The 69,975-nt window shown below is 38.4% G+C and overlaps 7 protein-coding genes and 1 long non-coding RNA gene across 11 annotated transcripts; 5 read left to right on the top strand and 3 right to left on the bottom strand.

Annotated features, from left to right (window-relative positions):
- Positions 1-4,661: 4,661 nt before the first annotated feature.
- Positions 4,662-6,214, top strand: LOC146619145 (RIMS-binding protein 2). The gene is made up of 5 exons (XM_085371635.1): positions 4,662-4,883; positions 5,242-5,398; positions 5,737-5,858; positions 5,984-6,055; positions 6,149-6,214. Exons 1-5 carry the CDS (start codon positions 4,662-4,664, stop codon positions 6,212-6,214), a joined length of 639 nt encoding a protein of 212 aa, XP_085227761.1.
- A 6,404-nt stretch (positions 6,215-12,618) lies between these two features.
- Positions 12,619-15,693, bottom strand: ca4b (carbonic anhydrase 4b; the record flags this gene model as incomplete). The annotated part of the gene is made up of 7 exons (XM_085370194.1): positions 12,619-12,792; positions 13,729-13,892; positions 14,129-14,195; positions 14,679-14,771; positions 14,896-15,041; positions 15,353-15,517; positions 15,627-15,693. Coding segments are annotated over 7 exons (876 nt in total), but the record flags the coding sequence as incomplete, so codon positions are not given.
- An 8,829-nt stretch (positions 15,694-24,522) lies between these two features.
- On the top strand, positions 24,523-34,433 carry LOC146619143 (dehydrogenase/reductase SDR family member 11-like). Of its 2 annotated transcripts, none has more exons than XM_085370391.1 (7): positions 24,523-24,669; positions 31,834-32,043; positions 32,307-32,401; positions 33,494-33,623; positions 33,766-33,858; positions 33,944-34,009; positions 34,133-34,433. In XM_085370391.1, the coding sequence occupies exons 1-7, from the start codon at positions 24,538-24,540 to the stop codon at positions 34,160-34,162; spliced, it is 756 nt and encodes a 251-aa protein (XP_085226517.1). In that variant the 5' UTR covers positions 24,523-24,537; the 3' UTR covers positions 34,163-34,433. The 2 variants fall into 2 exon arrangements, with proteins under 2 accessions (XP_085226517.1, XP_085226518.1); XM_085370392.1 differs by lacking the exon at positions 24,523-24,669 and adding an exon at positions 31,127-31,349 and having other exon boundaries at positions 34,133-34,432.
- On the bottom strand, positions 25,066-36,592 carry LOC146619142 (uncharacterized). The gene is made up of 3 exons (XR_014906778.1): positions 36,328-36,592; positions 33,469-36,201; positions 25,066-25,148 (listed from the first exon to the last, which is right to left on the bottom strand). It is a non-coding gene; the product is annotated as an uncharacterized LOC146619142 (long non-coding RNA).
- A 1,717-nt stretch (positions 36,593-38,309) lies between these two features.
- On the top strand, positions 38,310-47,222 carry LOC146619141 (dehydrogenase/reductase SDR family member 11-like). 3 transcript variants are annotated; one of them, XM_085370390.1, is made up of 8 exons: positions 38,310-38,442; positions 39,887-39,959; positions 43,259-43,468; positions 43,687-43,781; positions 46,122-46,251; positions 46,385-46,477; positions 46,564-46,629; positions 46,736-47,085. In XM_085370390.1, exons 3-8 carry the CDS (start codon positions 43,349-43,351, stop codon positions 46,775-46,777), a joined length of 546 nt encoding a protein of 181 aa, XP_085226516.1. In that variant the 5' UTR covers positions 38,310-38,442; positions 39,887-39,959; positions 43,259-43,348; the 3' UTR covers positions 46,778-47,085. The 3 variants fall into 3 exon arrangements, with proteins under 3 accessions (XP_085226516.1, XP_085226514.1, XP_085226513.1); XM_085370388.1 differs by lacking the exon at positions 38,310-38,442 and adding an exon at positions 38,449-38,745; XM_085370387.1 differs by lacking the exons at positions 38,310-38,442; positions 39,887-39,959 and adding exons at positions 39,987-40,380; positions 40,690-40,834 and having other exon boundaries at positions 46,736-47,222.
- A 3,288-nt stretch (positions 47,223-50,510) lies between these two features.
- LOC146619140 (dehydrogenase/reductase SDR family member 11-like) lies at positions 50,511-55,049 on the top strand. Its single transcript, XM_085370381.1, has 7 exons — positions 50,511-50,739; positions 52,264-52,473; positions 52,706-52,800; positions 53,488-53,617; positions 53,735-53,827; positions 53,912-53,977; positions 54,094-55,049. The coding sequence occupies exons 1-7, from the start codon at positions 50,608-50,610 to the stop codon at positions 54,133-54,135; spliced, it is 768 nt and encodes a 255-aa protein (XP_085226507.1). The 5' UTR covers positions 50,511-50,607; the 3' UTR covers positions 54,136-55,049.
- A 3,116-nt stretch (positions 55,050-58,165) lies between these two features.
- LOC146619138 (uncharacterized) lies at positions 58,166-68,534 on the bottom strand (the record flags this gene model as incomplete). The annotated part of the gene is made up of 9 exons (XM_085370379.1): positions 58,166-58,471; positions 65,128-65,395; positions 65,508-65,596; positions 65,705-65,776; positions 66,188-66,277; positions 66,374-66,406; positions 66,555-66,640; positions 66,950-66,975; positions 68,353-68,534. Coding segments are annotated over 9 exons (1,152 nt in total), but the record flags the coding sequence as incomplete, so codon positions are not given.
- On the top strand, positions 59,748-63,636 carry LOC146619139 (uncharacterized). The gene is made up of 5 exons (XM_085370376.1): positions 59,748-60,691; positions 60,960-61,056; positions 61,430-61,540; positions 61,989-62,155; positions 62,488-63,636. The coding sequence occupies exons 1-5, from the start codon at positions 59,784-59,786 to the stop codon at positions 62,948-62,950; spliced, it is 1,746 nt and encodes a 581-aa protein (XP_085226502.1). The 5' UTR covers positions 59,748-59,783; the 3' UTR covers positions 62,951-63,636.
- Positions 68,535-69,975: the final 1,441 nt, after the last annotated feature.

Raw genomic sequence — 69,975 nt, 5'->3', positions numbered from 1 at the left:
GCCTTTAAATAAAGGAGATGCAATGCAGTGTCATATGAGCTGCTGTTGTAATTATGGGGGAGGTATGAAGAAGAAGTGGAAAAGATGTGATCCATTGTGCCTCTAACATGCCTAAGTGCAGAACTGGGTGCTATTTCAAGTGAGTAAAAACACGATTAGTGATTATTAGGGTGCTGTCACGTGTGAGAGAACATGATGCCATGATGAGTGCTCTTGCAGTGAACGAACACAAGGTGAACAGCCCTTCTGATGAAAAACAAGAAATGCTGTGCCCTTTACAATGCCCTTATGTTGGACTGGTCTGACCATTATGGTAACAATTACACCCTTAAAACATTTTTTTTGTTGTTGTAGTTGGCATTTATTAATGTAGATGATTTTAAAACCACGTCAGTACAACTAGTGGTTTGCCTTTATATGTCTCTCTTCTCTTTTGGTCTATGCAGTTTTTTTCCAATTTAAAACACGAATGACACCATACAGAACAAAGACGGGAACAAATACTATCAGGTAGTAATATTTACCTGATAGTATTTTTTTTTCGACAATATAGAAAAAATGCACCATCTCTGCACTACAAGCATAGCAGTTCAACAGCATTCTCTTAACCTACTAGTTTTTGGTAGTTTTATTTGTAAAAGTGTTTTAAAATTTTTACACGCTCTTTTCTGTTGGACATCCTTCTCTCAAAATGCTGTTGCAACTTTTCATCTTGAATTAATCTACACTTGTAAAGAGGGAGATTAGCTCTGGGTTAGCCAGTGGTGCTAGATAGATAGAGAAAAATGATATTAATACAAACAGATTTGCAGAATCTAACAGGAGACAGGCTTTTTTTGTCCAAAGGTTGAATCAAAAGCTGCAAAAGCAAGGGCTTAATGAGAAAGCTCAAGTTTAAGGTTTTATAATCTTCATCCATACATTTTCTTAACAACTTAACCAAATTAGGATTGGAGCCAGCTCTCAGGCCAAGAGGCAAGGAACCATTCCACACAGGGCAAACATAGAAAAACAGACATAATTTACTTTCACATCCAACCCTTCGGCAAATTTATAGTCAGTCACTAACTAGCTTAACCATATATCTTTGGTCTGTGGCACAGGGAAAATACCGGGAGGCCCGAGCCAAGGGGCAAGTTCAAACCAAGAACCTTCTTGCTCTGAGATGATATTACTAACCCCCGTTAACTATGCCACCTGCTTTGATGGTTTCTATTTTATGGTTATAAGGTCCTGACTTATTATAACAGGATAAGGAATTCCATTTTATTTCGTTTGAGAGTGCAATCCAAAACTTCTGACACAATATCGCAGAAAGTTGATTCTGCTCTTTTACATAAACAGGAAAACCATGTTCACATTAGACAAAATCAAACTTTTCTCTCAATGAATCAATGTTGACCCTAAAGTTCTCCTGGCTTATGTGCTGACCCTACCATTTGCTAATGACCTAACCTAGCAGCTGGCCTACTAACCTTTACTTGTTTTGCAGCTAACATCAATATCAGATTCCAATCAAGGAGACTGGGTCACACCTGAAATGACTGGAGCACACAGCTAAGAGAGTATTGTGAACACGCACTCAGTTTTCATATAAAATGCACTAAATTGTTGTATTTTGCTACACTGGTAAAAGTATTAACAAAATAAAGAGTGGCTTGCCAAAGTTATGATTTTAATTACAGCAAGCTCTCCACACTTGAATAAAAGAAGGGCACTAAATAGTTCTGTTGATATTAAGTATAAGTTTTATATACAAAAATTATTAGAATAATTATAAAGCAGTGTAAGAAATAATGGCCCAAACTGTATGTAAGCGAGTATGAGGTGAAACCTTTTTGAAAGACTTAAAACATATACAATCGCAGTGAAAGCTTTTTAATTATTTAATTACAACAGTTATTAAAGGATATACATGAATACCAGAGGGGGGGGATCTGACTCTCAATAGTTATTCGGATGCTTTAAGTACATTTATATGCAATTTAGAGTGATATGCATTTATAAGGACAGCAGTTCTTAGTATAGGTGTCTGTGTATGTACCTATAAGTCAATATGTATCTAAAACTTTGATGTCACATGAATTTGTTAAACTGACTAATTTTACAGCAGACTCTTTATTATACTTAGAAACATGCAACAGCTCCCTCTTCTGGGCAAACATAAAAAATGACAAGAGAACAAGTGAGAATGAGAAATGTTTTCAATTTGTTGCTCACTGAAACCAAGAGTAATTTTTGGAGCCTGCTTTATTAAATCCTTTAAGAGGTCTCAAGCCTGTGACTTTGGAGCCACATGTGGGCACATGTGGCTCCCTCCAGGGGTGAGTGGTCAGTTTGGCTAAACGAACTAAATGATGTTAGCAAGTTGGTGTTTTTTCTTTTCTATTTTTGTTATACAAACAATGAGTTTAATTCAAAATTTAATACAAAAATGACCTAATCTTAGGCATCCATAGAAATAAGGAACGAAGAAAATCGTTCCTTATTTCTTTCTTTCTTTCTTTCTTTCTTTCTTATTAATCTATTTATTTATATCTTTAGAGCTACATAAACTTGGCCTATACATCCTTCTTTTCCATCTATTAGGATGTGTAATGAGAAAAAAGCAAACAAATTTCATTATTGTAGTTACATGATTTCATAAATGCGAGAAAAATTGTAGTATTCCAGTAAAAATGCAAAAATAATCCAAACCAAATCAAAAATAAAACCTACTAATCATACATAGCCCTCTGCAGAGTAGTGGGGTGTGGTTGATATGCTGATTTATACTGAATAGACTGCACCAACTCCCTGAACCTGCTTTACACCTCCATGTAGATTTTTCTGATTAATAATTATTAAAAATGGTTCTTTTGTTAGTTAAGAAAACAAGATTCTGTCACATATCACCAACAGTCAACCTGGTCCCTGGGTCCAGATTTGTTTTTGATAATTTCGTGATAACAAGAAGGAGATGTCTACCAACATTTCTTATTTCAGTTTAATGTGTATTTGTCAAGTTATGCTCTATTTCTTATTGGGAAAGAATCTATGTTAGGGCTAGCTTTATCTCTGGTAAAGATTTCATCTAAAACTGTCTGTGGCTTTTCTTTAGCTGCTAGCAAACAGATAAACAGACAAACTAATCATATAATCGTTTGGAAGCAAGTAACAGAACCTGAATCATTTAACTCAAAATAATCAAAGATGTTAATTGGAAAGCCTGCTTGGCTCATAATGTAAGAACAAAATGATCCAAAAGAGCAAAAATAATAAAGAGGGCATATGAGAACAAATGACTGTCTGAATGAAAACTGACTTTTGAAAAGCCTAACTAACAACTGAAGAGGACAAAAAGCAGTGAGTGCACATGTTCGCTGGTTCTTCTTTTAATCATCAACATTAAAACACAGATTTTGTCTCTCAGCAGTAAAACTGAAACATAATTGGGCACCAGTTTAGCTCATCTGGTTGAGGTTTGAGTCCATTTTTTGCATTTCACCCTCTCTCTCGCTTCATTCCTGTTTACTTTCTACACTGTCCTGTCAAATAAAGGTGAGACAAAATAAATCAGATGGGGAATAATGGGAAAATGAGGGCTGAGTAAGCTAAAGTAATGAATAGTGGCAGTTAATACATAAAGAAAGATAATATTCTTCAGTCTTTACAGAAAAGCATTTCTCAAAGTCCAAAACATACACAAACAAAAAAACAAAAACTGAACAAAATTAATGAAGTGAATAAAATCAACAACACCTGAAGCTACTCAGCCTCAACTTCCTCAGATACAACTTTCAGTTATTCAAACAACATAGCGCCAGTTAATGGTTGGAAGAGTAAACAGCAGCAATGGCTCAGATGTGTTTTCAGTTTCTGCCTTACCATTTTTTCAACAAACACACAGATGATTGATAATCTCTGCTGGAGGAGATTATCACCTGCTGACTTGGCCACAGGTGAAGAAAGGAAGTGGCGACTTTCAGCGATGAAAACTGGGTCATGTCAGGAGGAGGAGGAGCAATAAGACGAAACAAGAAAACAAGGCTACTTCCTTAATTGAGCAAGGCTTGATAGTTTAAGGAAGCAGAGCCACATATAAACTATACACTCTACACTGTACACAACCAGCCACACTGAACTATTCACACTCACACTGATAAAGGGCTTTGTTCTCCAACCAGAACCATTGTTTTACTTAAAAGAAAATAAATTGCAACGCTTCAGAAGAAAACCAGAGCAACCAGATAAAACCCACCAGTATCTCTGGCGAGGCCTATGAGACGAGGACCAATGCAAAAGAAAGTATATAAAAGAAAATAAATATTACGAACAGAGCTACAGTTAAACGTATCTATGTGTCATTAAGAAATATTTTTTTAAAAAGGTCTGTTTTCTCTACTTTTGAACTTCTCCTTTCAAGTATATTTGGAAGCATTTTTGCTTTTCAAATATCTGCATTAAAACTAAAGTTATTTCATCTTGTGCTCCTGTTGCTTTGCACACAGTGCAGTTTGGCAGTGCTGAACTAATGAATCTATCTACTTGCTTCAAAGAGGATTACTGTTCCTTGTGCTTAGCTTAGTTACCTCACATTAGGTTGAGGCTAAGGAGAGGTCTGCTGTCTACAGTGGCCATCTGTCTGCCAGGTGGACAGTCGAGCACTCACTTTGCTGTAAATGGAGACAAGGCTTGAGTTGGATGTTTTGATATACCCAGATGAAGTAAGGATCGCTACTCCGGAGGATCTCAGGGACTGGGAGCTGGAAACTGCGAGCCAGGTGTCCATACCCACCGTCCGGCTCTTTGTTGCACTTTACCCGTACAACCCGGCTGCCATGTCTCCAAACCACGAGACAGCTGCAGAAGAGCTGCCCTTTGTGCCAGGCCAGATCATCAAGGTAAGATTAAGTGTAATTTCATGCACTCTGTACAATACTAAACCGAAGCGCTTCTCTGTGTTTGAGTTGCGTTTCATCTCTTCATCAGTTCAAAATGTTCTTTGAAAGAACCTATAGTGTTTCCTGTTTGTGCTGGAGTCACGACAGTTAAATGTGTAAGAAGACAATAGGTTTTTTTTCTTCATTTCCTGTCACCTTTTTCATCTGATTGATGTGATTTACCGCCTTTTTTCTCTGAATCTGTCTGCTGCTGCATCACATAAATACAGACAAATACATGTATGCAATAAATACACTCTTTTATTCAGAAACCAAGCCTAAAGTTATAAAAGTAACTGCTGGTGCTGGTTTTTTTTAGGTTACTGGAGACAAAGACGCAGATGGGTTTTATCATGGTGAGTCTGGCGGGCTTTCTGGCTATGTGCCGAGTAATATGGTGGCTGAGATCCCAGTGGATGATGAGTATCTGAAGCATCTACTCATGCAGCAGGGATTCCTCCCCGTGGACCACACAGGTATTAGCCTGTTTACTGTAACACGCTGGCAAAACAGTGTTGCTGGGGTAACTGAAGTATAATTGAAAAACAATTATTGTGGCATAATTTGGAACGAGGCCGTTCAGAGATGATCTGTGAGAGGATGTTTGCAATGAGCTCCTCCCTACAGGAAGTTTACAACAGATATTAGGACAAATAACAGTGAATAAAATTATCACGCACGTCGCTTAGAAATGTGAATGCAAAATTTACTGATTGTAAAAATATGACACTACCACTGTCACTGCGTGGAGTGTTTGTTTATCTCCTATGTTAGCATGAAAGCTTCATTGGGACGTTTGCTTTTCGTACTGCAGGCATGTCTCTAACACCAGACCTGAGCGATGTCACCAGTATCCCTGACAGTGGGGCTGTTAGACGAATGGTAGCCTTATTTGACTATGATCCATGGGAAAACTCACCCAACATGGACAGTGAAGTAAGCACTGTGAAGTAACATTACCATATATTATATATTTAAAATATGAAGATTAATCTACTGTTTAAGTCTACTGTTAATCTACTGTTTTACACAAACTGGTTTTGACTTGCTCTGTCTTACAGGCTGAACTCGGCTTTCGTTCGGGAGATATCATATATGTTTTAGGTGACATGGATCAAGATGGGTTTTACTATGTAAGCATCATCCTTGCACTTACAATACAGTGACTGGTGTTTAGTTTTCATACTGATGTCTGTACAGAAGCTAAACTTTAATTTCAACTTCAGGGAGATCTTCACGGACAACGAGGTTTGGTTCCATCAAACTTTCTGCAGCTGTTTCCCTGGGATTAGAAGAAAATGCACGCTAAGCTGTTTGCTACAAATGCCAAGTCACAGACACAGTGAGAAACCAGAAGTTTCTATGTAAAATATGGCTAAAAGGACACTTCATATATCAAAAAATAGTTTATTTTATTTTTATATTCTACTAACTGCATCCGTTTTAGACTGAAAGTAAGCAGCTAATGAACCCCTCTGTTAGTATCAATAAGAATGCTCAAAACTAAAAAGAGTTCAGACCTTTGTTTAAATGTTTCTTTATTGAAATAACAGATACTTACAAACCCTTTGATGCAAAAAAAAAAAAAAAAAAAACCAAAAAAAAAACATGAACAACAAAAAAACAGAATATTTACAATAATGCATATTTTGAAAATTACAGGTAAGATACTAAATGTTTTGTCTGGCAATTTTTGCTTTAGGCGCTTTCACAAAAACACAAGAACTGACTTGCTAAATAAATTACCTGATGGGAATGGATAAATTATTTTAGCCTTAATAATACACAATTTACAGATTTCTTTCTCCCCAGTGTTTTGATATAGCATTTCCATTTTTTGCCTTATGCCCTGTGTATGTATTTTCTATCACTGGCTTATTTCATATAAGTTATTTAAAAAGAAAAAAAAACATTTTGAATTTTGCAGCAATTTTTTGTAAAAATAAAGAGACTCTTGTTATAACTGAAAAAAAGTTTTAATCATGTAACAAATGTAAGAGCTGTAGTTAAACTGAAAATAAACTGTCCTAATTCTTACTTTCCTTACCTGATTTTTCTTTTTAACAATGGACCAAAAATTGACATTCAGTTCTTTTCTTGTCTGGTAAATACATTTGTTGTAATAAAAAGAAATACAAAATTTATTGGTTAAAATAACAAAGAAGTTCAGCAGGTTTTCAAATGTTCATATAGTCGGTCTGGTTTCTTCTTTTACTTTCCTCTGCAGCAAACAGTATACTCATCCATAAAGTAGGAAACACTACACTGTGTAGTAAAGTTTAGTAGTGCTTTCTACTTTATGGGTGACAACACTGTACATCAAGTAGCTTCTGGTCGATCCACCGCAAATACTGAAAACTGAAGGTTAATCAAAGGCAAGGCTTCACAAACTGAACCGAACACACGATCAAAATTCACGTTATCATTCTTGATAAAAAGAAAGAAAAACATTCAAAAGACTTGACATTTTGCTCAAAATTAGGCTGAAATGAAGTAGTAATGTCTTAGTATGTTAGTGTGTTTAAAAAACGTTGATCATCAGATTTTCAAGTTGTCATCAGGGTCTTACCAGCGTTTGGAGTCCAAGGAAGAAAGAAAACCCAGAAGTGAGCGTGATCTTTTTATTAACCCTGTCTGAGCCACGTGGTTTACACAGGAAAAGCCCCAACAGTTTCTCACACACACACACAAAAAATACATGCATGCAAGTATATGCAGATGTGCACACACACATGCACACCCACAAAGACACACGTACGCACACACACCACACAGTAGTTGAAATAGTATTTGCACATTTCCTTAAGATAAAGCAGGAATTATTAGTTGTATTAACAGCTTTTTGTAGAGATTTTTTAAATTTGATGTGTATGTAATCTTATGAACCTGTAGCTGCTGTTAGTCCAACTACCTCGTACACACCTAAACATGTACTTGTACTATACTTCATATTTCTTTTTTGTGTTCACACTAAGTAAAAATATCAGATCAATCTATTTTCACAACCTAAAAGTACCTCTGAATTGAACGTCGTTTATCTTAGGAGGTCTAATTTAAGTGTTTATTTGCACATCTGCACACACAGACACAACCACAAGCGCGCACACACACATGCACATATGCAAATTCAGAGTGTACACCCAGGTCCTGGCCGACTGCACCGCTGCTGCCAAGCATGATCTCAACCCTTTTAAGGACATACTTTTACGAGGTGGCAACTGCTTTTAAAACAAAAGTCAGTCTCTGAAGCAGATAGATATTGATCTTGATAATAATTTATGTGGATGTGTACCAATGATCTCGTAGCTCTTTGCCAATGCAGCACTAAGGATTGACTGAAATAGCAATGTAATGATAAAAGATCAAAGTGAGTCAAAGTAGACTTATTGATTGAGGGAGCTCACTTTGGAGATGCTGAAGCTCTTAAAGGTTTATGTTAGCAAAGGGAGAGCGGTGCTCCTCAGCACGGTCCTCAAAAGTCAGACATTACTGTCTTGCAAGTCTAAAACATTGTGTATAAATTACAGGAAGCACTTTGTATCTCATTTATAATTCTGAGAACTCATTCACGCCTGCATGTTTGTGACAAGGTGTGGGTGGGGGATGGTGGTGCAAGGCTCTTCCCCTATCCCAGCAGCAAATGTGCAATATGCTTGCAACAACAGAAACTTTGCAAACAGAATAGAGATGGGCCTGTGTCCTCTGTTGTCACGACAACCCAAACCTCAGAGTCACACCAAGTGAAATAAGAGGAAGTGGGGGATGGGTGGCGTGCACAAACCGAGAAAAGATGTCCTCGTTAGAAGAAAACGGAGCCAGAAACAAGCAGAAAGAGAGTAATGGAGAAGATCATCAAAATGCAACACCAGACAATAAGTTTCTTTTTATGCAAGTCATCAAATATTAAGCCAGCCAGCATACACATACACACTCACACATACAGATACATACACACACACACACACACACACACACACACACACACACACACATAGGTTGTACCTTTGTGAAGGCTGAAAAAAACAGCAGTGAGTCTTTGCAGCAGGCCAGCATGACTGTGCATCTCTCTGATTATCTCAGCACTGTTGCACCAAAGGCTGTCCTTGCATCAGCCATCTATCCCTGTGCAACATGGGATTATATCCTAAGTGAGTCCTTAAAGTACTTAGGGTGATATAGATAGCGTCAAGGGGCCAAAAACGAGCACAGCACCTAATGACACCGGTAGGTATTATCCTCCCAGCAGGGCTTTAATTGAATTATGTTTTACCTTTGACCATTGAGCTCATGAGAGCAGCTGTAAATAAAATATAAACAACTCAGAAGGCATTAGAATGAGCAACAGGGCGGCAGATATAATCTGAATCTGTCAAGAAAAGTTCACCTGTCCTGTTTCTCTCTCATTTTAGGCATCTAGATTTCTTATTATCATCACTGTTGGTTTGGTTCCATCCCCAAGGATGGAAGAAATTAACTGTCCGAGAATCCTCTTGCACTTTCTTAAACTCAGTATGTGCCTTGTGTTGCTGCTGCTAGTCATGCACCTGATCAGTGCTGCTATACAGTCAAGAGATTTTGATGAGAAAAAAATTTCAGTCACTTTCATGTACTTGCTCTGTATTTAGTTATTCAGTATCTCAAAAGAAAAAAGAAACAAGGATTTAGGACTACACAGATCAATGAAATAACATCTTATTCAGTTCAGTTGTATATATCTAGCACCAAATCACAGCAACAGTTGCCTCAAGGCGCTTTGTACTGTAGGGGAAAAGGCCCTACAATAATACAAAGAAAACAGAGAAAATCCTAAAAGTTAAATGCCCCCCTGTGAGCAAGACAAGAGGTGTATGAACACATAGTGAGTGAAAAAGGTGAATGAAGAAGGAACATTCAGTGCATCATGGAAATCCCCTTACAGCCTAGACCTATTGCACTGTAACTAAGGGAGAATTCAGGGTCACCTGATCCAGCCCTGAGACAGGATGTTTCTAATTTTAGAGATATTGCACAAATAGAAGAAAACACACATATATATTAAAACGTAGTTTAATATGTGCATTGAAGGACATATCCTGGTCAAAAATGACAGGATATGTGTTACTGGCCCAACAGAACATTAGAGGCAATCCGGGTCTTTATGTCCTAAAGACATTCCTGCAGTTTAAGTTGGTGTGTGTGTGATCTGGCTTCATGAATGGATAAAGTTGGGTTTCATCTGCATAGCAGTGAAATGTATGCTATACCTTCTAATGATAATGGCTAAGAAAAGCATGTATAATGAATACAGAATTGGTCCTAGCACAGAACTCTGCAGAAATCCATAATTAACTTAAGTGTGTGAAGAGGACACTCCATTTACACCTATTGGATCTATTAGATAGATCTGATTCAAACCACTACAAGTACCTTGTACCTTCAATACCTAAAGCTGATGGTTTGGGAAAAGTAATTACTGAAGTTAACCCAGAAAGGTTAATTTGGGGTAAAAAAGAGTAGAAATAGTAAAATTATTAATATGATAATCTGCCTCTCTGGAAGTAGCCCTCAGATAGCTAGTCTGCACTGTGTTAGCACAAGGTATTGGACAAGATGTCAGTGGATGAATTATACCCTTAATCTTAGTTACAGCACTTTCAGAAAGACTTCCACTGCTGTGTAATCCATCATTGTAAATGTAAATGCTATTAGGAAATGATCAGACAAAAGAGGGTTTTCAGAAAAAGAATTTAAATGTTTAGTTTCTAACAAGAAACACTAGAGTGTGATTAAAAAGGCAATTGAGTCTAATAATAGACTAAATGCTATCTTGAGGCTAATATTTTTAGTATCTACAATAATTGCTTTATCTGAGCTGAGCACTAAATCAGATAAAAAGTCTGAGAAATCAGACAGAAACCAGCCGGGTGAACAACAGATAATAACAAATAAGACTTATGAGTTTTCCAACTAGGAACAAGGGTAAGCATCAGACTTTCAAATGAATTAAACCCCGTCTGGGTCTTTGGTTGATTAACAATCTGGAGTGGGAGACTGTAACTCTAGTTACTGGTCCCAATTCTGGATAGTCACATTTTAAAAACTTTCCCATGTGTGGGACTAATAAATGTTTATCTTGTCTCTTATCTTATTCTGGGCAGTTTAATGAATTTTGCCAGATTTCTACAAATGAGAGGTGCTGGGATGGATGTCATCTCTCCTAACAAGTTTCTCAATTATCTATAAAGCCCACATCACTCAGACAGCGAGCAATTTAAGGGAAACATGTGGCTAAATATGTCACTCCTGATCTGATTGGAGAGGGGACTAGACAAGCCAGCAGTGTTATGGTTACAATGTTGTTACAATATTAATTTTAGTGACCTCCGATTGACTTAACCAGGTGTTATTACATCTTAGTATCTTATCTGTCTAATGTGTGTAGGGAATGTCAAAAGTTCCAGAAATGATTGCTCATCAAACAACTTGTAATAGCTGTGCTGTGGAAGCAAAATGTCTGATAAACTGACCATAAATCTTGTGTGTATTTATTATCTTTTATCAAGCAGTTTGATTGGCCTCCTATGCTGGGAGGCTTTTTTTTACCAGATGAGATCATGAGATCAATAATTACTGGAAAAGGACATTTGAAAAGAAAAATTGATGATGATTTATACAAATTCTAATTAATTTTTGAGTGTTTTGGTAAAATATTGATCCTTTTCACCTCTTCAAAAGCTAATCATTCATGTGGATATGTGGCACGTAGCCACATTGTTCAGCTGTCTTGGCTCAGTCTTTATCTAACAAAGACCATAAATAAGCAAACAGACTGTTTAATCTTACTTTTTGAATTTGGCGATTGCTGCTGTTCGTTGCTCTTGTGAAGCAGCACGTTGAAATGTATTTCTGTTCTGACACAAGGGCCGCTCTCATTCAAAAGGGTTTATTTGTCGTGTGTGGTTAAATTGGTTTATTAAGAAGTTATCGTTTGGTGAGCAGTCCTTTGTATATTGGAAAGCATGACTGATTTGGATTAAAAGTGTATGATCCAGGAAAAAACATACAGGAATATGCCATGAAATCTTTAATCGTGACTTTATTTGATTATTAATGACATTACAAATGACAAAGAATTGATAGGTAAAACATACCTTAATAATACACATTATAGTGTTAACACGTGTCTGTATTTTAAATAAATATGACACTTTTAAGTCAGAGTTTAGATGTTTCCAGAACAGTAGGAAAGCATGTAATAGAATGCATCATGATATTTATCAGAAATATTATATCAGCACAAGTGAATACATGTGAATCAGAATCAGAATTCTTTATTGCTATTCTGCTGAAAGCACAATGAAGTCATATGTTGTCCCATTCAGTGCAAAGAAAGCAATCTAACTATCCTTAAACATTTAGTCTATGTCCCCCAAAAATGTGTGTAAATTGTAGTGAGATCATCATTGTGAAACATTTAAAACCAAAAGTAACTAATTTACTTATTTGTCAATAACATATTTTGTTGTAGATAAAATCTTACATATCTTACATATTCCGATTCAAATAAGCATGTAGTGTTTGATACATGTTGTTTTGAAGCATCTATTGAATTTACATCCTTTACTTTTAAATATACACTACATTATTTTTTTCTTCTTCTATTTGAAAATCAACAGATGTCACAAACAAGGGTATTTGTGCATAAAAATTGATTAAATTAAATAAAGCTTGCACTGGATAGCAGCACTGACTTGGTGAACAACACACAGCTGACCAAAGCAAGTTGGCCACTGGAGTAATACACCTCTCTTCCATTCAAAGGCTGTACTGGTCTGTAGTTGTTGACCATTTTCTGTCCATCATAAAACAGAAGTTGGCTGAAAGCAGTGAGCTGTAACAAAAAAAATAATTAAACAGGCAGTTAAACATGTACTTTTATTAAAAATAGTATGCAAGGGGCATACTATGATAGAACGCTTTGCTAATAAATACAGCTATTATCAATGATAACTAGGCAACAGAGTGTGTCTCACTAAAGTTAACTTGCTGCTTTACTATACTTGTTCTACTATAACTGCAGTTTTTTCATATAACTGTTTGAGACCAGTACAGAAATAAACAAAGAAGTACACTTGTTTTACATTAAATGGGTTGTTGAATGTGTAATATTTCAATAATGTTTCAGTAATATAAATTAAAATTAACACATTTTTCATATAGACAGCATAATTTCAAGGTTTATCCATTTTGAAATACATTTTTGGGTAATTTGGGAGCAGTGGAAACAACTGTAATTTGTTAGCAAACAACTCAAAGAGCCACATTAGCATAGGCTTGTGTTACGTATTACATATAAGCCCTGTATTCTTTTTCTCTGATCTCATTTCATGTCCCTATGCTTTCTTGGGTAAAGTATATGCCTCATTAGCACTTAAATACACTGCTTTTTTTTTTTTTTACCCATAAGGTATGTGTGAAATTATTCTTGTTATTTTTAACATTAAGTTTCCATTGTAACAAATTTACAATGACCAACTACTACCATCTAGTGGCTATAGTTATTGTAGCAAACACCTTGGGTTGCCATAACGTTTAATATTGGTCTAATATTTGTCTGTGATTCTGGTTATACCTTTATTAGTGTCAAATGTAGCCAATTTAAATAAATTTATTCAGAAACTATTTACAATTATCATTTGGGGGTTATAAAAAGTTTCCAAGAAAAAGTTATTAAAAGTTGCCTTAGTGTTACACTAAATTAAATTTCAAGGATAAACTCATTACAATCCTCTTCTTTATAGATTCAGTACGATGTAGGGAATGATACCTGATTCCTGCTGAGAGGAATAGTGCTTTCAAACAGGGTCCAGACCACAGCTTCAGCACAGTCAGGTGTGGTGAGGGAGCCCTTGTAGCGAAAGTACTTGGTCCTGTTAATTTCAGAAGGAATGAACATGTCCAGGGAGACACCCACCAGCGTTACATTCGTTTCTGGTTTGATGAAATGTTAACAAGAACATAAAGTCAGAAAGTCAGAAAAGACTTCAATCATCACTAATCCTCAAAAAATCTTCAAAAAGGTTTTATTGTGTTGTTGTGGATGTTATATAACATTGTGTTATCTAATAATAGATGCCCTTTAGCCTAGTGTAATCAGCTACATATTTAGGACTCTATATGGAGGGTGAAAAGAAGATTATTATCATTTTTCAGAAGATATAACTTACTAGGTTGAGATATGTATTTCAGTGCACTGATAAGATGATCATACTTCTCATTTGCAGACTCAGACTCCTAAAACGAAAGAATAAAATGTTAACCGTCATACCAAAAGCAGTTTATAATTAAGAAAACAAAGTTAGTACAACATACAGGAGCTAATTTGATTTAAAGACACACTAAAGCTCAAATTATACAGGACATGTGATCATTCAGCAGCTGGAGGGTTGTTCAGTCTGACGGCAAAGGCAGTCCTCTGGAATGTTTTCTGATGGGTCCACATTTATGTAATAAATAATCAAATACAGCAGATTATTTGCATTTGGGAGCAGTATAATTAGAAAAGCTTTAACTCTTGCTGTTATTCTTTTTGTTGTTTATAATCTGCCATTTTTTTAATGGTTAGTCTATTTTTCCTTATTATGGGAACATTATACCTGTATGCTGTTTTAAAATGTGCCTTTTGCAAATGTTGTTTTTTTTTTTTGTGGCTACTAACTAAACTACTGGTTTGGGCTGGATGCTGGACATTTTTTTGAAATGATGTTTACCAAGTACCTGAAAGAAAAATCCCAAAACAGCCACACCCGTACTGTCTTTTGAAGCCTCAGCTAACGAGTCATATTCTTCTTTTATATGGACGATATGCATCTACAGATAAAAGAAAGCACTGCATTAGAATAATTAGGATCTATTTGAATCCAATACATAAAATTACTTAAATACATATAGTGTCAATCACAAAATATTTCTACTGATTTATGACATACTGTACCTCCATTGGAAACTTTTCTCCATCAATTGTGTGCTCAGAACCAAGTCCTCCATCTTTGCCCCAGTGCAGGTGAAACTGAATTGCCTTGTATTCATCAACCAGATTTCCTCCTTTTATTTGTATACTGGAAGGCAAATTTAGCTGAACTGAAATTCAGAATTAAAAAATAAAAATAAAAACCATTAGACAATCTTCCATGGATGCTCCCATTATTTCAGTTACAAATGATCACACATGACACACATGACACATGCTTTTGCACATGACATATTTTAAAAGGTATTTTTGTTACATGAGACGCTTGGTTGCTATTATTGTCCATTTTACCACCTCCTCCTCCCTATACTTTTATCCATGTTATCTACAGATGGGGTAATTGCATTTTTACAGCCAGAATTGACATCATAGTGTCAAACTGTCTTCCTCAAATAAACTTGCAATTATAATTAAGACATACCACTGTGGCCATTGTTTATGAGGCTCCCATAAAAAGTCTCTTTATAACCGGTGAAGTGAAAAGGAGTCAGGCGTTCATCTGGTAGCACTTTCCTTGTGACAATATTAACTGGAGACTGAGATCTGCCATTGCAGGTTTGTGAAACCAGTCCCCACAGCTCTGGACCTGTGAGGAGAAGAATAGAAACAGCTCCACTAACATGCCTCCTTTGTTTAACCATTCATTTGGCTTGTTTTATTTATTTATTTATTTATTTTTTTTTTTTTAAGTTTACCTGTGCAGGTGTGGTTGCATTGAAGTTGGGAATAGTAGCAAAAATCTAAAAGATCAGGTTTGGAATATTTAAAAAGAGAAAAGAATTATTCATCTGTAGGTTATGAGGTATTAATTTTTGAGCATTTGCAATCACAATCGCATGTGACTTTATCTAATCTATCTAAACTTTTAATACAATTTTAGATATCTGGTTGAATTAAATTGACCCTATTGGTCACAAGCACATTTATATTAATGATTAATTATTTCAATAAATACACTTTTGATTTTATATATTTCAGTTGTATTGTAGTCAACATTGTTTACTGAAGGCAAATAAAATCTATCATTTTTTGCGTGCAGTATCCAATGTCATGCAACTTATACACAAATTAAAAAAACAAAGAAATATAAAACTCACACCTGCCCCTGAGACGAGACTCACAAAAAATGTGAAGAGAAATAAAACAGATCTGAGCAGCATTGTGAATCCACTTATAGTGTAGATTCTTCCAGCACTGACTGTTTTCAAAGATGATGCCTGAATCAAAGTTCAACCAGACTATCATTCAACTGGGAGCCCCACCTATCACCCCCCGTTTTATAATGCACGCTTTAGATTTATGACACCTAATTTGTGAGGACAGTGACACACAGCAAGAGATATCTCGGCGTTCATATTCTTGAGATAATGAATGGACCCTAACGCTGAAGGTGTCTGCCTCCAGAAATGAGCCCACAGGTGATTTGTCCAAACTGCAAGCTACAGTTACATTTTTGAAGTTAAGGGACCTCTAGTGGTGATGTGAAAAAATGCAAGTGACATGTTTGCGGGTGTCGTTACCTTTAAGAAAAACTGCAAAGTAGATTTATTAACCACGAGAAGTGTCATTTTTTGGGATTAGATTTGTGATACTATTTATGAGTTAGGATTGTTTTTATCACTCTTTTCTACTATGTCAGGGTCACATGAGACAGTGAGAGACTGGATGAGAAGTTCATTGTTCATTCAGCAGTTTGCACACAAAATTTAGTTCATTTGAGTTCATTCCAGGTTTTGCAATAATTAGCCAATTAAAAAACTCTATTTCATGTACCATGTTGAATCACTCTTTAGAGCTCTGCTGTGCTGAGAACGGACAAATCCACCAACAAATCAATGATGGGCCAGAGCAGAAGAAATCATTGGGTTCCTGCTCACCAAGAACAGCAATATCAAGCTAAAGTGGGCAAACCAGAAAGAAAGTAAAAGATAAGTCTGCAGATGGTAGGTTCATAATTTGGCAGCAGGAGTCCATGTACCAAATCTACCTTGTATACAAATTGCTGATGATGATGGTTTAATGTTTTTTTGAGTTTCTCAATATCACTCAATCATAGTTTGGATTCCATGCTTTATATTATAGGAATGAATTTGTAGCTGATCTGCAGAAATGATGTGATTTCTATGGTGCTAATGTTTTAGTGACTGTAATGTGCTCTGTCTCAGAGTATAAATATAACAAATTACAAATGTTTGGGGAAAAAACAAACAAACAATTTATATGGTGTTATGTCCCCACGATGAAGGTCTAGGGGTGTGTGTGGGGACTGGTAACAAATGGGTCCAGAATGGAATGAAAGGAAAACAGACAGAGGTGTTTAGTAAATAAAATAGTTTTTAATCTTAACATAAAGAGCCAGCAATGCCGTTTTTCCAGTAACACTAGAAAAAGAAAAAGGTTGCAACAACAAAGAACACAAGTCCACACCACGAGGAGGTACTTCCAGGGGCCCACAAGCCATCCCTGTCACTAGCAGCAGCAAGTTCCACTGCTGCTACTGTTGGGGGACACAGGCCCACACTACTCACATGAAGCAGCTACTCTCCCCACTGCTCCTACAACTCCACGCCACAGGCAGGACAATCACACAATAGGGCCGCTTTTGACACCTAAAACACAAACAGGAAACACCAGAGAAATCTGCCTCCCCTCATCCAGTTCATGCCCAACTTATATGACCTCAGAGAGGTGATTGCTGACTGGGCCCAGGTGGTAAACAAGGCCAACAAACAGCAGCTGTGTCCTGCTAGGACCATAACATATGGCTTTCACTGGCTGAGCAATTAAAGTTTGAGAATGAAAATCTCTGTTGGCCAAATATGATCACAAACAGAGAAGAGTGGAAAGGCATAAGACAGAAATGGTCACTCGTGTATTTTAGGTGATATAAAAGAGTAGAAGGAAAAGGAGGTAAAGGAGGAAAAAACAAACCTTTTTCACCACGTGAGGCAAAAACACACTGTTGAACACAGCCAGGCTATAAAGGAGGGTGATACTAGCAGCTGGTGTAACACAAAAGGAAATGAGTGTTTCTGGACCACTCGCTAGTTTCACTCCATATGACCGAAAGAGGAAATGGTGGATAAAAATTTCTAATGTGTACATGGTGGTAAAGGAAGGTCTTAAAAAAGCTCAAAAATATAAAAGCAGCTGAAGCCATGAAGTTGGCCAAGCTGGCTGGGTATGAAAGTGGAGGGCTGGGCAAGGGACATATGAAAAATCCAGGTTTGCTCAGAAGTGGAAAAAAATAGTTTCTGCAAAGAGTATGTTAACATTACCTGACTCTATGAAAAAATAAATTTTGATGTTAAACTTGCTGTTGGCTAACATCATATAGGCAGGTTATTATTGTAAATATACTGGTTTAACCACTCAGTAACAACAAAATATCTATTATAAAACAGACCTATACTACATGTAAAAGCTAATATTTAATAGTTTTTCTGACTTTAGTCCCATACAGAAATTTGATAGCTGGACATTAACTTTTTTTTACGACTCTTATCAAAGTTACACCAAGTGTATTTAATTTGTAAAACTTGTTTTTTGAACTCCAGAGTTTTCATTTTAAAGTAATTTATTAGAAAAGCAGATCATTGTGGTTGGTATGCTTCACACTGATTTTAATGAAGGCCAGTATACTGTTGTAAAAACAGGGATCATGCCTAAATTAAAAGTCATGTAAAATTGGAATGCAATGATTTGGATTATTTTTTTTTGTTAAGGCAAGTAAAAACGTTGTGACACTAATGGAGGCGTGATGAGATAAAAGCATTGAAATTACCCTGACTGTCTTTAAATATTCAAACAGATCCCTTTTGTAGGATAGAAACAGGTTTAACCAGCAGAGGGCAGAATATGCATATCCAGGAGCTGGGGTCTATTGACAAGAATTTGTAGAGATGAGCCAGAGAACCATATTTGACATCCAGTGCTGAACTTCCCAAAGAGACTCATTAAGACAACTGTGTATATTCAGTGTCAGATGAAATACCAACTGGTAGGTAGCTATATCTGAGTGCCATCAACAAAAATAATGAATAGATACACTGTGTCTCTGAGTTATATACTCAATAGGGAGAAAGCATAAAGAAAAATAAACTGATGATTGAGTTAGAAGTTCTTTAGAGAAACAGAACCTCCTATTTGAAAAATAAGAGTTTCACTCAAATTTGTCAAATACTGCATTTAAGCTGCAGCAGTTTGGGCCACAAACATCATCAAGTACTCTTCTCATCCTAACCACCACCTTTTCACACTGGTTCCCTCTGGAAGGCAAGTCTTTATAGAGCTCACAAAAAGTTTTTACTTTATGTGTCAAATGTGAATTGCATTTGAGACTAATGCAGCCCTGACTGGAACCTCTCAAAGATAATATTACTGTTTAGTGCATGGAGCAATTGTGGTATTTTTTAAATAAAATTTCTGCTATAAAAGGTTATTTAGAAATTGGTCTAAATGGTCTAATGGCACCAAAACAAGTGTGACTTGACCAACGAGGAGGAGTTTCTGGGATTTCTTCCCAGCAGAACATTGCGTTGAAAACAGATGATCACTTTAGTTTAGTGATCCTTAGTTGTTGATATTTCAGAAGGTTTGCAAATGAATGTGTTAAAACAGCCAAAACATGAACAACAACCTAGCTCATTAAAATAAATAAGACATCACAAACACAATAGATGAGAAAGATAAACTGTTACACAAAAATGGCTAAAAATGGTTTCCTCTTCATTGTTCCCATGGACACATGAAGCTACAAGTACATGTGCCAGTGTAGAGAGGGTGTTGATTACAGACAGTGTTTTCTTTTTTTCTACTCTTGCAGGTGAGCATTCTTACATTGAGTTTCTGTGAACGTGAAGCGTATCAGTCAATGAAAGTAAGAAATGTGGACGATGGGCACATCATAAACATAAACAGGTGCAGTTTTAATTACCGAGGGACAGTAACAGACATGGTTGTGAAGCCTGTAGATATAATCATCAGGTAAATATCTTTTTATAGAATCTTCATCACGATTTAGATAACGATTATGAAGATAACTTTTGCAAACACTGTACAAAGACATTTCAAAGACTGAGGCCATGCCTCTTAACTGGAAGGTTGAATCGGGTTAAGCAGGGATTATACTTTCTTGCATCCGGGAGTCCACTAAGGTCCGCTGCAGTCACAGTCACGTGAATTTCGTCAGACAGCGTGAGGGTCCTTGTAGATGTCCATGTGGCTGCCTGTTTTTTGTGGCGTTACAGGCTGTGGAGAATTGACATTACAGTGCACCAAATATTCATGTTCCATACTTCATGTTTAAGACTTAAATAATTGATGATAAATTATATACACATTTTTGAGACTTTAGACCTGATACAGATTTTCTTGAATCATTCAGCCAGATACTATATGACTGCAATATTAAATAATCAATTTCAGTCAATTAGGCTTTCGTATTAAGTTCTGAGATCTGATCAGAATATGCTGATAAATGCTGATCTTCTTCTGTGGCAGCTTAAGTGGTCATAAAGTTTTTTTCTGCTGCTGATATGATTTTCTACAATGCCACCAAGTACGCTGTAACTGCTCTGACTGAGGGCCTGGGGCAGGAGCTGCATGCAGACTTTGTAGAGACAGAATTTGAACACAGCTCTACAGGGAATATCCTGATAAAGGAGCATAAGGTAAAAGTATTATTCCTACATGTAAGGTACTGTTAAGATGATTATACACATACAAAATATTTGTATTTTATACAAATACTTTTTACTTCTCAGACAGCCTATGAAAGCAATAGATATTGCCAGTGCTGTCATATACGTGCTCAGTGCCCCCTTCATGTTCAGGTTGGTCATTTTCTCTTACTGTTAACCTTTTTTATTGTGACAAATTTTATGTCTGTTATGTTTACTCATAATGAATTCATCAAATTTTTCTTTCAGGTTGGAGACATTCTGTTTGAAGGTGTGTTGCAGGTGAAGCAGAGTTTGTTACCCTGGCAACTACAGTGCAGGAACCCATAATAGCTTTACATTAAAGTGGTGTGATTGATTTGCCTCACTACTCAACTCTGCCAAATTGTAGTCAATTCACAGCAGACTGAAAAGAAAGAAACTCATCCAGCTGTTAACTCTTCTTCTCAAAGCCTCACCTGCTATCTGCTCAGAAGTGCTGTTGACCAACCAGGATTACCCAGGAAAACACTTTAATTAATGACAACTTCCTACTTATTATATTAAATCTTACTTGTTGGATAGTTTTAAACCAGTAAAAGGTTTGTTTTGTTGTTGTTGTTTTTTTGTTTTTTTTTGTTTTTTTTCAGTTAAATCAATGTTAACTGGTTAAAACCTTATTGGTTAGACACACACAGTGTGCATTTTCACATCACTGAGAAGAGGCTACTGGTATGAAAACCTTTCAGTCAAACCTAAAAAGTACTCTCTTGATTTGTGTGATATGCAGCAGACAGTGATATTTCGGCAGATAAAGGATATATGGAATATCCTCCATCAGAAATCATTTTCATAGCTTTTTCGTGCAAACTATTAGCAAGAGCTACAGTTACATTTTGGAGTTGGAGTTTTAAGTTGCAAACTGTAGTAGGTGTGTGAAAAGTAAATTTACATTGTGTAGCTGGTTAGATATTTTTGTTTCATATTTTGCCTTTGTCTTTTTTACACGACTGTACTACGACCTCTAGTGGTTAACATTATAATGGAAGTTAAAGCAGAGCTGGTTTGGTTTCAAAAACTGGCAGCAGAGTGCTGGCCAGCCCTTTCAAGTGTGACTTGACCAAAGAGCAGGAAATTCTGTCCACGACTGTACTACGATCTCTAGTGGTTAACATTGTAATGGAAGTAAAAGCAGAGCTTTGAAATGCAAAATGATGATGAACTTCAGTGGTCTGTTTTCTTGGGACATTTGTGCTCTTCATTAACAACCAGCCATGGTTTAATTTCCATACATCAGTATTGCCATGTTTATACCAGTGTTATCTTATTATGAGTGAACTGCTTGTTTAAAATGCAATTAAAATGAAAGTTCAATAAGTCACAGTAAAAAACATGAAATAAGAGAAAATCACAAATCTGAATATGCAGAGAGGCATCTGAGAAGAGAAAGAGCTTAGCCGTCATGATGTGTGTCGGTCTACCAATCTACAGACAAACTCGACATGTCTTTTCTCCACAAGTCTTCCTCAAACAGAAATCATATTTAAAATAAACCAACTACTACTGCCACAAATAATAATAATAATGATAAGGAGGTTTATTCTGCTGTGTCATGCTGACATGAGACCAAGAAACTGGGCGGGCAGCCAGTTTATCCTACTGTAAATACATTAATAAAACCGGTTAGTTACAATTCATCTTCCATTATAACACTGTAAACCTGACTCTATGTAAAATGTAACAATTTTTGGTGTAGTGTTTTTTATTTTATATGGGTTATTTATGGAAGCTCGTCCCCCGTCAAAAATAAAAACTACAACAAACAACAAACAACCTTCATGGTCCAAAATTCAACTTCCTCAGAAGTTTGGATTTATTGGAGTCACAATTCTGGTATAAAGTAATACCAAATAATGCCTTCTTTCCTTCTTTGTTGTTGAGCTGTGTAATGTGAAATGCTTATGACCTTCACAAGTTTTCCATTTCTGCAAATTCACTCACTTTAGTCTTTATTGTCGCAGTCACGGTGTATGGTGCATAGAAGGAGAGTGTGCTGACACAACTATGATATTTTAGTTTGAGATAATAACTTTTGTTTGATAAAGAACTTGCTTTGTAGCCAGTGATTCAGCTGAAATGAAGTGGTTAATCAGTCAATGCGTTCCATTCGTTGGCGTCCCGTGAAGTCTGCACCGGGACTTAAGACGTTCCAATATATATAGTGGGGCAAAAAAGTATTTAGTCAGCCACCGATTGTGCAAGTTCCCCCACCTAAAATGATGACAGAGGTCAGTAATTTGTACCAGAGGTACACTTCAACTGTGAGAGACAGAATGTGAAAAAAAAATCCATGAATCCACATGGTAGGATTTGTAAAGAATTTATTCGTAAATCAGGGTGGAAAATAAGTATTTGGTCAATAACAAAAATACAACTCAATACTTTGTAACATAACCTTTGTTGGCAATAACAGAGGTCAAACGTTTACTATAGGTCTTTACCAGGTTTGCACACACAGTAGCTGGTATTTTGGCCCATTCCTCCATGCAGATCTTCTCGAGAGCAGTGATGTTTTGGGGCTGTCGCAGAGCAACACGGACTTTCAACTCCCGCCACAGATTTTCTATGGGGTTGAGGTCTGGAGACTGGCTAGGCCACTCCAGGACTTTCAAATGCTTCTTACGGAGCCACTCCTTTGTTGCCCGGGCGGTGTGTTTTGGATCATTGTCATGTTGGAAGACCCAGCCGCATTTCATCTTCAAAGTTCTCACTGATGGAAGGAGGTTTTGGCTCAAAATCTCACGATACATGGCCCCATTCATTCTGTCCTTAACACGGATCAGTCGTCCTGTCCCCTTGGCAGAAAAACAGCCCCATAGCATGATGTTTCCACCCCCATGCTTCACAGTAGGTATGGTGTTCTTGGGATGCAACTCAGTATTCTTCGTCCTCCAAACACGACGAGTTGAGTTTATACCAAAAAGTTCTACTTTGGTTTCATCTGACCACATGACATTCTCCCAATCCTCTGCCTTATCATCCATGTGCTCTCTGGCAAACTTCAGACGGGCCTGGACATGCACTGGCTTCAGCAGCGGAACACGTCTGGCACTGCGGGATTTGATTCCCTGCCGTTGTAGTGTGTTACTGATGGTGACCTTTGTTACTTTGGTCCCAGCTCTCTGCAGGTCATTCACCAGGTCCCCCCGTGTGGTTCTGGGATCTTTGCTCACCGTTCTCATGATCATTTTGACCCCACGGGATGAGATCTTGCGTGGAGCCCCAGATCGAGGGAGATTATCAGTGGTCTTGTATGTCTTCCATTTTCTGATGATTGCTCCCACAGTTGATTTTTTCACACCAAGCTGCTTGCCTATTGTAGATTCACTCTTCCCAGTCTGGTGCAGGTCTACAATACTTTTCCTGGTGTCCTTCGAAAGCTCTTTGGTCTTGGCCATGGCGGAGTTTGGAGTCTGACTGTTTGAGGCTGTGGACAGGTGTCTTTTATACAGATGATGAGTTCAAACAGGTGCCATTCATACAGGTAACGAGTGGGGGACAGAAAAGCTTCTTACAGAAGACGTTACAGGTCTGTGAGAGCCAGAGATTTTCCTTGTTTGAGGTGACCAAATACTTATTTTCCACCCTAATTTACGAATAAATTCTTTACAAATCCTACCATGTGAATTCATGGATTTTTTTTTCACATTCTGTCTCTCACAGTTGAAGTGTACCTCTGGTGCAAATTACTGACCTCTGTCATCATTTTAAGTGGGGAAACTTGCACAATCGGTGGCTGACTAAATACTTTTTTGCCCCACTGTATATCTATAGATGGATGGTTAACAGGCACAAGACAGTTGGCGCTCACTGTCACTGAGACTCCTCATCACTCTCTTCATACTTTTGGTGCTTTCGTCCGTGTAGCAGGTTACCGGTGTCTGTGATGGAGCGCTGGCGGGGCAGAGTAGCTCTGGTGACCGGAGCCTCAGTCGGGATCGGTGCGGCTGTAGCGGTAGAGCTGGTCCGGCTCGGCATGAAAGTGGTGGGCTGCGCCAGGGACGTCAGAAAACTCCAGGTTTGTTCTGAACTAACAAACTGGATTTCAACAAAGATTATTTAATGTAAAACTCTAATGAAAAGGAATTTTTAATATGAAGCTCTGTCAGGCAAACATCATATTGGGGCTGTCGAGCAGACAGACCCTTTGTTTTACTGTGAATAAATTATAAATACTTTAATTCTTAAAACAGGTGCATTAGTTTATGATAAAGACATTGGAGGGGAGTTATTATTTCCATCTATGCACCAAACCGATTTCAGCTGAAATGGATGGAGCAATAACAAATTGCATAAGGCAATCCTATTGATGTACGCTTCAAAGAAGAACAGTTGAGAGAAGCAAAAAATAAAGAAACAAATAAAGAAAAACATAGTTTATGCGGTATATATTGGTCTATATGCATGGGTTTCATCTTGATGAATGGAGCTGTCCAAATCCACAAAGAGCAGTAAACCTCAGGTCAACAGCCACAGCACAGGTCAGCTGATCACAACCTGTACACAAAGAAATCTGCTGGAGCTTATTATGATTAATTTACTCATGCTGCAATGATATATATAAAAAAAAAAAAAAAACACCCAGCACGCCCCTGTGGGCGGTTTATCCTTCAAGCTCGGGTCCTCTACCAGAGGCCTGGGAGCTTGAGGGTCCTGCGCAGTATCTTAGCTGTTCCCAGGACTGCGCTCTTCTGGACAGAGATCTCCGATGTTATTCCCGGGATCTGCTGGAGCCACTCGCCTAGCTTGGGAGTCACCGCACCTAGTGCTCCGATTACCACGGGGACCACCGTTACCTTCACCCTCCACATCCTCTCGAGCTCTTCTCTGAGCCCTTGGTATTTCTCCAGCTTCTCGTGTTCCTTCTTCCTGATATTGCTGTCATTCGGAACCGCTACATCGATCACTACGGCCGTCTTCTTCTGTTTGTCTACCACCACTATGTCCGGTTGGTTAGCCACCACCATTTTGTCCGTCTGTATCTGGAAGTCCCACAGGATCTTAGCTCGGTCATTCTCCACCACCCTTGGGGGCATCTCCCATTTTGACCTCGGGACTTCCAGGTTATACTCGGCACAGATGTTCCTGTACACTATGCCGGCCACTTGGTTATGGCGTTCCATGTATGCCTTGCCTGCTAGCATCTTGCACCCTGCTGTTATGTGCTGGATTGTCTCTGGGGCATCTTTACACAGCCTGCACCTGGGGTCTTGCCTGGTGTGATAGACCCCAGCCTCTATGGATCTTGTGCTCAGAGCTTGTTCTTGTGCTGCCATGATTAGTGCCTCTGTGCTGTCTTTCAGTCCAGCTTTGTCCAGCCACTGGTAGGATTTCTGGATATCAGCCACCTCCTCTATCTGCCGGTGGTACATACCGTGCAGGGGCCTGTCCTTCCATGATGGTTCCTCGTCTCCCTCCTCTTTCTTGGGTTTCTGCTGCCTGAGGTATTCACTGAGCACTCGGTCAGTTGGGGCCATCTTCCCAATGTATTCTTGGATGTTCCTTGTCTCATCCTGGACTGTGGTGCTGACACTCACCAGTCCCCGGCCCCCTTCCTTCCGCTTAGCATACAGCCTCAGGGTGCTGGATTTGGGGTGAAACCCTCCATGCATGGTAAGGAGCTTTCTTGTCTTTATGTCAGTGGCTTCTATCTCCTCCTTTGGCCAGCCTATTACCCCAGCAGGGTACCTGATCACGGGCAGGGCGTACGTGTTGATGGCCCGGATCTTGTTCTTACCATTCAGCTGACTCCTCAGGACTTGCCTGACCCTCTGCAGGTACTTGGTGGTTGCAGCTTTTCTAGCGGCCTCTTCATGGTTCCCATTCGCCTGTGGGATCCCCAAGTACTTGTAACTGTCCTCTATGTCTGCAATGTTGCCTTCTGGTAGTTCAATCCCCTCAGTTCTGACTACCTTCCCTCTCTTTGATACCATCCGACTACACTTCTCCAGTCCGAATGACATTCCAATGTCATTGCTGTATAGCCTGGTAGTGTGGATCAGTGAATCGATGTCTCGTTCACTCTTGGCATACAGCTTGATGTCATCCATGTACAGGAGGTGGCTGACAACTGCTCCGTTACGTAGTCGGTATCCGTAGCCAGTCTTGTTAATGATCTCACTGAGGGGGTTCAGGCCTATGCAGAACAGCAGTGGGGACAGAGCATCTCCTTGGTAGATCCCGCACTTGATGGTGACTTGTGCTATGGGCTTGGAGTTGGCCTCTAGTGTTGTACGCCACATCCCGATTGAGTTCCTGATGAAGGCTCTTAGGGTCCCATTGATCTTGTACAATTCTAGGCATTCCAGTATCCAGCTGTGGGGCATTGAGTCATAGGCCTTCTTGTAATCAATCCAGGCAGTGTACAGGTTGGTCAGTCTGGTCTTGCAGTCTCGGCTGATTGTTCTGTCTACCAGTAGCTGGTGTTTTGCGCCTCTGGTATTCTTGCCAATTCCTTTCTGTGTCCCGCTCATGTATTGACCCATGTGCCTGTTCATCTTAGCCGATATGATGCCTGACAGGAGCTTCCATGTAGTACTGAGGCAGGTTATTGGTCGGTAGTTGGAGGGGACCGGTTCCTTCTTGGGGTCCTTGGGGATCAGGACCGTCCGGCCTTCAGTTAGCCATTTCGGGTGTCTCTCGTTAACTAGCAGCTGGTTCATTTGTGCTGCCAGACGCTCGTGGAGTGCAGTCAGCTTCTTCAGCCAGTAGGCGTGAACCATGTCGGGCCCTGGTGCTGTCCAACTCTTCATACTGGAGACCCTTTCTTGGATATCTGCCACTGTGATGGTTACTGGACCCTGTTCAGGGAGGTCGCTGTGGTCAGCCCTCAGATCCTCTAGCCACTGAGCATTGCCGTTATATATATATATAGCAAATTATATAGCTGATTTAAGCAGGAGATGCGCATGGATATATATAGCAAGTTATATATATATATATATATATATATATATATATATATATATATATATATATATATATATATATAAGTGACGGAAGTGATGTTGTAGGTGACGTCAGACGCCGGAGATTTTGGCGGAGAAAAAGCAAATGGTAGCATAGAGTTTAACAAAGGTTTTCCAAGCTTCAGTATTACCAAATATACTAATCAATTGTCATATAACTAACAACATCTGTTTTATCATCTCTAACACCCTGGAGGACAACGGGGAGAGTTTAGACGCTCTCCAAGATTACATCGACCGCTGTTTTCAAGATTTAGTAATGCATAAGGCCCAGAGTGCATCTTCCCCGGCCAAAATCGAGACGCCGTCATCGAAGAGAAGTCGCCAGGCAGACTCCCCCGGTACAACATCGCCTGCCGGCAAAGACATCGCAGAAATCCTGGAGTCAATCGACAAGCGATTGTCCAGTTTCGATGCGAGGCTGTCCCTGGTGGAGATTTTACACCGGGAATTTAAATCTCTGAGTGTCTTGATTTTAATTGGATCTAAAAGGGTTGGATCTCCACATCGTTGGTGGGAGAAGATTATCATGATGGCTTCAAAATTTGCGACCACAAAAGGTTTCCCTGAACAGAAACCCCATAATTCACGGGTTGTTTTATCATTGCCGCTCTAGTGCACCTGTTGTTAATTAACACCAAATGAGATTAACTTACCAGATCTTATCACAGAGCGGTGTAGTTACAAACTCAGCTGCAGGGAGCAATACCAGATGAAATGACTAACACGCCTATTGTTTATTAGTTATTAACCTTTCCCCCTTTATGTACTAGGTGAAGGGGCAGTTATGCTGACACAAACAGACCAAAGATGAAGAGCTGTTGTCAGCCTGTGAAGTTTTCAGGGACTAGCATTTGAGTTATTGTGGAAAATTTACCTACTAGGCAGTCTTTATGGAGAACACAGTATCAAGTTTATGTAGTGTGCATAGCAAATTCTGTTGGTGGGCTGTTTTGTATAATGAGATGAACCCACAGGTAGAGCAAATAACTGCTACAGTTATGTATGACGCCAAAGGTCATGAAGAAGTTACTCTCACAACTTGGCATCCATCCTTGCAACACTTCTGGTTACTTATTTGGGCAATTATTTTGAAGCAGTATCTAAATTAAAGTTAATTGTACTGGTCATAGGAGCTGCATGTATAGAATCACCAGTGAAATCTGATTGAAGAGGAAACAATGGTTGACTATGCTCCAAAATAAAAGATAAACTTCTACCACCATCTTTGCTGTTGAATAGATATCAATTCAGAGTTCCTTCAGTGCCTCATCTCTCTCTCATTCTGTGCTGATTTAAGCAGGAGATGCGCATGGATGACCAAATTAAACAGAGACTGATTTGCCATAAACATATTAAAAAGTAAAGTGAAGTTTTTCTGAATTTAAGAGCATATATAATGTGTGTTTGAATAATGTGTGTCTGTTTATCAGTCTACTCTTAAACTGTACATGTCTTTGTGTATTCAAAAAGAGATCTCGTTCTCAAAGACAATATATTTAAATGTCGGATTAAATACTGCTACTACTTCTACTACTGCTAATGCTATCATGATGATGGAGTTTTTTTCTGCTGTGTCATGCTAACATGAGAGAGAGACTGGGTGGGCAATTAGTTTGTCTTGCTGCAAAGAAATGAATAAACCAATTATTTACAATTTATCATCCATTTTTGTAAATATGACTCTGTGAAAAAGTTCACTGTTCACAACTGGTTTATAAATGACCAGGTTTATTCCAGTTTAAAACTACGGTGTTATGTTAAAACAGCATTTATGTGTTCAACTTTACAATGCAAGTCTTGTTGGATGTAGTTATTTATTTTTTGTTTACATAAAAACAAAACAAACCTTAGAAACTTGAATAAAGTTCATGCTCACAGGTGTACACACGGGTGATCACACCCACAAACTACACCCTTTTTGGCTCCTACCTCAAAGCACACTGTGTTCTGTTGATCTTATGTGCTGCACAATAATGTTTAATATTTAGTATTTACTGTCATATTCCCATATATCATTGTGATGTTGTTTATTCTATTACTCTTGTTCTCTTCTGCTTGTTTTCTTTTTTCTTTCTCAACAGGTGATCCAGGTGATTGATATATGCATTTTTTTTCTGCCCATTCTGTTGGTTTTTGTTTTTTGCCCTTCTCCCCCGTCCCTCTTCTCAGCTGTTTTTCTTTCCCTCTTTCTTTCTCCCCTTCTTTCCTCCAGTCAAGTCTGTCCCGTATTCAGCAAGTGAAAATAAAATAAACAATAAAATGTGAATCAAATGGACCATTATGGCAAGGCTGGGATGGTCAATTTGGTAAAGTAAATCCGTTGGGCATCTTTCTTTGCCTTTAGACAATAATTCTGATGGCAAAAGAGCCAAACGGGACAGGCAAAAAAAGAAAAAAAAAGAAAAGAAACTTGAATAAAAAACTAAACAATATTCAAAGCTCTTGTCACAGGCTGGGTCTCCGACCCAGCACTCTGAGTTTTCTTTGTATTTTTTGATATGTTATTAGTTTGTGTTATTTCCTATTTGCCTTTAGTTTAGGCAGTTATTGTTCCTGGGTTTTCTATGTTTTGGGGTTTTCTATTTATTTCATCACGTATTAGGTCTGTTAAGTTGTGTTGTCATTTCCTGTTTTATTCTGACAATGTCATGTGTTCTTTGTTCATTGTATTTAGCTTTCCTCTCCTGGTCCTGTCATTAGGTTTATGTCTGTCAGCTGTTTTCCCCCATGTGTCGCCACTTCCCCTGATCACCTCATATCTGTATTTAAGCCTTTTGTTTTCTTCATGCCATTGTCAGTTCGTCTGTTTATTCTCACCAGAGTCATAGTCATAGCCTGTTTATTTTTCCACCTCGGTCATAGTTATAGTTTTTGGTCTTAGTACCTTTAGTGTTTTGTTTCTTAGTGTTTTGTCAGTTCAGTGTTTTGTTTCTTAGTGTTTTGCCTGTTTGCTTTGGTCTCTTGGTTCATTTCCTGCCGTCATCGCAATAAAGGTTCACTTTTCTGTTAATCATTACTATTCCTCGTCATCATCTGCTTTTGGGTCCTGTTTCCGCACACATCGGCGCACCCCGCCGTGACAGCTCTTTCCCCTTAAATTTAAACTTCTACCACATTCTTTGTTGCAGCATAGATTTTGATTCAGGATTCTTTTAGTGACACTTTCTCAGTCTATGGTGTTAGAGAGGAAACACCGATGATGGTCACAAACACATTATTATCCATTTATTGGACATTAAAGTGAAGCAACAGGTATAACTTACTCTGTAGACGTTATTGTGGCAGTGCAAGGTACAAAGAACTGTGCAGGGAGTACTAAAACAAGTATGATATGCAAGCTTGAGATAAGAGATTTTGTTTGATTTAGCTTGGCAGTGTAACGAATAACAAGTGTTTAATCAATCACTGCTTTCCATTCATTGGCGTGAAGGCTGCACCAAGACTTGCAACATCTTTCTGTAATATATATATATAGAGAGAGAGATAGCTCACTTTAAAGGACAGTTTGAGCTCAAGGGTGACTATCCTGGAGACCCAGCGTCCCTCTCTTCATACTTGTTTTTCTTTCTTGCGTGTAGCAGGAATCCAAGCTGTGATGGAGCGCTGGCGGGGCAGAGTGGCTCTGGTGACCGGAGCCTCGGTCGGCATTGGGGCGGCTATAGCCGTAGAGCTGGTCCGACTCGGTATGAAAGTGATGGGCTGCGCCAGAGATGTTGGAAAAATACAGGTTTGTTCTGAAGTGAAAGACTCATATAATTTTTGATATGCAAATCATTTTTAATTGTGTCAGGCTGGAATGAAAACTCAGACTTTCTGCGAGAGTGCAAAGTATATTTTACACAAGATCTTCCAGCTGTGTCAGGCTTACATAAGTCGTTTTATTTAACTGTAATTAAACCTGTTTTACAACAGGTCAGTCATTGTCGCACGACAATACAGACTGTGTGTAAAACTTGATTATTGATAGATGATCAATAGATTCATTGATAGATGTGGCACAACACTTTCAATTTCAATTTACTCCATTGCAGAAAAAGAAGGCTGGACACAACTGAACTGATGACAAACATCTGAATTTCAGTTTTATTTTTTTTTCTCGTCTCTACAGTTTTCACTAGAAAATAAGAAATTAATAAAAACGCTGATTTTAATCTTAATTCTTACCTTTCTAATCTTAAAGCTTATCATCTGCCATTTCCTTTTGGTTTCAGACACTGGCAGCAGAGTGTAAGAGCGCCAGCCATCCTGGTGTTTTGGTTCCTTTCAAGTGTGACTTGACCAAAGAGGAGGAGATTCTGTCCATGTTTGCAGCGATCAAAAATCAGCACAAAGGCGTGGACGTGTGCATCAACAATGCTGGTCTGGCACAGCCAGAGCCGTTGATAAATGGCAAAAGCAGTGGATGGAAGAACATGATGGACGTAAGAGCTCAGATATTTTAGAAAACAATTATCTTGACTTAGACTTCAATAATATTTTGTGTGCGGTATGTGGAAATACATTCACTGGAATGTTTTCTTTGCAGAATATTGAATGAAATAAAATTATCACTTTTATGTAGCTCTAAAAGTTGGGGAATTATTCTGTTACAGCAGCAAAATACCAAAAACAATTTAGCACATTAAAATAATAATAATAATTATAATAATTTTTACTTTTTATTTTTCTGCATGGTTTCTTGCAGGTAAACGTTCTTGCACTGAGCATGTGTGCACGTGAAGCTTATCAGTCAATGAAAGAGAGAAATGTGGATGATGGGCACATCATAAACATAAACAGGTGCAGTTTTATTTACTGATGATCAACGACGGCCATGCCTGTGAAGTCTGATGATTTAAACATCTTTCAAATATCTTTGAATATAATCATGCTCAGATTCAGATTGAGATTATGAGCTTCTGTTGGTAACACTAATGGCAAACAAAGAACAATCAAAAGAACAAGATAAAATATACAAACAATAAGTTCACAGCGAACATGCAGACTTGAACAGAGAGGTTTTAAGTTGAGATTTCAACTGGGGGAGAGAACCAATGTTTCTTATATCTGGAGGTAGAAAGTTCCACAGGCTGGGAGCAGAGCAGCTAAAAGCTCTGCTTCCCATGGTGCTGAGGGGGAAAGAAGGCAAGCTGGATAGAAGAAGAAGATCGAAGTGAGCGGGCAGAAGAGGTAGTGCTTGACAGGTCAGAAAGGTAAGGAGGAACAAGGTTATGAAGGGTCTTGAAGGTAATCAGATGAAACTTGTATGCCATTCAGAATTTCATAGGGAGCCAGTGACATTCCTGAAGGATATGGATGATGTGCTGGTATGCGGGCAGCGCAGTTTTGAACCAGTTGAAGCTTATGGAGGGATTTTTGGGGGAAACCATGCAAGAGAGAATTACAATAGACAGTGTGGGATGTAACTATACTATGATCAAGAAAGGATACAGACTGGGTGGAAAGAGAAGGATACAATCGGTCCGTGTTGCGTAGATGGAAATAGGCAGAACAAGTGAGATCATTAATGTGAGATTTATAGGATAGTGAGCTGTCTAGGATGATGCCAAGACTCTTAACCTAAAGTGAATGGAAACTGTGGAGATTTCAATAGTGAGAATGAAAAGATTTGCCTTTATTCCCAATATTGGGAATAAATAGGCATATTTGTGCACATTTTTGTATATTCAATCCTGGAATTCAGTTCAGTAGATGAGTTTGAGATGAGGAGGAAGAGGGTGACATTTTATTAAGATGCCAGTGGCGCTCACTCGTTTCATTTCTTTGGTAAAGAGGACTCCTCCTCCAAGGATAAAACACAGATGTGATCCTGAAATCAGATAAAAAATATGTTGGTAAATGCTGACCTAGTGAAATGTTCTTCTGTTGTAGTGTGGGTGGACATCATGTCTATCCCGTTCCCGATTTACATTTCTACATGGCGACCAAGTTCGCTGTAACCGCGCTGACTGAGGGCCTGAGGCAGGAGCTGCGTGCAGAAAAAACTCATATCAGAGCCACGGTAAGGTTTTAAAGAACACTGATAAACCCAAAAAGTGCCCTTAAAACCAATTTCAGCTGCTATGAGACACATTTACAATACTTTCCGAAGTCGACACACAATCACACTTCTTTTACCTTTGTTTTTCTTTTGTTTTTTACAGAGCCTCTCTCCTGGTTTAGTGGACACAGAATTTGTATCACGGCTCCACAGCAATGAACCTGAAAAAGTAGCTGCTATGTACAGTGAATTTAAGGTATAATTATTAATCTCACAGTTTATAGATTGTTAATATGATTACTCTGATAAAAGTTATTAAGCATTTTTCACTTCTCTGACAGCCTTTGGAACCAAAAGACATTGCCAGTGCTGTCACATACGTGCTCAGCGCCCCGCCTCATGTTCAGGTTTGTAGGTTTTCTCTTATTTTCAACTTTTTAAATGTTCACTTATTGAATTTAGCTCATTAATATTGTAAATATCACCAGATTACTCAAAATAAGATAATATTTCTATAACTTTCCTTTCAGGTTGGCGACATTAACTTTGAAGCTGTGTAGCTGGTAACACAGTGCAGGCACACAATCCAGCCTCCACAACAAAGTGGTGTGAAACTCCTGACTGCTCAACACTGCTCTCCATTTATCCTCTGCTAAGAAAAAATAAATAAAAACCACCAACCATTACTGAGCACACTCCTACGTGATCCTAAAATGATAAAAAGCCAAGTCAAAGTTGAATTTTTCATCAAACAGAACTGTCAAAATGACTGTGAGAAAATTACCAAAATAAATTTTTCTAATGCGAATGAAGAAAGACTTGAGAATGTTTTTGTTCAATTCAGATGCACACTGACCTAAACTGAAATTGAACTCAACAGAATTAACAATAAACTGTTCTTATTAACTATGCCCTAGAGACTGGTAAGTGGCCTTTGTTCATTAATCTATGTTCTCCAACCAGTTGGTGAATGGTTGCTGGAAGTTTTTGGCAGTCACTAGGTAAAATTCGGGGCAAGGAGGTATATGGTGCTGTACTAAAAACTCTGTTGTGGTTCCTTTGTACGGTAGCAGATTTCTGCACTCTCCAACAGTTTGTGTGGATGATGCAAATATTTCTGAAAACACTCACCAAATCGCTGAGTGTCTTGACAATTTGACACTGCTCAGCAAGCACAATGCTCCATTGTCAAGGATGCAATAGAGAACTGTTTGCTAGTGTTAATTGTGGTTGTAATAAATAATACATTTGTTGTAAATAATTAAATGCAGGTATCTGAGAGAGTACACTTTTAAAGGAGTTGTCAATACAAAACTTAGCCTACCAAGAAATCATATAAGTTTGGTTTCAAAAACTGGCAGCAGAGTGTCAAAGTGCTGGCCACCCTGGTGTTTTGGTCCCTTTCAAGTGTGACTTGACCAAAGAGCAGTAGATTCTGGCCACGACTGTACTATGACCTGTAGTGGCTAATATTGTAATGGAAGTAAAAGCAGAGCTTTGAAATGCAAAATAGTGATGATCTTCAGAGGTATGTTTTCTTGGGACATTTTGTGCTCTTCACGAAGAACCAGCCATGGTTTAAATTCCATACATCAGTATTGCCATGTTTATATCAGTGTTATCTTAATATGAGTAAAGTGTTTGTGTTTAAAATGCAATTAAAAGGAAAGTTCAATGAGTCACAGTAAAAAGCATGAAATAAGAGAAAATCACGACTCTGAAAATGCAGAGAGGCGCTGAGCACATATTATGATGGCACTGGCAACATCTGTTTTTTCTAGAAGCTATCAGAGAAGAGAAAGCATGTCTGTCATTTCTCCACAACTGTTCCTAAAAGAGAAATCCAATTTAAAATACTCCAACTGCTGCAACTAATACTACTGCCACAAATAATAATAAATAAAGTTAATGATAATGAGGTTTTTTCTGCTGTGTCATGCTGAGATGACACCAAGAAACTAGGCGAGCAGCCAGTTTATGTTACTCTATAACCGAATTGCAATTCATCATCCATTATAACTCTGTACACATGACTCTGTGTCAAAGTTCATTTTTATCAGTATAATAATGTAACAATGCTTAGTGTAGTTTTATTTTATTTTATATGGATCGTTTATGGAAATTTGTTTCTACCCTAACCTAATTCTAATTACTTTTAAAAATAAGTAATCAGTAATTAGTAACTACTTACTATTTTCAAGTAACTTGACCAACACTGCTGATAACACATGAGAACAATAAACGTATCATTTTCAGTTGTAACCCACAAACTGAACGGTAATGTACACTCGTCTTTAGGTTTTTGATAGTTCGTCACTGTTTCTACGTCTAGTTGGTTGGAATGGAGGCAAAGTCAACGGGATCCGTTCTCCCTACCTAGTGCGCGCTCCCGACGCAGAGGAAACTAATTCTGTCGGGGATATCTATCTTGGCACGTCCCTCTCTTCAAACTTTTGGTGCGTGAGCTGGTTAGGGCTGTCTTTGATGGAGCGCTGGCGGGGCAGAGTGGCTCTGGTGACCGGTGTTCCAGATCAACTGGCGTTTAGATCAACTGGCGTTGGTCGAACAGATGTGTGGCAGTCTTGCGTTTCAGTAGCTCCTACCGACAAACCAGCAAAAAAAACGGCAAATGTGTCACATGTGACACTTGTGAGGTTATCTCAAACACACTCCGTCAGTCTTGATGCTGTTGAACAACAAAATGTTTAAAATGTGGCGAGTTTACCTGGTGATATCCTCGTGCGCGACGCGATCGCGAAAACAGCAAACAATTAACACCACGCCGATGTTGTTCACAGGACAGCAAGAGTAAACGATCGGGAGACTCTTGTCGTCGTTATCGTTCCCCTCGCACGGTTTATTTCTCCGGTTTCAGCGTTTTTGCTTCACAACTAAAGCGAGCAGTTTACTTTGTGCACTAACATGGAGTCGAGTCAACCAGCGCCACCTCTGGCCAAGTGCCACAGCCTACAGCCAGATCAACCTGTGACACACATCTGCACCACGTTTGATTTCGTTTCTTGCACAACACATTTGTACCTTTCAGTTGTGTCTGTTTGTGCGTCGTGCAAATGAACCTTTGAAAAGAATGAAATGACACCAATATTTCACTAGTGTTGTAACATCACATGTCGTTAGCGTAGTCTGTCTGTGTCTTTTCTCTGAGAAAAAACATTTTAGAGTTGGTTGTTATATACAGTCTGTATAAGTGTGGTTAATCTAATAAACATTTATAAGGAGATGGCAGTTACTGTGAATGTACCGCAGGTGAATAGTAATAAACAGTCAGACAATGACTCTGACAATCTCATTCAATCTTGCAGACTGAATGCACCTTCTGTGGAAAGTGGTACCACACAGTGTGTGTGGACTTTCCCTGTGCAGAAGGCGACTACAAATGTTGTGGGTGCTAAATAAACAGTAAAAAGTGATCCCTGTTGTCTTTGCTTACTGATTGTTTTTAGTGTTGACAATCCACATTGCTGCCATTGCATCTTTCAACATGTTTGTGGGTAGATTTGAATGTACCAGGGGTAAGTGCAGCCACTCAGCCTCTACTCAATGTGATCATAGCAGCAGGTGAAGATGTGTCACAAGTTAATCTAGTAGTGGGCTATGGTATTTGGCCACAGATGGCAGCAGTGGACTGACCTCCATTTGAAACTGCTCTAGCTGCTGTGTGATAGTGGATCTGCTACAAATTGAAGATCATAGGCAAGTTTTGGAAATGAACCCTTGTATTATGTTGAAGAACAAAAAAATGACATTGATTTTGTTGCGGGTCATTTAGATCCGTACTGTGTAAATCCACTCAGAATTGTTCAAAAACTGCAATGAAACAATAGCAACTTTATTTCCCATCAGATAAACATGTAGAACACAGACATACAACAGTTAGACTTTCCATAACTATTGTAGGAACAATTTGGTTTTTCGTTCTTACAAACACATTTCTTTTGAACTTGCCCAACGTTCTCAGTTTTTCAATGCTCAACATTTTCAATTTTGTCCACATGATGGACAGAATGTAACGGTGTGCTTTCTGCAGATGTACTTCTTGCATTTCTCACAATACGTGCTTGTTTTAAAACAGGAATCTTCCTAACTAAGATTTAAAACAAAAGATTGCGTCTCCTCCAGTCTCACAAACAGATGACAAACCAAGCGACACACCTGAGTCACTGACTTTATATATAACTACCAACTCTCCAGCCATGTTGATGGATTGCCTATATTGGCTGGAAATATTAATTTCCAGGGAAAGGACACAGGCAGATGATGCTTACAGGATGTGATGTGACGACACTAATGAAATATCGATGTGTCATATTTGTCCAAGGTGTATTTCATTGTTATGGGAAAAGAGAATATCAAAATCATGATGACCAATTGGAGTGGTGATTTCTATGACTTTGTGTATATAATTTGGAATTTTGTACAAATGTAGGCCAATAAGGAATATATGATATCATTTCATTCATTTCAAAGGTTTATTTGCATGATTCACAGACAGACACAATTGAAAGGTACAAATGTGTTGTGCAAGAAACGAAATCAAACGTGGTGCAGATGTGTGTCACAGGTTGATCTGGCTGTAGGCTGTGGCACTTGGCCAGAGGTGGCGCTGGTTGACTCGACTCCATGTTAGTGCACAAAGTAAACAGCACGCTGTAGTTGTGAAGCAAAAACGCTGAATTCGGAGAAATAAACCGTGCGAGGGGAACGATGACGACGACAAGAGTCTCCCGATCGTTTACTCTTTGTGTCCTGTGAACAACAACGGCGTGGTGTTACTTGTTTGCTGTTTTCGCGATCGCGTCGCGCATGAGGATTTCACCAGGTAAACTCGCCACATTTTTAAGCATTTTGTTGTTCAACAGCATCAAGACTGACGGAGTGTGTTTGAGACAACCTCACAAATGTCACAGATGACACATTTGGCGTTTTTTTGCTGGTTTGTCGGTAGCAGCTCCTGAAACGCAAGACTGACACACATCTGTTCGACCAACGCCAGTTGATCTAAACGCCAGTAGATCTGGAACACCGGGAACGAGCTCACAAAGAGCACGCGCATTTTTTGCAGTCCGGAGCTGTAGGAGAAACACAAGTTAACTCAGAGATACAGAGTGATGCGACAAAACCAGTAAGTAGGTGTACAGCGTACACTGTAGTGTGTAGCACCCAGGAGTATTGGCTTATTACGTACACGTTGGTAAGTTGTCTTGTCGCAATTTGACGAACTGAAACAAATGAGCGTGCTTTGTTTGCAACAGCGCGACGAACACACCTGTCCTTTTATTAACTGCACAAGTAGTGCTGGTCATAGCTGCTAGCTCACTGTGTAAGGCTGTCATGGGTCTGTAGCTCTGTCACCGTTTTAGTGAACATATTTAGTTTTAAAGTAAGTTACAGAGCTTTTCCTGCCTTTCTGGGGGGGATTATTTTTTGCTAAAAAACGGTCTAATATGCATGTCCACATAATTATGCATTATTATAATATTTTAAAAAACACACGCTGTATTTTAAAAAACATACATTAAGAAGCAGATTATATTAGATTTATATTTTAAATAAGACAAAATTTGGATTTTACAGCAGTAAAATGATTGTATCTCTACAGTTTAAAAATGTAATTAACTTTGCCCCTGCACAGAGTGGATAGTGAAACAAATGGAATCATCATAATGACATTTTTTCATATTTATTACTTCCCCCTCCTCATTGCTTTATTATTGTAGCTCTAGTAACAAATAATAATGTAAGGATTCTGGATCAGCACCGTGATGCCCATAGTATATACAGTATTCTGAAGAAGGTCTAAAATGTCACTGTGTGTGCTTGCATGTGTTTGTTTTATGTATATGGATTTTTTTAAAATTATTACTCATGATATAACATTGTCCAGACATGCCTGGTAAAGACATGAGGAGGAAACAGTAGGAGCTGTGTGAGGCTACTAAAGGCAGTGCTATAACATTTTTCTGTCATCATTTTATTATAGATTAAGTGCAAGAGTTGTTAGGTGTGGATGATTAGATTATAGTTTATTGCAATAGCAAGTTGTGCCTTGTTCTCAGATAGACAGCAAGTGGAGAGTGATATATGAGATGATGGGATGGAAGAAAGAAGAGAAGCAAAGAGTGATTCACAGGCAGAGCCTACATTATTTCTCACAGTTTTTTGCTGCCTTATGGTTCCAAGCGCTGTCACCAATCTTTGCATTTTTTTATTATCTCATGACACTTGTTTAATCATCTCTGCTATGGACTTTTTAATGTCTACAGTCTCAGATCAACACAGCCCTGCCCTCAAGCACTATCAGCAGCAACCCCTCAACAGCAACATTGTACCCATCAGGTAAAACATAGGCTACGTTTGCTTTGCCTTGTCGCCACCTCACAACAGTGATATAGTATGATGCGATGCCATATTAGATTCTTGATGAATGTGTGTTGTTGTTATTCAGCCTGGTTCAATGTGCACCTTTTTAACTTTGAGCACCCGCCCCTTTAAACGTCTCTGCACGGCCCTGCTTTTTAGCGCCTCTTACTGGCAGATGAGGTGACCTGGTGGAGCAGTGGCGAGACAGTTATTATTGTGAAGAAGTTATCCAAATAAACTGTAATGCTCGTGGTCACAGAGACTTAAAACTATATGAATACATTCCCTCTTAAGCCATGCTCTTTCTTTGCCGTTGCACAGATTTTGAGTCACGGCTTCTACGTCGTATCTTTGATTTTACGGAGCAAATACGCAGTGGGAGTTACATTTGTGACAGGTCTGTCTGTTCTATTAATGGTTGATATGTTTTAACTTCAGTAAAGTGAAAGATATGCGTTACTGTCAATTAAATGTGAGTAAGGCTATGATCGGTTGAAGTACGGTATGTAATCGCAGTGACAGAACTGATGCTACTGCTTTCTACGGTTTGCAACTGATTTACGTGAACGCCGCATACGCCGAGACGTATGACGTACTGAGTGTGCGACGTTTGCGGTTCGCATGTGCTTGACATTTCCAGGGCTCACTGTGCTGCAGGCTCAACGTCCCTTTCTTCATACTTGTGGTGTTTTCGTGTGTGTTGCAGTTACCGGGCTGTCATGGAGCGCTGGCGGGGCAGAGTGGCTCTGGTGTCCGGAGCCTCGGTCGGGATTGGGGCGGCTATAGCCGTAGAGTTAGTCCGGCTCGGCATGAAAGTGGTGGGCTGTGCCAGGGACGTCGGAAAGATTCAGGTTTGCTCTGATATAGAAACTCAAACTTTCTGCAAAGAGTAATTTAATGTAAATCGCACAGTAAATGTTGCTGTTTATTGTTGGCTTTATGCAGAAAATTTGCAGCCGTGTCACTTATTTGGTAAACGCTAATTGTGCTCGTTCTTGTATAGCGCTTTTCTGCTTTACACTTTAGTCGTCGGTTAAACAGCTTGCGCACAAAATGTTAATTCCAACTAACTGTCACTCATGCTACTTTCAACAGAAAGTGATATTATATGAGAAAGACAGAATATGACGACGGTTTTATGTTAAAACGGCATTTGCGCAGATTTCTTTACCTTAAGACTTTGGCCAGTGATTATTCAGATGGCAGAGATTCGAGTTGGTATAACATCTGAACACAGATCCGTAAGCTGACTGTTTATAGATGGTATGCACTGCTCTTTGTGGTGATATGCAGTGGCGGTCCTAGCCTGTTTGGCGCCCTGGGCGAACACTCCCTCTGCCACCCCCCACCCCCCCACACTCACACACACACACACACACACACACACACACACACACACACACACACATTAAGAGAGAGAGAGAGAGATAGAACTTTATTAATCCCTCGGGTGGGTTCCTCTGGGAAATTCGACTTCCAAAAAGCACAGCAACGACCGAAGTTACAGTTACAGAATTGTTATATATATATATATATATATATATATATATATATATATATATATATACGCACACACACACACACATATATAAATACAGAGACAAATATAAATAAAATATACAAAGGGGATAAATAGAATAAATAGGAATAAAAAATAAAAATACAAGTGAATTGCACATTTCAAGTATTGAGTCTATTGCACTGTTGACTATTTACAAAAAGTATTGCACAAGGTATTGCACAGTGAGGTGAAGAGGCACTACAGCTTAGTTGTTCCCCCCTCCTTTGTCCTCCTGTTTCCCCTCCCTCTCCCCTCCAGAGAGGAGTTAAACAGTTTGATGGCGTGTGGGACAAAGGAGTTTTTAAGTCTGTTAGTTCTTGTCTTGAGAGAGTATGCATAGTATGCAAACGGCTACCAAACAGCTATCATAATTCATCATACAATGAGAACAGGACAAATCAACAATTGACAATGACTAATTAATATTTAAATCTGTAACATAATGTATTGTTTGGAGTTTGGAGTAGTCTGTTACTGTTACTATTTTTACCAATTCTTCTTGGAGCAACTGTAACCCACATAATTTCCTTAGGGATTAATAAAGTATTCTGATTCTGATTGTTTCAGGATACATAACCCGCCATTATCCAATGACACATCTGCTTACCTGTATCCTTCGTTTCTCCTCCTCTTCTTTTCTTTTCTTTTTTTCTAAACTGAGCACCTGATAGCTTTGAACTGTTCTTGTCCATCTTGGTTTTAATTTTGCACTCCAGTATGAACACCCATCCCCCAACTCGAGGATCACCACAACATAACTTAATAAACCTACACCTTAGTTCACAGATTCACTTTGTCTAGGGTTTATTTCTGGGATTTCACACAACCCAGTATTCAAATCAAGAATACATAATGGGCTTGGATTTACAGCATTATGAATGAAATGTGCTCTATTTGGAAGCAGCAGGGCTCTCCTCCCCTTTCGATGTGTTGTGTGTGAGACTTTAAATCATCAAACTGTAAATTATAAATTTTAAATTGTTATTTATCCCTTTACCCCGAGTCTTAAGTGTATATTTATTTTCTTACTCTTCTTATATTTATTGTTTGTTTACTTGCACTTTTGTAACTGGAACCTCGCCGTCTTGTCTCTCTATATACTGGACTGTATGTAGCGGAGATGACAATAAAGTTTACTTTGACTTCAGCAGCAAGCAGGCGCACCGAGGGCTCTCGCGCTCACTTTGAACGTATAGAATTTCGCAAAATCATCGGTGCAAATTATAAGTCTGTATCATAATGTCAGGCGTTTTCGTGTTTGTTGGTTTGTTTTTATTTTGGGGGTGGGTTATTAGACGCTGCTCTAGCCAGCCAGTGAATCCCCCGCTGCCCCGCCCTCTCCTTCCTTTGCCGCAAGCAGCAGGCGCAAACGGAGGGCGCCCTTACTCCCAGCAAATGGGCGATAGAAAACCGATCGGTGCCTATGCCATTCCCAATATGCGCTGGCATGATGTCGGGGCAGCATGAGCACGAGCAATTTTCTTTTTAATTTTTTGTTTGCCGATGCCCGTGATGCCGCCCCCCCACCACGATGCCGCCCCAGGTAACCGCCCGTGTTGCCCGTATCAAAAACCGCTACTGGTGATATGCAAAGTGAAACCAAAATCTATTTATTTGGACTAACTTTATATAGATCTAACATTTGAACGATTTTTGCATACATTAAACACAGATGGGATTCTGAAGTGTGTTATTGTTTCCTGTTTGGTTTCAGAAACTGGCAGCAGAGTGTCAGAGCGCCGGTCACCCTGGCGTTTTGGTGCCTTTCAAGTGTGACTTGAGCAAAGAGGAGGAGATTCTGTCCATGTTTGCAGCGATCAAAGAGCAGCACAAAGGTGTGGACGTGTGCATCAACAACGCTGGCTTGGCTCATCCAGAGCCGCTGCTAAGTGGCAAAACCAGCGGCTGGAAGAACATGATGGATGTAAGAGCTCAGATCCTGGTTTACATTGATGTGACATTCACTAGTGGTTTTCAAGTAAAACATTGAACTGAAATAACAAATGTGACAAAGGTCACCCATCAGTGATTTTACTGCTGTGGTATTGTTTAAACATTAACACTTTCAAACAGTTTTAAACAGAATTCAAAGTTGCTTAAAAACCTTTGTTGTGCAAGATTTCTCTGTTTGTTTTCTTGCAGGTGAACATCCTTGGGTTGAGTATTTGCACGCGTGAGGCGTATCAGTCAATGAAAGAGAGAAACGTGGATGATGGGCACATCATAAACATAAACAGGTGCAGTTTTATTTGCTTGTGCAAGCTTGTGAAGTGAAAAACTGTTGAATTAATAAGAACACACATATGTTTTCATGTTGGCATGTTCTCTATTCAGATTGTGAATATGATATTAATTTTGCAACTCTGCACAATTTTTTATTTTTAAATGGCCGACATTTTCTAACTTTGAAAGAAAGCTACAAGTGAAATGAGGGCAGGACTTTTACATTTTAATGAACTTCGTCACATTCAAGCAGGTAAGTTTACACAATGCTGCCTGTCGGTGCAGTTGTGCTGAGGGGTGTATTACGGATGAAGTTCAACACAGCCAGGCTTTCTTTAGGTTAGCTGGCTCAGCAAAACCTAAAGCCCCATTATGGTAGTAACGGTTGTCACAATGGTGGTTGTCAACTTTCTCTGTTGAGTGGGACTTTGTTTCATGCGCTGAGCACACTAAAAACAGGCGTTTTGTTGACAATAATGTTAAAATACGGATTAAAAATCGCTAAAGAAAAAATATAAAACCTATAGCAGCGAAATTCAACAATTGCAAATAAGACAAAAGGTTAATGCTGCAAATCTTGGGATTTTGCTCAAAGAGCGGTAAAATAAACAAATTTAAGTTTAATTAAATTATTTTATCATTGAGTTCCCTCTTGGTGCGGCCTATTGTCCCACAGGTTAACACAGGAGACATGGAAATTTCTTTATGTTGTCAATATATCAAAGGGAAACTAACTTGATTGCTTGAACAAAGACTCTTGGTGTGTGTTCTGCTGCACTTCCAGCAGAATCAAAGTTAAAAACAAATCACCAAACTAATACATGTACATTCCCACGACAATGCAATGCTTTCTTCAGTGGTTTTCATAAAGTTCAGCTTAAAAACTTGGACATATAAAACATTTTCCCCCAGCAGAGAATCTGTATTTCACTTAAAACATGCTATGAATTAAAAAAAAAGAAAAGAAAAGAACGAAATCAGCTAAAGCATGGCGCTACCAGTCAATTTTAGATGAAAACTCAGAACACAACCTGCTCTTACTGTGCTTATTTGGCCAAGTTAGAGAGAAAATTGTGCCTTTATGCTCAAGCCTCAGTTTGCTAAGCCATTAATCTGGCACCCTTTTCAATGAGGAATATTCTCCAGTTATCCAGAAACCTTGACTCGGATGAATTTATTACATGGCGTGTTGCTTGGAAAAGCCTGTTTTTTAACGTTTGAGTCTAAGGTTTATTTTAAGCACCTGACTGCTCTTTTTTTGCTTCTCATCCATAAACTCTCTCCATAATCTTTTGCGTGACTCTTGTGTTGGTGGTTAAAGAGGTTTGCCGTGTTAGAGTCTGAGGTGGAGATCGGTTTCCTGCATAATTTGCAGAGCACAGTTTTCTGGTCCATGTCAGACTTTTCATAACCAAACCATATCCATGCTACAGAGCTAGCCCCTCGTTTAGAAATAAGGTCCTCAATTTGTTTTGAGTGGTCTTTCTGTTTGTCATCATTTCAGTTTATTTTGAAACATCTCAACAGGATCTTGAGCTTTATTGTAAAAGGTTTATGTGGAAAATAAACAAGCGGATGACGGAGCCACACACTGGGTTTACCGTCGTAGCTGCTAATGACAACATGTAAAAACAGTCACTTGTCCGTCCGTAGTGTGGTTATTTTAAATATAAGAGAAAGAGAGATTTTTAAGAAATTAATATAGCCACTACAGTGACCATCAAAACGATGAAAAAATATGGTCGTAAACAGTTTATTTTGTGACACCATGAAACAAATGATAGCGTAATATGAAAAGATAGACTTTTTCATATCGTCTTCCGATATATATCGTTATATCGGACAGCCCTAACACCGAAGTGATTTCTGTTTTCTGTAGGGATCGGACCTTTTTTGCACTGAAACAGCCATCACTTTGCTTTGACAAAATGCCTGTTATTACAACATTTAGAAATTTGCAAAATAACTGAGTCCAGATTTTAAAGACCTCATTGAGGTCAGTGTTTATTCATCTGCAGGATAAACCATCAAAAAAAATGTCAGACAGTATTTAAAATGTTCATAAAACTGTCCTAAATAAAGTGACATCTCCAGTTATTTTGGCCAACCAGAACCCAAACTAATATGAAAGCTGAAGGAAAATCCAGACTGGAGATCAGTATCAAACTATCAAATCCAGATTTTGGACTTAAGCAATTTTTGTGAGTATAAACCAGTTTTTGCAGCTCTGGACCTCAGCTTCTGTGTGCCACAGAAGTTCTTGCATCATTCAGTCAGACTTGCCTTTTAAAAGAAGAACTTTTAATGTTATTTCTGCTTACCTGCTCAGGTTTGTAATCTGTTTGATGTTGCAGTATGTCCGGTCATCGTGTACTTCCCAATGCAACTACACATTTCTACACCGCCACCAAGTTTGCTGTAACCGCTCTGACTGAGGGCCTGAGGCAAGAACTGCGTGCAGAAAAAACTCATATCCGAGCCACGGTAAGGCTTTAAAATATACCATAACCAGCTCATAAAGTGCTAGTATAATTCATAATGCTAGTAACAGTTGCTATGAGACGCATACACAGTACGTACAGGAGTTCCCTCATGATTTTTTTTTTTTTTCTTGCAGAGCATTTCTCCTGGTTTAGTGGAGACTGAATTTGGTCCACGGCTCTTCAAAGACGATCCTGATAAGGCTGCTGGTCTATACTCAGAATATAAGGTAAAGGGATCATTCCTATAATTAAAGTATCGTTGATATGATTACTCAAGTAAAGAGTATTCAGTCACTTTTCACTTCTCTCACAGCCTCTGGAAGCAAAAGATGTTGCCAGTTCTGTTGTATATGTGCTCAGTGCCCCTCCTCATGTTCAGGTTTGTGCTTTGCTCTTGTTTTTATGCTTTTTATTGTGTCTTATTAAGACTTTCCTGTTTAACTTTGACTCATAATAAGACAACGTTCACGTAACTTTTGTTTCAGATTGGAGACATTCAGATGCGAGGGACAGAGCAGGTGTCTTAGAGCTGCACCACAAGACCCTCTCAAATTATACAATGACAGATTTCACTTCTTTACAACATTTTAAAAGATAATGACTTGATACGATCATGAAACAATTTTATGGTGTTGTTTTTTTTTCACAAATGTATAAAATAAAAAACAATCTTCAGGGGAAATTTGTTGCATTTCTTTTTTCTTTCTTTTTTTTCTTTCTTTTTTTAAATTGCATTAAGGGAAGTCTGATTTTTAATAAAATCTTTATCGTTTAAAAACCATGTCTGAACCTTAAGTATAAATGTACTTGAGAAATTAAGCATTAGTAGTATTAATGAAGTATAGCAAGATATGTAAGATAATTGTAAAAATTTTAGAAAAAGAAAATGCAAAAATAAATAGAAAATATATTTATGTAATATCAATAAGTGACACATCACAAATACATGTAAATAATTAAATAAAATGGTGAACCTACTGACTCGTTGTTATTCTTAAGCTGTGGTTTTGATTACTAATTGACTGAGTTTCTTTTATTTTTTTGTGTCTCTGTCAGTATTCCAGCATCGTACATTCTGTTTTATACTTAAAATGATAAGTAGTCTTAGAGGTGGATTCTTTGTGTTTTAGTTGACTGTAGCCTCCCACATGTTTCTCTATGCTGTGTGTTTTTCTCACAGTGCTGTGTCTAGTTGGTTACTTTCGGCTTTACTTTGTGAGTTGTCTTTTCTGCTTTCCTTCGGTTTTGTTTTTCCATGTCCTGTGTTTTTAAAGTCTCGGTTTGCTTGTGTGCTCTGTTGTGTCACACTGTGTTCCAGCTCGCTTTGCTCCTAATGTGCTTCCTGCTGGCTTCTTGTGTGTTTAGTTAATGTGTAGTAATGGCATAAACAAATGCCATGTGTTTTGAAACTCTGTAACTAGACTTCATTGTTTTTTTTAATCCCCTCTCTCTCCTGCGGGTAGTTTATCCTTAAAGCTCGGGTCCTCTACCAGACCCTGGGAGTATGAAGGTGCGCTCTTCTAGGACTGTGTTCTTCTGAACAGAGGTCTGATATTGTTCCTGGGATCTGCTGGAGTTTCCCACTCTCACATACATTAATCACATAATTTCAGTTTCTGTGAGACACCTGCACAACTCTTCTGAGTTTCCTCAGTATCCACTCTTTTTTGCAGTGCATTTTCTCTGGTTTATTGGAGACTGAATTTGCTCCATGACTCTACAAGGACACTCCCGATAAAGCAGGTGCAAGCGACAGAGCAGCCCTTATAGAACTACACCATGTGACCTTGTCAAATAATGGAGTGAATTTTTTTTTTATACTTCTTTGCTACATTTATGAAGATGATTTTAACTTGTCATTAAACAGTTTTATGAAGTTGTTATAGACATTATATACTAAGGTATGAAATAATCAAGTAATTATTTTGGGGGGAACTTTGTTGTACTTCCCTATCTAATTGCACTTCACGGATATTTGTTAGAAAAACTTTATGGTGTAAAACATTAAACCTTAAGTATGAAAATATCTCAAATTATATATTTCAGTATTCAAAAAGAATTGCTTAACATAGTAATATATTTAAGATAAAAAATACATAAATCAGTGGTAAAATAGCTCATATATATTTCTATAATGTCCATTCCACATTACTAATACCTGCAAATAAGTGAACAAACCAATCCTAAAAATATTTGCATAAATCTATCCATGTATTTATCGTTATATAAACTCAACATTTCCTGTGTCCGTTTAGAAGCACATTAGATGGTGCAAAGGAATGTATAGCCAGTACTGAAATAAATACTAATACTAGATGTGACTCTTAAATTTAAGTCGGAGTTTTACTTGCTTTTGATCAGTTTGTGCAATCTGAACAGAGGTGGGACCAAGTCATTGTTTTGCAAGTCTCAAGTAAGTCTCAAGTCTTTATCCTCAAGTCTCAAGTCAAGTCTCAAGTAATGTCAGGCAAGTCAGAGTCGAGTCTCAAGTCACTGGTGTAAAAGTCCGAGTCAAGTCACAAGTCTGAAACTTTGAATTTCAAGTCCTTTCGAGTCTTTAAAAAAAACAAACGAAAAAATAATGTTGCAGTTATGCTAAATGTAAATATTAGACCATGTAATTTTAAAATCTGTGTTTTTCTCAACACATACAAAATAGTGAACTTAGAAAATATACACAAATTGTGAAATTGCACCTCTTTAAAATGCAGCTCAATTAAACCTAGCTCCAAGAATAATTTTCACCGACAGTTCTGAGATAAGCTGCATATTATTCTTGGATGCGGTTGTAGGACCAGCTTTAAAATCGCATGACAAAAATATCATACACATTAAAAAAAACTGCATCACCAACGTAGCCTGGAAAACATTTGCTAGTTAGATGAAGTCAGCTATCTCATCTTAGCATATTTATATGCATATTTATAATTATACGGTTCTTGGAGTGAGTGCATACACTCATGAAGTTTAGTAACTTCCGGTCACTGCAACAAGCCCAGGTACAGTTTACCGACGGATGGGTGCAGGACCTTGAAATGCACCGTGTAGAACGAAAGACCATCGTATGTATCATAAGTTTACCAGTCTCACAAATCGTCTTCATAAATACACATTCCTTAACAGTTTATTAATAGGACCTTTGAGCTCAACGGTAATTAATTAGTAGTGGAAATAATTTCTGGTACCCATCACAGAAATGTAGCAGTGACAATAATACTGTATGCTGTAATCGTACTGGGCAATTAGTGATACAAAAAACCTGTTTTAGCCTGTGAATAAAAGTATGTGTTTTTGTCAGTGTACCATAATAACAGAAGCGAAACGCAATATTGTGTCAGGATAATTTACTATTTATGCACAATAAATAAAGGAGCATAGCGCGACAATTTCTGTTCAGCGCCAGACTTACTTGTAACCTATATCACCAATTATGTTATGAAAATGACGCATTAACTACAACAGCAGACTGACCTTTGTGTAAATGCTTGGAGCAGACTAACCTGTGAGCTGGAGTGTTCTGGGACGTTATATTTGATCTTTGAATGGCTGCAATCCAGTCGCTTCTTTGTTACTTCGGAAACATGGTTTGAACAATTTCTCTTCAACTACGTAATCCGATAACAACCGATCTCTTTACCCGTCGGCTTCCCGTGGCTGTCATGCGACCGGCTATTGCAGTTAATAATACAACAGCTTCTTGACATTTTTGTGTTTCTTTTTATCGCTGTGTGACTGATTTTAATTGAAAGCCTGCGTGTGCTAGTACCGCTTGCCACGAGTTCCCAGAATCCTTTGCGATTCTACCCGTGAATGACGTCACATTTTCAATCTCTATATAATATGCATGTTAAATTTTATATTTGGGGTGAAATATCAAGTCTTTTCAAGTAAACCGGTTCAAGTCCAATTCAAGTCCCAAGTCATTGGTGTAAAAGTCCAAGTCAAGTCACAAGTCTTAGAACATTTTTTCAAGTCAAGTCTAAAGTCATAAAATTAATGACTCGAGTCTGACTCGAGTCCAAGTCATGTGACTCGAGTCCACACCTCTGAATCTGAATTCCCTTGAAGTATTTAATTACAACAACAGAGCTGATTGATCTGTTTTCCTATGTTTGCACCTGATTTTAATGCAGCACACAAACCTGTTTTAGAGCGTGGGGCGTAGCGTGGCACCAGGGTACACTCAGGAGGAGGAGGAATTCTGCTGTGCCAATGTGCTGCAGCCTCGGTGTCAGTTATGTTTGAGATGTTTATATAAATGCTTTATATCACAGGACACTCGTCACTCACGCTCTTTATACTTGTGATTCTTTCCTTGTTCTTTCGTGCGTGTCTGAACACCGGCGTCCGGGCTGTGATGGAGCGCTGGCGGGGCAGAGTGGCTTTGGTGACCGGAGCCTCGGTCGGGATTGGGGCGGCTATAGCTGTAGAGCTGGCACGGCTCGGAATGAAAGTGGTGGGCTGCGCCAGGGACGTCGGAAAAATACAGGTTTGCAGTTTCTGCGGGGAGTAATTTAATGTAAAGTGACTCTGTCACGAAGTATTGGTTGATATCTAATGCTATGAGGATCATTTTTCAGCAGAGTTAGATGTATTTTTCTCATAAACCTATGTGTTGATTGTGCAATTCACAGTTTGTGTCACACCTCAAAACCACAGAAATGTAGAAAATGTCTTTGGCAGGCATCACTGCATAATCATGTGCCTGCTGTATAGTATACTCTTTGTGAGCTGTTCACAAAGAGCCTCAAGCAAAAATGTATTTGTATTGCACTGCTGCACGTAAGTATTTGAACACTTGGAAATCAGCAAGAATTCTGAATGGTGACCTCATTCATCCTGTCCCCTTAGCAGAAAAGCATGATGTTTCCACCCCCAAATCTTCACAGTAGGGATGGTGTTCTTGGGATGCAACTCATCCTTCTTTTTCCTCTGCAAGTGAAGTTTAGACCAAAAAGTTCTATTTTGGTCTCATCTGACCACATGACTTTCTCCCACACCTCCTCTGGATCATCCAGATCGTCACTGTCAAACTTCAGACGGGCCTGGACATGTGATGACTTGAGCAGGGTAACCTTCCGTGCAATGCATGATTTGAGACCACGTGTTCTACTGACAGTGACCTCTAAAACTGTGGTCCCAGCTCTCTTCATTACATTAACCAGCTCCTCCTGTGTAGTTGAGGGCTGATTCCTCACCTTTCTTATCATCAGTGATACCCCATGAAGTGAGATCTTGTATGGAGGCCCAGTCCAAGGGAGACAGTCGTCTTTAGCCTCTTCCGTTTTCTAACAATTGCTGCTTGGCAATTGCCCCGTAGCCCTTTCCTGCCTTGTGGAGGTCCACAATTTTATCTCTGATTTCTTTTGACAGCTCTGTGGTCTTGCCCATGGAGGCAGTTGGAGTCTGACTGGCTGTAGGGTGGACAGGTGTCTTTAAAAAGCTCAGACAGGTGCTACTAATTTAGATTAATAAGTGGAGTAGACGTGGACTTTTTAAAGGCATAGTAACAGGTCTTTGAGAGCCAGAATTCTTGCTTCTTTGAAAATCATACAATGTGATTTCCTGAATTGTGTTTTAAATGCTGTATCTCACGGAGGGAATGCACCTACAATGTGAATATCAGACCACTCCATGATTTCTAAGTGGGAGAACTTGCAAAATCGCAGGGTTTTCAAATACTTATGTTCCTCACTGTAAATGTTTAAATGGTAGATTGAAACACAGAGCAAACACACAAAGGGAATCCTGAAGTTTGTCATCTTTTCAGACAGAATATGACGGCAGCTTTATGTTAAAACGGCATTTGTGCAGCTTTTTTTTCCCTTTAAGACTTTGGTTAATGATTCTTCAGTTGACTTCAATCTGTAAACTTAGAGGTGATATGCAAAGTGAAAACTTAAATCTACTTATTTACACTAAGTTTATATAAATCTAAATTGTGAACGATTTTTACATACATTAAACACACATGGGATTCTGAAGTCTGTTTTTGTTTCCTGCTTGGTTTCAGAAACTGGCAGCAGAGTGTCAGAGTGCCGGCCACTCTGGTGTTCTGGTGCCTTTCAAGTGTGATTTGACCAACGAAGAGGAGATTCTGTCCATGTTTGCAGCGATCAAAGAGCAGCACAGAGGCGTGGACGTGTGCATCAACAACGCCGGCTTGGCTCACCCAGAGCCGCTGCTAAGTGGCAAAACCAGCGGCTGGAAGAACATGATGGATGTAAGAGCTCAGTGTTATCTCCTGGATTGGTCTGCAGCGATGTTTGTGATTTCTTTCAAAGTAACATCAAGGGTGTCCCAGCAGAACAATACATTAAAATAATAAATGTAACCTATCAGTGCTTTTAATGTTGCACCTGAGTAAGAATTAACACTGTGGGTTAATTTACACTTGTGCACAAGAAGAAATGATTAAATGTAAAGTTTTTTTTCTTCTTCTCGGTCTCTTGCAGGTGAACGTTTTTGGATTGAGTATCTGCGCGCGTGAAGCATATCAGTCAATGAAAGAGAGACATGTTGACGATGGGCACATCATAAACATAAACAGGTGCATTTTTATTTGCTGATGTACAATGACGAGCCCGCATGTCGCATACACTGTTGGTTTCATCTACACATAGTTATAATACAACATTCCTGCTACATTAACAATGATAGAAAAACTTACTGTTACGGTTTTAGAATCTTGAAGAGATGCATCCAAATGCAGGATGCAGAGAGGCAGAGGGCAGGAACCAAAGATGCCTCATTTATTCTTAGCCAGCACACAGTCCATAAGAAAAAGTGTCAGGGATAAGAGCTGAGCTAAATCAGAAAAAAGTGATTTAGTTAATCTGTTGATTTATTAAATGATAACTATACCTGAGAAATATGAAAGAAAGCAAAATCTAAGCTGATGATAAAATCACAGAAAACCAAACAGGAATTATGGCTAGAAAATGAAACCCTGAAGGACCAACAACAGAACAGTAAACAGCCAAGAGAATCCAAAAACCTCTTGGCCCACATGGAACACACAGAAAAAATGTCTGCGCTGGAAAAGGTGCACAGCTCAGGAATTATCATTATCAAATCATCAAAACAAAATGATTGTTACAGACCTGATACAGCTCTGTGGTGGGCCACAGATTTTCTTGAATCAATCAGACATGGCTTTAAAGGAATAACTTAAAGATCAATACATGTTGTTTAATGCCCATCTGTGTAAAAGCTAACAAATTGCCTGCTGTTTTAGTGTATGTGGACATCATGTGATTCCCCTTGCTGATGCACATTTCTACACCGCCACCAAGTTTGCTGTAACCGCTCTGACTGAGGGCTTAAGGCAGGAGCTCCGTGCAGAAAACACCCATATCCGAGCCACAGTAAGGCTTTAAAACATTGTAACCAGCTCCAAGGCTGCCTTTACCACCAATATAAGCTTCTATGACACACATGCACAATGCTTCCTGAAGTTCTTTTCAGTATCTACTCTTTTGCAGAGCATTTCTCCCAGCTTAGTGAAGACTGAATTTCCTTTGCGGCTCTATAGCAACAATCCTGATATAAAAGCCAGAGCTTTCTCTGCATATAAGGTAAGATTATTATTTCGGCAGTTCATGTACTATTTAGATGATTACTCGGATTAAAAAAAAATAATATTTTCATTTCTCTTGCAGCCTTTGGAAGCAAAAGACGTTGTCAACGCTGTTATATACGTGCTCGGTGCCCCTCCTCATGTTCTGGTTTGTGATTTACTGTTGTTTTCATTTTCTTTTAATTGTGACTTATTTAACTTTTTTTGTTTTCTTGTATTATGTGGTGTTATAAAAAGGTAACATTAACATAACTTTTCTTTCAGATTGGAGAGGTTCAGATGTTAGCAACAGAGCAGAAGTCTTAGAGTTGCACCACGAGACGCTCCTGAATTAATAAGACCAATTCTTCTCCTTTATGAAACTGACGACCAGCATTGGGTGTAACATGCTGCTGTAATCAGATTACGGTACATTTTTCAGTAATACAACACAGTTGTAACAATTATAGCACTACTGGCCTTTTAAAGGTTCTTCCAATCATCTGGAGGATGGCCAAATAGAAAGAAAAAACTGTTAATCATGTCTTGCTGTTGCTCTATAACCAGCTGATTTTAGTTCGTGTGTAAGCAGCAGGAAAATTGTAAAATGGGAATCAACTTCTGAGGAGTAAAAATAAGGACATTACTTGTATTTCTTGTTTTGCATGAATTGACAAGAGCACAATGGTAAAAGCACAAACTGCATCCATGATGGAAGCAACTGCATTATACAACTAACTCAACATTAGCTCTTTGCAAATATCTGCACACACACCATGCAAACACAAGGCTAGTTAAAAGCCCAGAGAGATATTAAAGCTGAGTATATGCTAACCCCTGCCCAGCAGCCAGAGCCTCATCTTAAACATCTAACAAATGCAGTGATGAAGTTGGAGGTTCCATTTCTACCCACTCTACCTGTTTCTACAGTGTAATCACAGTGGCAGTCTTTTTTTAAACAGTGTTAGAGCTGGTTTTCAGCGTTTAGAATTAAACGCTAAAAGAAATGCGTATCCACGTAAGTTAGGGATTTGTGTCAGTGTGTGGGGCTATAGCTTAAGGTCATGTTGTTCTTGCTAATTATATGATAGTGTACTTCAGGGAATCTTACAGAGTAGCATCTCACAGGTAATGTGAGTAATGACTGAAACACAGGGGACAGTTTATGATCTGGTCCTTATATAACTTTATGATGTTTGTTCTGAATAATTTCACTAACTTATCTAATAAAATGGTGTTCAAGGAAACTTTGTTGCACTCTGTTATTTTTTTTATTAGAAAATTTTGTATCTACATAATTATTATGTATTATTTAAAGGAAATTAAATTTATACATTGTATGGCACAGAAAGGGCTGAAAAATAGCTGAAATATTTGGATACCGTTAATGAATAACATACTACTAATACATGTGAAAGTAAATGTAAAAAGTCCTGAGAATGTTAATGTTATGTTATGTTATTTAAACATATTGAATTTCCCAGAACACACAAACTGAGTGAAGTGACAGAAATGTCTATGTGGCGGCCACAGTAAGAGCTGTTTGAATTCAAAGGGGCGTTCCTCCTTTGGCATTTGATCCATGGCATCCTTTATGAAACGAGAGAAGATAAAGCCATCAACACTCGTTCATGAAAATGATCAACATAATTAACTGCTGTAATAAAATATAAATTTTGTTAAAGTGTTGCCTGAAAAACAATCACCAGCCACTTTATTAGATACAGCTTGCTATTACAAAGTTGGACCCCTTTTGCCTTCAGATCGGCTTAAACTCTAAATGGCAGAGTCAACAAGGTGCTGGAAACACTCCTACTAAGATTTTGGTCACACAGTTGCTGCAGATTTTTTAGATGCACATCCGTAATGTGAATCTTTTAAGTTCCCACATCCCGTTGGATTGAAATCTGGTGACTCTGGACTTCATTTGAGTGCAGCGAAGTCAAAACAGAAAATTACCAGGACATTTTCTGTTTTTCTACGTAATTCTTTTTTACAGCGTGGTTTAAATATTAATTCGATTTTATATTTGTTTTTATACTCTGTCACACTCTGCTGACATTTGTGAGCTACTAGACCTTAATGAGCGATTTCTTTAACATATCACTGACCCCATCTAGGAAGCATAATCTGTTGTGAATCCATTTAATCCGCTTTTGTGCACATGACAGTAACCGTGGTGCCCTGAAGAGATGGCAACAACAAGACAACCCCTGTAAATGAAATGGTTTTGCAAACAGTTTTACCAGAGGCCATTGCTCTCTTCTGATCCCTCCTGGATGATTTTTCTCTAGTTTTGCTTTTTGCTTGTGTATTTGTCACTGTTGGGAGCATGAGACAGCAAATCCTGTCCATTCAGGTTAGACAGATTTAGCCCAGCTCCCTCAGGTTGCTGCACCCATACATGCACAGTCTCAACAGTGTTATAGAGAATATCTTTGCTGTTCTGCTAATTTAGCAGTACCATGATAAATGGTATGCATGGGCATGACTGACTGTGTTGTTTTACAAAAAAATAAAAAGGAAAATACGAATCTTAATCTTCAGTGTCAAAGAGCAGATCAATTATATCTTTGTCAGCTAAAGTCAGCTAAAGTAATCTGAATAACTGATATCTGACATGTCCAGTTTATATATGAAGAAACCTTTTCTTCTTAAAGTCAGAATAGATTGGTGTCCCAAGCAATAGAAATGCCTTATAAACCAGTATTGACCACATGAAGAATCTGGCAGTAAACACAACCCTGATGAAATAACATAAGTTCAATAAGTTCAGTTCAGTTCAGTTCATTTTTATTTCAAACATTTCAAACATGTGCCTTCACAATCATTACAAAATATCATTCCATTATTTGTTTGAAAAGGAGTAGGCTGAAGTATTTACTTATTTGTCCCTACCCCCTCAAGTTTTACCTCTCATTCATTTAATTTTTTTTTTTGTCTTAAATTAAACAAACAACATATGAAACATATAAACATATGAAGTAAAACAAAACATAACATACATAAATCAAAAACAAGAAATTAGCAAGCCCCACCACAGTATAGTTTCTTTCATATGAAAAATACAGAATGTGTATATTTGCAGATACACAAGTTATGGAAAAACAACAAACCAAAACAAAACAAAAAAACAACCAAAAAAGAACCGCAACACCATTACCAGCAACATTACCATCCTGGGTTAACCCCGTTTTCTTCATTCTTATACTTATTTAAAATTAGGTTTTTATATTTTACTTTAAACTGTTTTATGTTTTGACTGTCTTTTATTTCTTCTGTTAGACTGTTCCATAATTTAACTCCTGCAATTGAGATTGACATAGTTCTTAAAGTTGTTCTAGCACTTTGTATTTTTAAATTCCATTTCCCTCTTAAGTTATACCCACCTTCTCTTTCTATGAACAATTTACAGATTTCTTTGGGAAGCAATTTATTTCTGACTTTATACATTATTTGCGCTGTTTTAAGCTTCACCAAGTCTTGGAATTTAATAGCTTGCATTTTGACAAAGAGTGCATTTGTATGGTCCCTGTACCCTACATTATTTATTAATCTAATGGCCCTTTTCTGTATTATAGTTATTGTTTGTGTGTTACTTTTGTATGTGTTTCCCCAGACCTCTACACAGTAGCTCATATATGGCAGTAGTAAAGCACAGTATAAAATGTGCAGTGCTTTCTGATCCAACATATGCTTTGCTTTTCCCAGGACGGCAATGCCCCGTGCCAATTTCCCCCGAACATAAGTAATGTGTGGCTTCCAACAGAGCTTGTGGTCAATGATCACCCCAAGAAATTTTATTTCATTTACTCTTTCTAAATATACATTGTCAACACATATTTCTACTTCGATGTTTTTCTTTTGGTTTCCAAACAACATAAATTTGGTTTTATTGAGATTCAATGATAATTTATTTATATCAAACCACTTCTTTAATATCGTTAATTCCTGTGTGATCATTTCCAAAACCTGTGGCAACTCCACACCTGAACACAGTATATTTGTGTCATCTGCAAATATTACAAACCTTAAGTAACGATCATTTAAATAATAAGATAAGATAACCTTTATTAGTCCCACACGTGGGAAATTTGTTTTGTCACAGCAGGAAGTGGACAGTGCAAAAGTTATGAGGCAAAAATTAGAATACAATAAGAATAAATACAGTACACAACTGTACAGAATAGAATAAAATAAAATACTATATACAGTAGAATAAAATAAAATAAATATACAATAAGATAAAAATAGAATACAAATACAAATTCTATATACAACTGAGTAAAAATACAACGATGACAGAAAGGATTATTGCACTTAGTATTATTGCATATGTATGGATGTGTGTGCTTGATCAGTTAAAGTCTTTATTATGGAGTCTGACAGCAGTGGGGAGGAAAGACCTGCGAAATCTCTCCGTCCCACACCGTGGGTGCCGCAGTCTCCCACTGAAGGAGCTGCTCAGTGCTGTCACAGTCTGCTGCATGGGGTGGGAGACGTTGTCCAACAGGGATGACAGCTTAGCCGCCGTTCTCCTGTCACTCATCACCTCCACTGGGTCCAGAGGGCATCCTAGAACAGAGCTGGCCCTTCGGATCACCCTGTTCAGTCTCTTCCTGTCCCCAGCAGAGATGCTGGGGACAAAACAAAAGCAGAGATGCTGGGGACAGGAATACCAGAATACCAGAATAACATAATAACATAATAATAACATAATAATAACATAATAATAATACCAGAATAACATCATAAATGCTGTCAACATCTCTGCTCCCTGCACACTCAACTTTTTCTGTACATGGTTATAAATATGCCAAAAAACCAACTAATTACAGACTTGAATTCAAAATGAGTGGCTGTTTTGGTCTCCAATCAGCTCGCTAGCCACTGCATTCAGGAAACACAAATGTAGCTAAATCCAGTGAAGTGGTTTGGTTTAAACTAGATTAAAACCAACATAAAAAAATATATATTTTACAATCAAATAATTAAAAATACTAACCGAAAATGTTCTTAACTACACTATTATTTTGTGTCTATGTGGATAATAGCAAACACTGAAATACATGAATTCTGTACATGAATTTTGTACATGAAAATAATTCTCTACTCAAAATGCGACATTTGTTCTTGCAAAAATTATTTACGTGCGTTTAGAATAGAGACACAGAAATAAAGCCATGAGCTACAGCAGGCTCTTGTGAATGCCAGGGCTTTATATCAGCTGTTTCTGGTACTACTGCACTGCTAACATGCTACAGCAGGCTCTTGTGAATGCCAGGGCTTTATATCAGCTGTTTCTGGTACTACTGCACTGCTAACATGCTACAGCAGGCTCTTGTGAATGCCAGGGCTTTATATCAGCTGTTTCTGGTACTACTGCACTGCTAACATGTTGGTTAATTTGACACACTTTGCTGTATCTATTTCTTGTTTATTTTTCTCTCTTAGTTTTTTTCCCTCTTTTCTTTCTTCGTTTGTATCCCGCTTTATTAACACTAACTCTGTTCTAGGGTGCGTAGGCGCACACGGAAAGTAGGAGGGGCCAGAGGCGTTAAGAGATCTGATTGAAAATTAAAATTGAACTAATGCAAACAAGAAGAAAAAAATCAGCCCCCCACAGGGAAAATACCCGGTATACCAGATTACCAGTCCGGTATTCTGGTATTCTGGTATTGTATATGTATATGTCCCTGGGACATCGCGTAAATGTTGTCCCTGGGACATCATGTAGAAGTTGCCCTGGGACATCGTGTAGATGTTGTCCCTGGGACATCATGTTAAAGTTGCCAGAGACATACCATATGAAAGTTTAGCTTCTTTTAGCCCCTGTTTGTTTTATATTATTTTATATATATATTTTTTTTAATATTATATTTAATATTTACATTGTATTGCAAAAAAACCCAAAACAAGTTAAAATGAATTAATGAATATTGACTAATTAAACCTTCGTTATTTTTCCACCAGAAATGGACGACATAATTAGAAGAAGTGTTCTGAATGACGAAAAAAAAAGAACTGGAAAAGACACACAACTTTGTGTGCATGTGTCACAATGCCAGGAGGACCCATTCAGTGTTGTGTTAGAAAAATTGAACTCATTAACCCTTCATGGACATTATAAATGTTTAAATGTTGCCTCAGGTAAAGACAGGAAAAGAGACTATTACAAATTCAACTGCATCAGAGCTGGGGAAAAAAGTCGAAACCGCTACAGAGCAGTGGGCTGTAAGGCCTATGTTTCATTTAAAGTACTCAAATGTTGGAAAGACCACACAGTCATCGTGCAGCGTACATATGATAAGCATGATGGGCATGATCCTTCGGACCCAAAAGACGCACATTTCAACAATATTTCCAGTGATTTGAGGAGGAAGATTGAGGAACTGCTTTCCCTTGGAACTAAGCCAGCCATCATACTAACCGAATGTCATAAATGGGCCAAAGAACATGGACACAGAGATCTTCACAACAGAGAGCATTTTGTCACACCACGTGACATTGACAGTGTTAGAACCTGCATGATGAGGAAGAAGCACTTTAACTGTGGAGACAGTCAAAGTGTACATACCTTACTTAATGGAAAACATCAAGAACATGTTCTCTTCTATCAACCATACACATCTGACCAAGAACTAATGATTGTTTTGCAGACACCTGTAATGAAATCAAACATGGAGAACTATGCAAAACAGTTAGTATTTGTTGACACCACGCACTGCGTTAACCAGTATTCATTTCCCTTATTCACACTTGTTGTAAGAGATGATCATGGGCATGGAGTCCCTGTGGCCTATGCTATTGTCAGCAACAAAAGTCAGAAAACCCTGGAAACTGTTCTTGGAATAGTTTGTGAGCATTTCCCAACTTCCCCGAGGTAAATAATACATTGACAGCTATTAATTTTGAAATAATTCCTTTTCAAAAAAGTTATAACATGCCAGAATCTAATGCTATAGCTGCAGCATGGGCTGCAAAAAACTTTCCTTTCCAGTTGTTAAAGTTATTCCTATAGGCTGTATGCAGTATTTTATATATCTACTTGTGAGTTGAAATGTTTAATTTGGCATTGAAGTGGTGCTTTGAGATAGCAAAAACATTTTCATACTGTTTAATCTCATTTAGTGTTTTCTTTTTTTCTGTAGAGCATTTATGGTTGACAAAGACTTTGCGGAAATAAATGCTTTGCAAAAGGTTTTTCCAGAGTCAGCTATCCTTCTATGCTGGTACCATGTCTTGCAGGTAAACCACATTGTTTTCTTTTCACGTTGTCTAAGATGCACCTGAAACACATTTTTACAACAGGGTCCTGTTGTCATGATTTGCCTCATTGTGATATTCACCTACTCAGGTTAATGAATATAAAGGGATAAAATGTTGAGTGACTATGTCCATCCATTTAAGACCACAGTGCACTCATCTTCTGGTGGCTGCTTCCCAAAGCTCTTTTTGACATTTAAAAATATGTTTGCCTGGTTGATTTCTGTAATGCACAGGTCCTCTTGTCCAGTGAGTGACAAAGTTATTTTTGGACGTCAGCTTTCTTTTATGCTTTTTGTACAGCTGCTCCTCTGTCTCTCTCTCCAGATTAACTTTTTTTCTCTTACATTCACAGGCTGTTAATCGATGGCTTTCAAAATCAGAGTCCGGGGTCCATGGGCTTTCTAACACCCAAAAGAGAAATGAAATCATTTCTTTCTTTTGTAAGCTGAAAGCTTGCACATCTGTAAGTGTAATTTGTCTATTTCACATTTTGATTTCTTGATTACACTAAGAGCATAATAACTTTCAGTTGCTAAAAAAAGTTACAGAGAGATACAAAATAGATTTTTGAAACAATTTCTAAAACTGGCTTCTTATCTTGCTTATCAAAACAAGTACTTAAGCTGTGCAGAACATCATTGTGTCACCCACTGTGCAGTAGAACTTGTGAGTGGGATTCTTTCACAGACAGATGCTGAAACCAAATATGCTTATAGGTTTAGTGTTCCTTCTTAGCCATTGTAAGGGAAGAAATAATTGCTTCTTAATACAAAAACACGACATATTATTAATAACTTAAAATTCTTAATGTTATTCAATAAAAGGAAAAGGGCTTCAATACATAATATTAAAGATTTCAATAGGTCTGTTAAATGGATTGAAATATATTCTGTTGCATCCAATTCTCTTAGGAGGACGACTTTAAAGCCACATCAGCAGAGTTCTGCCAGACATTTAAGCAATACCCTTTGGTGTGCCAGTATTTTCAGAAGCACTGGGAAGGCATTGGCCACATGTGGTGTGACTACGGCCGTCGCTTCAGTCACGCTCGTTCTGAAACAAACAATGTGATTGAAAGGTATGATTTATTATTTTGACCTCATTCAATTGTATTGCTGAAAAAAAGATATTATGCTTTAATCCAAGAGGCTAAACTGAGTAGGTTCGTCATGTCATTGCCAGAACAGGTTTTAGGCAAATCCTTTAAATTCTAGCAGCGTTTTTTATGTTATCACAACAAAAAACAGAGTAGGTGGATTTGCCTAAATCAGCTAAACCGGCACAGAGCATTCCTTTATAAAAGACGTGTGCAATAGGTATTCCAATTTTTAAAAAAATAATACAGTCTTGATTAAAACTTTAAATTCCTTCAATTACAGTTACTAATCATTTCAAATAACTGTTTTTCAGATTTTTCCACCGCCTGAAATACCAGTTTTTATCTGGCTACAAGAATAGGCGTCTGGATGATCTGATTGAAGTGCTCCTAGGGAAGGCCGACGACTACTTCTCAGTCATAAAAACCCTGCAAGATGTGGGCCGCATGAAAAACAGGTTTGCTGACACCTTGTCTCAAGTTTCAGACTCTGCTTCAAGACTGATGGAAAGTGGTTGGGCTCTTAAAATTACAGTCAAGAACAGCCATGGAGTTAATGCATATCAAGTCCCATCTGAGTCAAGAGAAGACATGGTGTATGATGTCTGCCCTGTTGAGTCCTACTGCAACTGTACATATGGCTTACGAGGACTTCTTTGCAAGCATCTAGTGTTACTTGCAAAATTAGCAGAGGCTGACAATGACATCTATCCAAACATGGAAACAGACCTTGGCAAGAATTGCAGTGAAAGAAAGGCATTACTTTGTACACTGTGAGGACTTGAAAGTGATAAAAATGCCAAGTTTGTTTGGAAATCTGTGTTTTTTTGCATCGGCTGAAACACTTCAGTGCACTTGTTGTACGTTCTCTCACTATAACACATGTGCTTGCCTGAAGGTGGCTTGTAGCCATTTTAAACAAATGAAAAACTCTCTGAAAAGTCCTCTATCAACTTTGAATGACACTCCTGTAGTTGAAAGCACAGACAAAAAATGCACAGAAGATGCAGTTGGAAAACTAAATGCTGTTTTAGACACAGTTAAACAGTGGGCATTCATTCCAGAGGGTATTACTGCAATGATAGATGAACTGCATACAAATGTCTTAAAAACAAAACAAGTAGGCAAAAGTATATGCCAGTACGAAATAAAGACGACAGATAATGCACGCAAAATTAGGCCATTGTATTCTAGCAAGAAACGTTCGGCCAGCATCGACATTCCAACAGTCTGAAAATGAATGTGAACAGTCGATAACCACTGAAAGAGAGACATCCTCTGGAGAAAATGAAAACCTTTTGGAATACAAAACAAAAAAGAGAAGAGTTAAAGCTAAGTATATGCACAAGCAGACTTTTGTGTGACATTTCAAAGGGACTGCATCCATTACTTCTGTTTATTGAAACCTAAAGCTGAATAGCTGTCTTAACTTTCTGCCAAGGAACAGATGAAAAGAAATTGTTTGGTCTCTCAAGCAGTTGTTATTTATGTGTGTTATTCATTACTTTGGCTTGGTTGCTGTTTTTGATACAAATTCATCTGTGCCCATTGTAATATTTTCATATGTTACTATTTTTATATTGCTATGCATTATAAATAAAGGATTACTTATTACTATTAAAGGTCTGCATTTGTAATTGTTGGTATTATTTATAAAATATGCGCTCTTAAGTTTTTTGCTCCATAAAACGATACCTGTCACTTTTTGGACATAGAGTATCAGCTGTTGAGAATCCTGGCTCATACAAAATAGAAGTAAAAGGTTTCAACATCCAGCCTTTTTATGATTAAATACAAAGTGTAATAACAGAGTTATTGGGGTGTGATTTTGTTAATAGTTAGTCTTAAGTATAAGTTTAATAGTAATGAGTAAGAAAATATAGCCAGAATAATGGAATGAGACTAACACCTGACCTCACACTGAGATTTGGTATGAAGTGGCATGTTTGTGCTAATGCTGACATTGGGGCTCAGAGTTCCTCTGTGTGTATATATTTGTGAACGTTAACTTGGCTAATGTCCAAGGGTTTGACTGCTTTCCTGTTGGATTGTATCACAAAGAACAGGGATAAGAGCACCAGTGGCCGTGCACACCCTCATCTCTCTCCTTCACCCGATCATTAGTGTTGGAAACCGGCATTAGTTAATCTAAAAGAATTAGATTAACAAAGAAATGTTTGTTTGTTTTTAACCCCCCCCCCCCGAGAAAAAAAAAAAAACAGAGCAACCAAAGCAAAGCATTACTGCTGAAATGGTTCAATCTACAAAAAAAATTGAGATTTTACCATCCTGCCTCTAAGGCTTTAAAAACTGAATAGGCAAAAATGTAAACATTACTTATGTTCAGAAGGGTTAAAGAAATCTGAGCTGGCAGCAATCACTTCAGAGTGTCGGGTCAGGACACTTGCAAATGTTCAGATGTGAGAGGAACAAACAGGCAGAGTCCAGGAATAAAGTTGTCATTCTTTGTATTTTCAATTGAGAATGTGCCCGCAGCTGGGCGAAATAGAGTGTGTGTGTGTGTGTGTGTGTATGTGTGGTTTCTGCAGACAAAGCATAATAATACAATCAATTAGGAATCAGATTACATAATAAACATAAAGATACAACTGAGGTGTACTCAAGTACAGTATATAGCTAAATAAGCTGACATTATACTTCAGCCTGGTTACATAAACTTAAAGTCAGACATTATGCATTAACACACCGCATACAACTATGCACTGAAGGCAACTTTACATCGGTTTATCATCTGTTACACAGAGCACAGAATCAACAACACGATAACAACGAATCTCTCTGCTAGAAGCTAATTAGCAAACAAATCTGTTATGCTAGCGAACTGCCACTTGTACATAACGTCACTTAAACAGAAGCAGAAACTGCTGGTAAGTCATCAAATACACTCATGGCTGAACACCAACATAACTGAGTGAAGTAAAACATTAACTTACGGTCTTATGAACGCACACACTGTCCGTTGTTTGGCTGCCGTTTGTCTCTGAACTAAAGTTGCGGACATGCACCCCGATGGTGCATTCAGGGGGCATAGGAAATCCCATACACAACCCTAACCCTTTTGTACAACTTATATAGGTTAAAGCTATAGTTTTCAGTACCATTATGACATGCACTCCACATGAGTTCCCATCCTGTTGATGTGGGTGGCTCACATGTGACAAGGTCCACTCTCCAGCGCAGCCTCTTGCTGAAGCAAATGAGCTGAGAGATCGCAGTTATTACAAATAAAAAGCATATAGAGAAATCAATAACCACGTTCGGTAATGATTTCAATTAAATTAAATATGTTATGTTAAATATGTTAATTAATTACCTCCAGTTTTTCAACACCGCACTTTTTCTGACCTCCGACTCGCCAAATGAATTCATATAGACTATGGTCCTCTTGGGTATGTCACAAAACTGTTTTGTAAAAAGATGGATATGGTAGGCTTGGGCCTTGAGCTTTCCTAATGAGGGACACTGAAAAGTATCATGCACAAGAGAGAGTGCAAAATCTGTGCAACTTACAAACAAGGTCCAGTGGCTGCCGTTTTCCAGACAGGCTCCAATCAATTTCTCATACATCTGAAAGATGTTTTTCTGGAAATAAAAATAATGTGACAAGTATGTTTTTCTGTCAAGAATGACACTGCAAAACTGCAAAAGCTTGTCAGGTGAGACTTGTAATTAATTCTGCAGATACACAAACATATAGAAAGTGTCATTTTTGGTTTCCATTAATTAATTTCTATAGTGTGTACAAAACAAATCAAGACCACAGACTCAACACGCACCACTCAATTTTTGGTGTTCTTTATCAGTTGGCCAAGACAGAAATGTTTTAATCTGTGTGCATTGCTTTTGAACAAGTCTTTACACAGAAAAGGTTTCAGAAAGGTATTTTTCAGGTTCTTCTGACAAGGCTTCAATTTTGGAAAATGCTGTTTGTTTATAGTGGCAACTTATAAACCCTTTGTGATAAGAACATAGTTACCACAGTCCAAGTCATACCTTCAAAAAGTATGCACTTTGTGCTCTTGTGGACCCATCCAAAATTTTTCCAGTGATTTGGCTTGGTATTGGATAAATGTGAGGGAAATTCTATAAAAATAACATAAATACACCTATGTTTTCAAATACATTACAAAAAACGTAAACATGCTATGTCATTATGATCAAACAAGCTTTTCAGCATACCTCACACTGCAAATAGATTAGGCCATCTATTACCTTATAAAACAAATAAATAAATACATATAAATAAAAACAGAACTAAGGAATACGATTCATTAAGTAAATTGTACAATAAAGTGTATTTAAAGCAGAATTTAACATTAGTTTTATGACAACATAAAAGGATTTTTATGTCAAGAGGTACCTCATCTGAAATGTTAGTCTGGTCAAACAGGGATTTCAAACTTGAAATACCAATAGAGTTTGGTCCAGCTACTCCCACAAGGTAATCTGTGAGAAAGCATATGCTGTAGTCAACAGATATCATTTTCTTTTTGCATGCTGCAACCATCATCCATTTCAGTCTTCTAGGAGCTTTGTCTGGTTGTAGTTCTTTTTTCTCCTCCTCTCCCCTCATCTATTAATTAAATTGTTTTCTGACCTTCCTAACTGTTTCCGACCTGTCTTCCCAATGTGATGTTTAAGCAATATATGTATGGTCAGAAGGGGGTGAAATTTTCATTGCAGTTGTACGTGTAACATTGCATGTGATAATAAAAGGCTTGATTGGTTGATTATTCAACATGAGTTGACATTTACCTGACATTGTGAAGGAGTCACAGTTTCTGTAAGGGTGTAAGAACATAACATGTGGATTTGTTACACTTCTTTTTCACAAGTTAATAACAATCAATAATTTTCATTCCATTATTTACAAGCTATCACACGATGTCCCAGGGACAACATCTACACGATGTCCCAGGGACAACATTTACACGATGTCCCAGGGACAACAATTACACGATGTGCCAGGGACAACATTTACACGATGTCCCAGGGACAACATCTACACGATGTCCCAGGGCAACATTTACACAATGTCCCAGGGACAACATTTACACAATGTCCCAGGGACAACATTTACGCGATGTCCCTGGGACAACATTTACGCGATGTACCAGGACAAATTTGTAAATTTCTGGATTACTGTTAATCTCCATAGAATCAAGAACTCATGTCCAGTTTCACAGCTATGGACCAGTTAATTATGTTTCCAGGTGATAGTTTGATTCATAGATTCAGCACACAACCATAAGTCTAGGCCTTTTAGTCCAGATTCTCTTCACTTATGTTTGTAAAATGATCAGGGAAGCTACTGCAATTTTGCCTGACCCAACCCCCGGGCCACGAAACACCCAAAAAGTTGGGGAACGCTGGTCTAGAGAACACTGGTTAGCTAATGCTGTCGTCAAGTAGCCTATCGCTAGCAAACAAACAGCAAGCCAAGTGAGGAACATATGTATAATGCTTACCGTTTACTTGGTAGAACCTCAAAATCCCATCCTTTCGTGAACCTCGGGACCAAAAATGGTCCCGCCCCAAAAGTGCTCTAAAAATGTTATATATCAATATTTTTTTCTACTTTAAATTAGTCAATCTTTTAAAACTACTTCTGCTTAAAATATCCATGTCAAGTTTTAATTATATTTTCATTGTTTTAACCCTTTAAATCCCAGTTTTATTACATGAGCGCCCTGTTTTTTTAGCCCCAAAAAACAAAAAAAACTAAATATTTTCCAAAAAAAACATTTGAAGTAATATTTGTTTGTTATTATAATTAGGCCTTTAGATGGACTAAAGATTGGCACCAACAGTCATTTCGATCGCCTTTTATTTTTTTTCCAGGAGCGCATTTCATAAAATGCACACTATCGACCACGCCCAAAAAGTGCTATAAAAAATTTATATATTAATATTTTATTCCACTTTAAATTAGCCAATCTTTTAGACCTACTTCTCCTTGAAATATTCATGTCAAGTTTTAATTACATTTCGCGGATTTTAACCCTTTATATCCCGGTTTCGTCACATGAGCACACTGCTTTTTTTGCCCCAAAAACATAAAACATAAAACATAAAATATTTTCCAAAAAAAACATTTGAAGTAATATTTTATTGTTATTATAATTAGGCCTTTAGATGGACAAAAGATTGGCACCAACATTAATTTCGATCCGTTTTTAATTTTTTTTGCAGAAGCCGAAAATGTCCCCAGGCGGCGCTGCTGCTCCTGCTCCCCCGGGGAGGAGTGCCTCTGCCGCGGGTGTGTTTCGCGCAGCGCCGGAGCATATGGTTCGGTTCCCGTGTCTGCAGCACACACTTCCGCTACCACGTGAAAACAAATACGTCATTTCCTGTTGATTAAAAAAAATTAATGCACCCTCAAACGATCCTAAGGGCAGAAAATGGTCCGGAACGAGCAGCGGGCCAAGCTGCTGCTGCACGCGGGAAATTAGTCTGCCTTTTCCGGGTATCTGTCTCGAGCAGGCCGCTGGAGAAGGTGTGTATGTTCCAGCAGGCGTCACATGTGGAACAAGGGCGCCACCCGGTGGCCAAATAAAAAAATTACAATTCTAAGGCCCTGAGTCCAGAATGAAAGTGAAAGTTAAGCCATCGCCACTACGTTAATGGTAATAATTGTACAGTGAAAAATAGCGTTTATAATGGGTTTTATTCTGCCCCTCGGTTGTTACTTTGTTGGGTTTCTTTGGCTGGCGCATTTCTCAGGTTTCCCAATAGTGGGCAGTATTACCCCTTCAGTTTGTGGCTTCTTCTTTGGTTGTTTGGTGTGCGCTACACTGCCCCCTTTGGTGATGTGTTGTAAGCAGCAGGCAAAGTTCACGCGGGCAGTGTGAGAAAATGCATGGAGCAGAAAACAAGCTGCACAACTTTAAGCCCAGTTTACATCGTTGGAGTTTGTTGAGCCATAATCTGTAAGTAAGCAATGTCTAACTTCATTTTCTGTAAGATTGTTACTTTCATGTTACTTAAAAGGTTATTTGAACGTATAAGGAAAGATGTTAATGGTGAATGTAAAGCATAAGGAAAGCTATGTTGCTAACTTCTGTTTTGTTTACAAAATATGTTGATACTGATGCTTGCGTATTATTTTACTGTATGTTCACAGTCTTACAAATTAAAAGAGGAAAAAACGGTCTTCAGTTAAAGACACAAAGACAAAGCAATGTGTCCTGTCGTTCCTGGAACCATCTCCTCTTATGTTAAGCTCGCTGCATAGGGTGAATAGCCATACATTCACCTGAGGGCAGCAGAGTAAGAAGATTATCTACCTATCAAGCACCCAAGATGTCTCAGCCTGAGGCGTCACCGCCTCTCTCCCAGATGGTGGTCCGGTCAGAGTGCCACTCACGCTCTTCACGCTCTTCACGTCGTTCATCCACCAGTCAAGCTGCAGCCCGAGCCAGAGCAGAAGCAGAAGCCGCCCGCACTAGAGCACAGTACGCCAAACGCCAGATCGACATGGAGGTTGAGAAGGCACGCATCGAGGCAACACTAAACGCTCTAAAGAAGGAGGGTGAGGCTGAAGCAGCGCTCGCCGCAGCTCATGTCCTGGAAGCGGCAGCCGATGAGGAGCATGACGCCGTTGACCTCACAGAACAAGGAGTCTCCTCTAAAACACCTCCTTCCATCAGACGCGCTCAAGATTATGTGAACGCTCACTTCGCTAACCGCAGCTTGGTAGTTAATGAAGACGGAAAGCCTGATACAGGACAACTGGTTGGTAATAACGACGCTCAGCATCTACGACAGAGTCAACCACCAGT

The sequence above is a fragment of the Diplotaxodon limnothrissa genome, linkage group LG14, assembly GCF_057381915.1.
Source record: "Diplotaxodon limnothrissa isolate DT_005_m linkage group LG14, D_limnothrissa_male_GT1.1, whole genome shotgun sequence".
Lineage (NCBI taxonomy): Eukaryota > Metazoa > Chordata > Actinopteri > Cichliformes > Cichlidae > Diplotaxodon > Diplotaxodon limnothrissa.
This window is presented reverse-complemented; position numbering and strand designations above follow the sequence as displayed.

What these genes read in the sequence shown, in the direction of transcription:
- LOC146619145 (XM_085371635.1), top strand. Translation starts at nt 4,662, where the DNA reads ATGGAGACAAGGCTTGAGTTGGATGTTTTGATATACCCAGATGAAGTA. An exon ending in CCTCCCCGTGGACCACACAG is followed by an intron (nt 5,399 to 5,736) that starts GTATTAGCCTGT and finishes TTCGTACTGCAG; the next exon opens with GCATGTCTCTAACACCAGAC. An exon ending in ATCAAGATGGGTTTTACTAT is followed by an intron (nt 6,056 to 6,148) that starts GTAAGCATCATC and finishes TTTCAACTTCAG; the next exon opens with GGAGATCTTCACGGACAACG.
- LOC146619143 (XM_085370391.1), top strand. Translation starts at nt 24,538, where the DNA reads ATGGAGCGCTGGCGGGGCAGAGTAGCTCTGGTGACCGGAGCCTCAGTC. An exon ending in GATGGAAGAACATGATGGAC is followed by an intron (nt 32,044 to 32,306) that starts GTAAGAGCTCAG and finishes GGTTTCTTGCAG; the next exon opens with GTAAACGTTCTTGCACTGAG. An exon ending in CACATCATAAACATAAACAG is followed by an intron (nt 32,402 to 33,493) that starts GTGCAGTTTTAT and finishes CTTCTGTTGTAG; the next exon opens with TGTGGGTGGACATCATGTCT.
- LOC146619141 (XM_085370387.1), top strand. Translation starts at nt 40,280, where the DNA reads ATGCTCTTTCTTTGCCGTTGCACAGATTTTGAGTCACGGCTTCTACGT. An exon ending in AAACTCATATCCGAGCCACG is followed by an intron (nt 46,252 to 46,384) that starts GTAAGGCTTTAA and finishes TTTTTCTTGCAG; the next exon opens with AGCATTTCTCCTGGTTTAGT. An exon ending in GTCTATACTCAGAATATAAG is followed by an intron (nt 46,478 to 46,563) that starts GTAAAGGGATCA and finishes CTTCTCTCACAG; the next exon opens with CCTCTGGAAGCAAAAGATGT.
- LOC146619140 (XM_085370381.1), top strand. Translation starts at nt 50,608, where the DNA reads ATGGAGCGCTGGCGGGGCAGAGTGGCTTTGGTGACCGGAGCCTCGGTC. An exon ending in GGGACGTCGGAAAAATACAG is followed by an intron (nt 50,740 to 52,263) that starts GTTTGCAGTTTC and finishes GCTTGGTTTCAG; the next exon opens with AAACTGGCAGCAGAGTGTCA. An exon ending in GTGCCCCTCCTCATGTTCTG is followed by an intron (nt 53,978 to 54,093) that starts GTTTGTGATTTA and finishes CTTTTCTTTCAG; the next exon opens with ATTGGAGAGGTTCAGATGTT.
- LOC146619139 (XM_085370376.1), top strand. Translation starts at nt 59,784, where the DNA reads ATGGACGACATAATTAGAAGAAGTGTTCTGAATGACGAAAAAAAAAGA. An exon ending in CATTTCCCAACTTCCCCGAG is followed by an intron (nt 60,692 to 60,959) that starts GTAAATAATACA and finishes TTTTTTCTGTAG; the next exon opens with AGCATTTATGGTTGACAAAG. An exon ending in AGCTGAAAGCTTGCACATCT is followed by an intron (nt 61,541 to 61,988) that starts GTAAGTGTAATT and finishes CAATTCTCTTAG; the next exon opens with GAGGACGACTTTAAAGCCAC.